The sequence below is a fragment of the Aplidium turbinatum genome, chromosome 1, assembly GCF_918807975.1.
Source record: "Aplidium turbinatum chromosome 1, kaAplTurb1.1, whole genome shotgun sequence".
Lineage (NCBI taxonomy): Eukaryota > Metazoa > Chordata > Ascidiacea > Aplousobranchia > Polyclinidae > Aplidium > Aplidium turbinatum.
In genome coordinates, this window is record NC_137472.1 from 18,183,402 (window position 1) to 18,244,349 (window position 60,948).

At 38.9% G+C, this 60,948-nt stretch overlaps 2 protein-coding genes across 2 annotated transcripts; both read right to left on the reverse strand.

The window, feature by feature from the left end:
• Positions 1-35,609: 35,609 nt before the first annotated feature.
• Positions 35,610-46,679, reverse strand: LOC145786236 (uncharacterized). The gene is made up of 11 exons (XM_082597910.1): positions 46,573-46,679; positions 44,631-44,881; positions 43,827-43,944; positions 43,451-43,513; positions 42,983-43,112; positions 40,908-41,049; positions 40,560-40,689; positions 39,551-39,740; positions 38,652-38,897; positions 38,283-38,400; positions 35,610-36,419 (listed from the first exon to the last, which is right to left on the reverse strand). The coding sequence occupies exons 1-11, from the start codon at positions 46,677-46,679 to the stop codon at positions 36,103-36,105; spliced, it is 1,812 nt and encodes a 603-aa protein (XP_082454036.1). The 3' UTR covers positions 35,610-36,102.
• Positions 46,680-51,227: 4,548 nt separating this feature from the next.
• On the reverse strand, positions 51,228-58,309 carry LOC145779351 (retinoschisin-like). Its single transcript, XM_082590916.1, has 5 exons — positions 57,995-58,309; positions 55,179-55,226; positions 54,303-54,461; positions 52,599-52,768; positions 51,228-52,429 (listed from the first exon to the last, which is right to left on the reverse strand). The coding sequence occupies exons 1-5, from the start codon at positions 58,263-58,265 to the stop codon at positions 52,292-52,294; spliced, it is 786 nt and encodes a 261-aa protein (XP_082447042.1). The 5' UTR covers positions 58,266-58,309; the 3' UTR covers positions 51,228-52,291.
• Positions 58,310-60,948: the final 2,639 nt, after the last annotated feature.

The following is a 60,948-nucleotide window of genomic DNA, read 5'->3' on the forward strand; positions in this document are numbered from 1 at the left end:
ACGGTAGGTCGAACGTAGCGATAACTCCGAGTGTGGCAATAAAAGCAATCCTAGTGTGGCGACATAATTACGTCATCCATCTGCGTGACATTTCGCTGAATTTACGTTGCTGCTGATGAAACACGCTTTCACCCCCACGGCCAAAAAAATAGTTAGGCGCCTATGATTTTAACTATTCAAAAGTACTAACTTATAGACATAAACATGAGTTTTTTTGTAACATTTTCTTTGTTTTATTTTTCCTTCATATCTTAAATTTTTCTGAAGGTGATGCAACCTTGCCAAATTTCTTTCAACTCAATAACTTACTTCGGTCACAAGCACGTTTTAACGTTCACGTTTTGTCGCTTCTACCTTTGCTATGTTGACGTGTATTGTTTTTGATATGATGGTCAAAAATAAAAATAATTGAACTGACATGACGAATTTTAATTTAATAGTTCAAACATTTTATTTTTATTCCTTTCTGCACGATTTCAACGTTTAGCGACGTTAAAACGATGTAAAAACGGCAATTGCAATTAGGCTACGGTACCCGATAATTTCCTTTTAAAAATTTCAAAAACTCGCCGAATAGGGCACTCGCCGAAAAAGGCTCTCGCCGAATAGGGAACTCGCCGAATCGGACTAGTCGAATCGGACTCGCCGAATCGGACTCGCCGAAACGGGCCATTCCGGAGCATATCAACCCTAGGACCGGCAAAGACAAACAGTTGTTAAGACCAAAATTTATTTTTATAGAAAACAATTCAACTGTAGCCCACAAAAACATGAAACCAAACACTGGAAAATTCACAGATACTAAAACGAAGCTTACCATTCTCCACAAATTGCAACATATTAAATACAATATTTTCCAAGATTGAAGATGGCACAATTTACATTCATGGGAAAATTTTAATGTATATTTTATGCAAAATATTACACTATAACAAATATACAAAGTTTTTAAACTAGTAAGATTTTGAAAACTCATGGTAGCCCAGGCCTCGAAATTCGTTTTTGTTGACGGCGGACAAACGTGTCCGGTCTGAGCAGCTATCTCGGCGGACAAATTAAGCAACACGGGGGACACACCAGTTTTAGCGTCGATCGTCACGCTTAATCACTTTATCTTGATAATTCTTCGCCATTTGAGAACTATAGCTACGGTTGAGAAGTCTTTTTAAAATTTCAGCGAAGTCACTCTGAAAGGCTTTCATCAGACCAACGACGTGCGCTTGAAGAGTCAAAGCGCGCGTAGCTGCTTAATACGCCGCATAACTAATTAACTTCCACCGAACGAGGTCGTGTGGCTTCTTGCGTCACAATGCTCCGCACACGAGTTGAAAAACTTCTACATTAACGCTACTATTTTCTGTTGTGCAAAGTTTTACTAGGCTTTTTTCTTTAGGTTTATTTTTGCGAGTCATATGAGCGAAAGTGAATTTTCCCTGGGCCTTTTCTTTCTTACTGTAATACCAAAACTAAACAAATTTTGCTGCATCTTGCTGTAATAGCCTACTCGAATGATCTAATTTTGTAACCAACCTTGCCTTATCAATATTACTCGGAGATCAAGGCCAGACATTGTGACGTAAGACTTGAACTAAGTTGCGTGTGATTAGTGTAAAAGTACCGGTACTCCCATCGGTTCTTAGCGAATAATTCACCTTTGTTACGCTGATTCAATGTCACCAATTGTTAAAGCAACGTAAAAATCGAAAGTTTTCCTGCTTGAATGGAAGCTAAAGGATACAGTATTAACATTTTCTAGATGCGCGGAAAATTATATATTCGCAACAATTGTTCGTGCTATGCAATGACGATTTCTACCGCTATTTCTCGGCGGACAAATATGACCGATCTAGATGGTACTTCCCGCGGACATCACATGCTATGACGGCGGACATGACCGCCGTGTCCGCCGTGAATTTCGAGGCCTGTAGCCTAAGATGGATTTGCCAAATAACTGGATATTTTTGTCCAAATATTTTTACAAGTAAATACATCGGTAGAATATAAATCAAATATAGTTAGAGAGAGAGAGAGATATTGTTTATTTGCCTTTCTAATACGACTCGATATAAAGAAACACAATTACATACAAATCAAAATATGGCAATATGGCAATAGTTATTATTATCTGAGTCCGTAACAGCCTGTTTCACCTAAACGGATCATCCGAAGGTTCTTATTTAAAGAAGCAAAAAGCCTCATAAGATTACCAGTACCCAGCAGTGTTTCAAAATTCTACCAATGAAGAAATGTAGTGTATACTGTATATCCTAATCAAATATTAGTAATAGCTTACCTTTGCTTGCTTATTGCATTAGTTTACATTTACATTTTGCAGATATATGCTAAATCGAAGCTTAACATTCTGCCCAAATTGCAATATACCAAATTCAAAAGTTCTGAAATTGATGACACTACATTTAACATTTAAAGAAAAATGTTAATGTATTTTATACAAAATGCAACACTTTAAACAAATTCCTAAACTAGAAAGATTTTGAAAACTCATATGGTAAGATTGATTTGCCCAATAACTGGACAATTTTTCCCAAATATTTTTACAAATAAATACATCACAAGAACATAGATAAAGAAGCAAAAAACCTTATAAGATTACCAGTACCCAGCAGTGTTTTAAAATTCCACCAATGAAGAAATGTTGTGTATATCCTAATGAACATCAGTAATAAGCTTACCGGTACCTCTGCTTGCTAATTGCATTTTTTTACATTTACATTCTGCAGATATATACTGAATCGAAGCTTAACATTCTGCCCAAATTGCAATATACCAAATACAAAAGTTACAAAATTGATGACACTACATTTAACATTTAAAGAAAAATGTTAATATACTTCATACAAAATGCAACACTATAAACAAATTTCTAAACTAGAAAGATTTTGAAAACTCATGGTAAGATTGATTTTCCCAATAACTGGACATTTTTGCCCAAATATAATTTTCCGAATAACTACATTAGTAGGACATGAAGTAAAAACCGCATAAGGTTATTAGTAGACTACCCAGCAAGCTTATAAATCTCACCTGTGAAGAAATACAGCCTATGTACATGCTGGTGAATATCGGTAATAAGCTTAACTTTGCTCACCAAATATGTTCTTTTACACTTTACTTTTTGCAAGTGTTAAATCGAAGCTTATCATTCTGCCCAAATTGCAATACCACATGCAATAATTTTCAAAATAGATGAAATACATAAACTTTCTAAACTGATAAAATATCGAAACATCACGATAAGATTGATTTGCCCAAATAAGTGCAGATTTTTGCCCAAATTCGCGGTGTTTTTTTTTCAGCGGGGGAGCGACCGCCCCCCCTGCCCCCCCATCTCCTACGGCTATGGTATGGGGGGTTGCAACCCCCCTTTGGCACGCGTGTGACGTCACGATATTGAAAACGGTGCTTTCAGTCTTATTATGTCTCTAAAACAAAGTTTGCCTAACTTTAAATGAAACTGCAAAGAGCGAGTTTTGCCATTACCATACATTCACATATCTTAGCCTGGAATTAGCAACAAGAAAACATACAGACTTGTAGCTTTATTTCCGAAAAATGCGGAAGAAAACATGATCTTATCCTTTTTCTATGCCACCGGACAGCACCATTTTACAGGAATATTCATACCCACATTTTTGTTGAAAATGCTCTCAGAATGCACCAAATTTAAAGTAATTTTTCAAAATTTTCTGGGGGAGGCCCCCCAGACCCTCCGCCGCTGGGTGTCGCAATAAGCAAAACTCGCCGTCAACCCCCCCCCCCCCCCCCCCGTTTCAAAATTCATGGCTACGCTACTACTCATAACAAGTAGCCTAACGCTATTTATACAACAAGTCAACAATTGCTGTGTTATGTTGGTCATTGGTTGCCGTGATTTAACTAGCGGATAAAATAAGAGTCCAGTGTTGGTCTTAACACTAATCTGATATATTGCAATTTTTGTGGATACCGGTATTTAAGAGCTTAAAATGCCAAAATCATTTAAATTTTTTCGGCCCCCCCCTAACAAAAAGTTGCCCCCCCCCCTAGCTCTGCGGTCTGGCTACGGCCCTGGGGTGTACAACTGGGTGCAAGCATAGAATCCGCCAACCTGGTCAACATGACGTCACAAAACAGATGCAACTATTATTGGAAGGGTGAAAAAGGGAAGGTAAAAAGCGGCGGAATGGAGGTGATAAGGCGGAATGGATATGGTTTTTTTGACAATTTTACTGTGTTTTTACAATAAAAACATTAAACCAACGTCGAGTGTTGAATATAACTACCTAGAATGACATAAAATTTACCAAATTGCATCAATTCAACTAAAAACTTACCCAATTAAACTTTAAAAATAAAAATACGAAACGTTTGCAACTAAATGTGTTGTAGCTATCTAATTTCTGCTCGCATTTTAATTTTTACAAAAAAAATACCAATCTAGCGCAACTGCAAAGAGTATGTCTTGCTTTATGCACCCCTGTTTGCTGTGATCGGTAAATAATCCTTCCACTGAAAGTGCTGTAGCTTTCTCATTTCTGCTCGGATTTTAACAATTTTGCCATCGTTGGAAAGCACGATTATATATCTACCCGAATCAATTAAACAGTAGCAGAAAATAAATACTAGCTTTATCTTGTGATAACTTAAACTTCACCAAATTGTACCGATTCTCAGCAACTTAACTTTTACAACAAAATCATTAATATGTTACAACTTAAAAGAGTATGTCTTGCTTTATTCACCTGAAAAGTTTCAGGTTTATATCTCATCTACCAAACGAGCAATCGTCGTTCAAACTTAACCGCCCAGCGAAGCTTTTTTCCAATGCATTGTAAAGGCGAATCGATCCTTATTCAGTATAAGCCACCCCCTGGTTGCAGTGATCTGTAAATAGTGCTTCCACTAAACTTGCTGTAGTTTTCTTGTTTCTGCTCGGATTTTAGCAATTTTGCCATCGTTGGAAAGCAAGATCATACATTTACACGAATCAATTAAACAGTAGCACAAAATGAGCACAAGCTTTATCTTGTGATAACTTAAACTTCACCAACTTGTAACAATTTTCAGCAATTTACTTTATACAATAAAATTATTAAACGTTTGCAAATTGAAAGAGTATGTCTTGCTTTATGCACATGAAAAGTTTCAGATTTATATCTCATCTACAAAACTGGCAATCGTCGTTCAAACGAAGCCGCTCAGTGACACTTTTTTCCAATGCATTGTAAAGGCGAATCGATCCTTTTTCAGTATACGCCACCCCCTGTTTGCTGTGATCGGTAAATAGTGCTTCCACTAAACTTGCTGTAGTTTTCTTGTTTCTGCTCGGATTTTAACAATTTTGCCATCGTTGGAAAGCACGATTATACATCTACACGAATCAATTAGCTACAAATTCAGAACAAGTACTATCTTTATCTTGTAACAACTTAAACTTCACCAATTTGTGCCGATTCTCAGCAATTTAATTTTCACAATAATATCATTAATTTTTTGCAAATTAAAAGAGTATGTCTTGCTTTATGCACCTGAAAAGTTTCAGATTTATATCTTATTTACCAAACGAGCAATCGTTGTTCAAACTTAACCGCCCAGCGAAGCTTTTTTCCAATGCATTGTAAAGGCGAATCGATCCTTATTCACAATATTCAGTAGCCTATACGCCACCCCCTGTTTGCAGTGATCGGTAAATAGTGCTTCCACTGAAAGTGCTGTAGCTTTCTCATTTCTGCTCGGATTTTAACAATTTTGCCATCGTTGGAAAGCACGATCATACATCTATACGAATCAATTAAACAATAGCACAAAATAAGTACTAGCTTTATCTTGTGATAACTTAAACTTCACCAACTTGTAACAATTCTCAGCAACCTAATTTTTGTAATAAAAGCATTAAGTCTTTGTAAACTAAAAGAATATGTCTTGCTTTATGCACCTGAAAAGTTTCAGGTTTATATCTTATCTATAAAACGGGCAATCGTCGTTCAAACGTAGCCGCTGGGCGACACTTTTTTCCAATGCATTGTAAAGGCGAATCGATTCGCCTTTACAATGCATTGGAAAAAAGCAAGACATACTCTTTCAATTTGCAAACGTTTAATAGTTTTATTGTATAAAGTAAATTGCTGAAAATTGTTACAAGTTGGTGAAGTTTAAGTTATCACAAAATAAAGCTAGTATTTATTTTGTGCTACTGTTTAATTGATTCGTGTAGATGTATAATCGTGCTTTCCAACGATGGCAAAATTGTTAAACTCCGAGCAGAAATGAGAAAGCTACAGCACTTTCAGTGGCAGGACTATTTACAGATCACTGCAAACAGGGGGTGGCGTATACTGAAAAAGGATCGATTCGCCTTTACAATGCATTGGAAAAAAGCTTTGCTGGGCGGTTAAGTTTGAACAACGATTGCTCGTTTGGTAGATAAGATATAAATCTGAAATTTTTCAGGTGAATAAAGCAAGACATACTCTTTTAATTTGTAACATATTAATGATTTTGTTGTAAAAATTAAGTTGCTGAGAATCGGTACAAATTGGTGAAGTTTAAGTTATCACAAGATAAATCTAATAGGCTACTTATTTTGTGCTACTGTGTAGATATATAATCGTGCTTTCCAACGATGGCAAAATTGTTAAAATCCGAGCAGAAACAAGAAAACTACAGCAAGTTTAGTTGAAGCACAATTTACCGATCACTGCAAACAGGGGGTGGCGTATACTGAATAAGGATCGATTCGCCTTCACAACGCATTGAAAAAAAGTGTCGCCCAGCGGCTACGTTTGAACGACGATTGCCCGTTTTGTAGATAAGATATAAACCTGAAACTTTCCACGTGCCTAAAGCAAGACATAGCCTACTCTTTGCAGTTGCGTTAGATTGGTACTTTTATTGTAAAAATTAAAATGCGAGCAGAAATTAGATAGCTACAACACATTTAGTTGCAAATGTTTCGTATTTTTATTTTTAAAGTTTAATTGGGTAATTTTTTAGTTGAATTGATGCTATTTGGTAAATTTTATGTCATTCTAGGTAGTTATATTCAACACTCGACGTTGGTTTAATGTTTTTATTGTAAAAACACAGTAAAATTGTCAAAAAAAACATATCCATTCCGCCTTATCACCTCCATTCCGCCGCTTTTTACCTTCCTTTTTTCACCCTCCCAATAATAGTTGCGTCCGTTTTGTGACGTCATGTTGACCAGGGTGGCGGATTCTATACTTGCACCCAAGTTTTTTAATTAAAATAACGTTTCTTAATTTTTTCAAAAGGTTAAAAAAAATAGGGAGACCATTGATTTTTCAAAATTTTCAAAGTGGCCCACGGTGTAAAAAAAGTTGGGGATCCCTGGTTTACAGAGGTGGGCAGTAGCGCGCTACTTTTTTGGCAAAAGTAACGGTAGCGGCGCTACTTTTTAATTGGAGTAGCGGCTGCAGTAGCAGCGCTATTTTTTCCCAAAGTAGCATTATCGGGAGAGGCGCTATTTCTTTTCAGTCGCACTCCCGCTACCCGCTACTTTTTAATTTAAACTGAAAAAATACTCGTTTTTTTAGCAACACTGGCGTGATCAAGCAGCTATATAATCGGTTTGATTGCAAAGTTTCGGTCTTTTGGGAATCTCGTTTTCTGGTGGAGAGCTGCGCTCCTGCGATGAAGGTATGCAATCGTCGATTTCTGGTGCGCAAAGAAGTTGACCGAAATCAGTGATCTTGTGACCTGTGAGGAGTTGAGAGTGAAAGTCCTTGAAGGGGTGAAGAAACGATTCAACTAGTGCTTCAACGACATGAAATGCGTTATGGCATCATGTCTTCAATCTTCATCCGTCCTTCAAGACGTCGTGGCTACAATTTCTTCACTACGTTTCCACGGATGATGCTGACGCACTGCGAGAAAAAGTCAAGACAAACGTAATTAGACTGTTGCCGGAGACATCAAGCTACTGTAGGTTGATACCGAGAAGAGTGACACCAACACCAGTCACGACTCCGAGGATGAATTTTTTGGTGTGTTGGCGCCATCCCGTGAAACGTCGGTGCAGAAGGAAACAGCAATTGTGGAAGCCTTTTTTTCGGACAGCAGCAAGTCCTTGAGCTTTTCGAATACCAAGTTAAAACATCTGTTCATTAAGTACAACATCCTCATTCCTTCCACTGCTGCGGTGGAGAGACTTTTCTCTGTTGGAAAAGATGTGCTTAAGCCAAAGCGGGCAGGACTTAGTGACTCTCATTTTGAAATGCTCGTGTTTTTGAAAGATGCGTTACGGTAACAATAAATTTCCCTTAGAATGTGTTTTCTATAACGACGTTAAAAAGACAGTGTAAAAGAATGATAACATTCGTTTTCAAGGTCATTTTTTCGTCACTAGGGACGAAGAGTGTTTCCTAGTGTCATTTTAGACAACTTTGGACAACGCGCTACTTTGGTCCGAGTAGCGGTAGCGCACTACTTTTGTAAATTGGTAGGGGGTATAGCGGTATCGCGCGCTATTTTGGTCCAAGTATAGCGGGTAGCGCGCTACTTTAAAAGTAGCCTAGCGGGTGCCCACCTCTGCTGGTTTACAGCAACTAGTTAGCGACTGATGCTTAATTCGAGCTATTAACGGGGCTGCTGCTTTTTAGTTGAATCAGAATAAGTATTAGCCTACTGCGTTAACATACGGTACTGCATATAGGATTTGTTAGGGAGATGCTTTGAATACGGTGATGAACTGTTTTATTTTGGTCAACAACGCACGAGTACAAAATAATTGACACGGCGAAAAGAACACAATAAACATAGCCAGGTCAGAGACTTTAAAGAACCGGCCTGCCACGCCCCGCGGAAGCGGGGAGCGGCGTGATTATGGGGTGGCGATGCACCCGGAGGGGAAGTCCGCCAGCTTAGGTCGCGGCCGGGGGCCAGGCTGGGGAGTTTAGGTACCTGTGGAAGGAAAGTGTGGATCGAAATTTTTGTGCGACTCGTCCGCATAAATACTTGCAATAAACTATGCTGTATGTATGTGTATCTCTATGGTGTGAACCTCTGGGGCCGAGGGTCTATATTATCAACGGTGGGCAAACTGCGGCTCGACAACATAAATTTTGTGGCTCTTGTATTGAATCGTAATATTACAAAAAAAGTAAGATTATACTTCATAAATGTTATCTCGCGCTGTCAACTAAGCAGTGGCGTACCTAGGGTATGGCAGGCATCAGTGGTGCCGAAGTTAGTTGAGGATTGGGGGGAGATAAATCAAAATTTTATTAAATTTAAGACAATTTTGAACATTGGGGGGGATGCATACTTTTATACACAATTTTAGTGGTTGTGGTAGGCCTATTAGGTTTATTAAACAATCACCGGACCTCGGTAAATTAGCTGCTAACAGCATAATAGCCTACACAGACAAGAAATAGTGGAGATAAAAGCGCTACCTGTGCTCTTGTGAATGACTGCTGCAAGATTAAGAAACAAGCAAAGAAAAATTGGTACCTCCAGCTGGATTCGTAGCTATGACCTTCCAATAAATACTTAGTTTTTCCAAAAAAAACAACAGAAGTTATAAGCTTTTTTATACGCCTTTTTACCCTCTCCTTCACTAGAATCACTACACTTAGTGCGCTATAGGACAAAGTCACTAGTCAAGAGACTGAAAACAATCGAAGCTACAGAAGAACATTTGCAAATTTATGACAAAAATGCTAACTTTCAAACACATCACAAGAACTTGGCAGTCGGCAGCAGTGGCCGAGTGGTTAGCGCGTTGGGCTCGCAGTCGAGAGCCTGCATGTTCGACTCCAGCCACCCGCACTTGCTGTTGTTTCTCTGGGCAAGAAACTTTACGATAATTGCCTCTACCCAGTGATCGATTTCGAGTAATGGGTAGTACCAAATTTAAGTCATAAGTAGAGTAGACAACCGGAAACAGACATTGCCGTCGGCTGCAGCGTGGGTCAAGTGTACGTCGGAAGGCGTACACCGATGCATAGCGCTCAAGTCCGCTTTCCCGCAATGCAGGATAAAGATAAACAAACAAACAAACAAACAAACTTGTTACAACCAAATTGCGTTTTACGGTAGTGCTCATTGAAAATACATTAGCACTGTCATTTATGCTGATGTCATTAAGAATATTTTGGTCAATGTTGCAAACAATGCTAGCATTTAACCTTTCCTGTCCCAAAGTATTTCTCAGTCAGGTTTTCAATCTACGAAGATTGGAAAACGACCTCTCACAAGCAGCAAAGCTTACCGGGCAAAAAGAGGTTCTTAATCAGCTGGAGTATTTGAGAATATAGAGGTTTTTTTCAACTCGGACAATGCCTGGTAAGCTCTTTTGGCATCGTACAGAGATTTTGGTGCTGTTGCCTTGCTGAATGAATCAATTTGATAACTCATCGATTGTCTATTTAGCTCTGGATAATTTTTGACCATTTCAGGAACTAAGCCGGTCTTCAAAATTCGTGCAAGTTCTTTATACTTTGCCAAATCAGAATTCAGGCTACTTTCAAACCTCTCGGTCAGTTCAGACATAACTCTGTCCATGAACTGATTGTAAAGTATTTTATAACTTAATGCAGTTGAGTGTCTGCAGTAGCTGCCATCGAGCCTCCACCCAATCTTTCAGGGACTCTTCTTTGCCGTGGTGCTTGCAAATAAAATTAGCAGCAAATTTTTCCGGAATACCTTCAATGAAGGTCCTTCATTGTCTAGCGTCAAATCCAAGACAATTAGAACTGTGATTAAACATCAATAAAAGAAAAACAACAGCAATTCGAGATGCTTACAAACAACTAAATCGAAGTACAACTTCATAGCAACTAATTTTTTCTGTATTATTGGGGGGATGCTGCCAAAATATTGGGGGGGATATATCGCATTCCCCCCATCCCCCCCTACTTCGGCACCACTGGCAGGCATGGCACGAGCCATGGGCGCCACATTGATAAGGGCGCAAAAATCGGTTGGTAAAAATTAAAATTTGTGACACTTTATTCAAAATCTAATTTGCGCCCAATACAATACAAAGATCAAAAAGGAGTCTCTCTTTTACTGTAGCCATTGTTAAACAATAGAATTGTACCGTTTCAAATTTACAGGAGCAAAAGCCATGCATTGCATTCCTTGTAAATCCATTCATCATCATTTTATTTTTTGTCATTATCGCGTCCGAGACGAAAAAGATACTAACTACAAAAATCGATATGAACCTACCAGCACGTTAACGAACGGGAAAAGATGGCAAAACCTTGAAAGGTTTAAAACGTGCCTGAATGGAAAATTATGTAGTAGGCTAGGCTATAGGCTATATCAGTAGTTAGCACGGCCACAAAACCCAAAAAACAAAAAATAAAACAAAAACAGAGAGAAGCACACATGTAGTAATGAATGACAGCCTAATGAAAATACATTATTACTTTTTCTCATCAACATTTCATGCGCGTAGCGTGCAATGAAATGAGTAGGCTAAAATGCAGCACAACGATTCGTATCTCATCATCCTCATCAACATGGTTATTTAGATCATAGATCGTAGATATTCAGCTCCTATAAAACATGAACTAAAAGTAGTTTAAACAGAAAGTTGTGCATTACGTTTTATAAATTATCAACACGGGTTTTTATAAACTTTTAGCAATATTTTAAGCTATTTTCTGCACTTTGCGAAAGTTTTGTTTGCACATGTAGAAAATAATAATAGCCTAGTTTACTAGCTTATTACAGCAGGGTTGCCAGGTAGTTCGGAAGAAATTTGGAAGATATTAATTTGAAATTCGGATATTAAAAATATTAAAAAAAGTTTTATTTATTGTCCAGTGCTTCACTGTTGTCGCAGAAAATGAAGCATTGTCATTGAACAGTCAAACAAGCCTAACCCTAACGTGACAACACAGATCAAGGTTGATTGTGCAATAGATTGGGTTTCGTTTTCAGCAGCAGCTTACTACTTACTTCACAATGTAGGAATTAAACGACCTGTTTTAACCTGATGTTGCGAGTTCGCTGTGGTAATAGCGACTTGCACTAGCTTTCGGAACACAGTTTCTTAGTATTGTGCTATGACGATTGACGAGTGGTGTCAGTCAGTGTGTCGTTGTTTTATGCGGTTCTTTTGCTTGACTTGAGGCTGCTGTCTGTTGAGTTTATGTGTTGTCAGGCGTTGTTACTGTACAGTATGGACGACAAATGGCTCATCGTGCCCCATCCTGTGAGTACTATCTGCCTTCAACCAGATGAGAAACGAAATTTGTCAACAAAGAGCCTCCACCCGGACGGCACGGCTGCAAGGGGCAATTGATAAGTTCAGACGCCCCACCATTCTGCAGCTCAACATAGAAGGCTACACAACAAGCAAGACCAAAGTGGTGGAGCAGCTTGCCCATACCAACGGGGCACTCGTCATCCTCCTCCAGGAGACCACTGCACTTCTGCAGATAAGCTAGCTATTCCCAACTACACGCTAGCCGGGTCGCAACTTTACAAAAGGTACCAAAAAATCCCCTTTGAGCAACAAAAGAAAAAGGCATATAATAGCGAAATTAACTCATCGGTTTGCCACTGCTTGATTTGGCGCAGAGGGTTAGGGCGGTGATGCATATAGTCATTACATCGATGTGGGTTTGATTCCCACCAGTGCTATTGCTCTTTTTTCTTCTGCAATTACCAAACAAACTTCGAAGGGGATTTTTTAATGGTACCTTTTGTAAAGTTGCAGCCGGGTCTACCTTAAGCAGGAAGCACGGCATTGCCACGTTTGTGCATGAGAGCCTGAAGTGGACGTTTGTCGACCAATCTCCAACTGATGCCGAGATTGAGTGGGTGTGCATATGTATCTCAGACTACAACATCGTCAACATCTACAAGCCCCCACCCTCGCGAATGTTGCCATCATCCCTTCCAACGTTCCCCTCCCCCAGTCTCTACGCTGGCGACTTCAACTGCCAGCACATCGATTGGGGCTACAACAACACAAGCAGCGACAGAGAATTGCTGGCTGACTGGGCCTCTACAAACCATCTTGCCCTGCTATTCAATCCAAAGGAACCAGCCAGTTTCCACTCCGGCCGCTGGGGAACAGGGACAAACCCTGACTTGGCCTTCGCGAGTGTCGACAGCTCTTTTCCAGACAGACGTGTGCTTGAGAAGTTCCCGCGGTCCCAACACCGGCCGTCCCTCATCATCGCCCCAAAACTTGTGGCTCCTGTCCCGAGTTCACCGGTGAAGCGATGGAACTTCAAAAAAGCCGATTGGAATCAATACAGCCTCTTGACCAATGAGTCTACTGCAAAGTTACCACCACCTGAAACATGCAACGCAGACGAGGCATACCAGGACTTCTGCAATGCTATAATAATTGCGGCAAAGGCCACAATACCACATGGCCATCGAACCAGCTATACACTATGCTGAGACTCTGAGTGTGAAGCTCCCTATCGCTCATACCTAAACGCCACCCCGGGTAGCCTACTGCTTCTGACATTGCCGCCACCAGACTACTTGAGCGGCTGGACGCAAAGAAGCTTGAGCGATGGAATGAAGCCGTCCAAACCATCGACTTCTCACACTCAAGCTGCAAAGCATGGAGCATCATCAACAACCTCACTGGGCGCTCAGCAAACTCCCCTCGCCAGTGCCCCGTTTCTGCAAATGCCATCGCTTCCCAGCTAGTGCAGAACGGGGTCTACAAGACAAAGGACCGCAAGGCATCTCGCCTTGTCGCCAAGGAAGTGTCTGCCCTGTGGCGAGTGGTAACACCGCAAGAAATAATCTCTGGAGATTTCACTCCAGAGGAATTCGCCACCGCCCTTCGCCTAGTGAAACCACACAAGTCTCCAGGGCCCGATAAGATCTGCCCTGAGCTTGTGCTCCATGCTGGCCATGCACTCAAGTCCTGGTTACGTAGATTCCTCTCTTCCTGCCTGCACCACCTCACAATTCCAAAAATCTGAAGAGCTTTAGTAGTTGCGAGCCCTAAGCCTCACAAGCCACCAGAGGACCCAAGGAGTTATCGTCCGATATCCCTCCTCTGCGTTCCTTTCAAAATCCTCGAAAGGCTGATCTATGCCCGCGTCAACCCAATTATCGACCCACTCCTTCCAAAAGAGCAAGCTCGGTTTTGGCGCGGAAAATCCACTGTAGATCAGATCACACTGTTGACCCAAGACATCGAGGACTGCTTTGAGGCAAAAAAGAAGGCCGGCGCTGTCTTTCTAGATTTCACAGCTGCCTACGATACTGTATGGCATCGCGGCCTTACTTACAGCTGCTTCGCCTGCTTCCTGACCGACATATGGTCCATATGATCATGGAACTTGTCAGGAATCGAAGCTTCACCCTCACCACCGGCAATCCACGGCGAAGCAGACAGACATCTGAAAAACGGCGTCCCACAGGGATCGGTCCTGGCTCTACTTCTTTTCAACATCTACACCCACGACCTGCCAATCACGATCTCCGCAAAATACGCTTATGCGGACGATCTGGCAATTCTCCACTCCACAAAGTCGTGGGAAAATCTAGAAGATACCTTCAGCCAGGACATGCAAACCACCTCAGCTTATCTCCAGAACTGGCGAGTGAAACTCAGCGAAACCAAAACTGTGGCAGCAGCTTTCCACCTACACAATCGGGAAGCTGGTCGTGAGATAAATGTCCACAACAACGGAAAACCTCTGTCCTTCTGCCCCGAGCCAAAGTATCTTGGGGTGACACTAGACAGATCGCTCACATACCGCCACCATTTGGTGTCACTACGCAAGAAACTGACATCCCGCGCTGCGCTACTGAAGCGCCTGGCAGGCTCTAGCTGGGGGGGCGAGGGATGACACTTTGCGAATAGCAGCCTTAGCCCTTGTCTACTCTTCTGCAGAGTACTGTGCACCTATCTGGTGTCGCAGTGCTCACGGCCACAACATCGACACTGCCATAAACAGCGCTCTGCGCACAGTGACCGGATGCCTGCGTCCCACACCATTGGACCATCTCCCCATTCTCGCTGGCATCCAACCTGCTGAGCTTCGTCGCGCAGAAGCCACTCTGTCCCTCGGTCGACGGGCACTGGAGCCTAACCATCTTCTTCACCACAAGATCTCTGCCTTCCCAAACGAGCACCCCCGCCGACTGAAATCAAGACACCCATTCGTGCCGGCCGCTCGGCTTCTGATCAACGAAGCTGATGAACAAAACATCTCTGCGGCTACTTTGGCGGACCATAAATGGAATTCTGAATTGAGGTCAAGCACCACCAAACTCCATTCGTTCATCCCCGACGCCGACACACGCCCCATCGGCCTGACACTACAGAGACAGGCATGGGTGCGCCTCAACCGTCTCCGTACGGGCGTCGGGCTTTTCCGCTCAACCATGCACCAATGGGGAATGGCTTCTTCCTCCTCCTGTGAATGTGGTGCCGAGGAACAGACTGCAGATCACATCATCAATGACTGCTCCATCTTCAAGCCACCTAACGGAGTGGAAGGTCTGCGCGTCATGGATGATGAAACTAAAGACTGGCTGCTCTCTAGCAGCCTTTTAGTGTAGTCCGGGAACATCGTAAATCTGGGGTGGTAAAAGGATAGACCCTCGGCCCCAGAAGCTCACACGACGACGACTGTACAGTGTACAGTCAACAACTTCAGGTGTTACGACCAGGCATTGAAACAACAAACCTGACTTCAATCTATTTCCATCACAAACAACATGATTTGGATAAACATGAATTCAGGCAAAACTATTGCTGTGACCATAGTTAATAAATATACCTAGTATATTTATTAACTATGCTGTGACCCATTTGAACGGCATAGAAAGATCATAAAAAGTCTACAATAACTTACTCCTTTAATTTGAAAACAATATGGCAACAAAACTTGGTTTTAACTTTGGGAAAAAAAGATGTGCACTAATTGCTTAAATTAGTTAGGTCTACCGTCTATCCATGATGGACTACTTTTCCATTTGATTATCTTTATAGTGCTCGCCAATCTCTGAAATTGACAGCATGACTGAAAAACAATTCACTTTAGAAACAAAGATGTCGCCACACCATCCAGCTAAGAAAAAAGGTCGTCAAACTTAGGTCTTAACTTAAAAAGTACTGACCAATTTTTTTTTAAATCAGTATTTTTTTGCTTAGAAAACTAAGCTCTGTAAATGTGTAAAATTTCATAAAAATCTGTGACTATGGGTGACAAAATCCAAAATGTCTGGATGATTTCACAAAGAATGACCCATAATCATTATTGTGATGCAGTGGTGTTATAAAACCATATCACAGTTAGCCTACAGGCCAATTTTATTATCGGTAAATGGCTACTAGGAGGTGCTGCCTGGTTTGTCACATTTTGTAGATTTCGATTACCGCTGTCGTTACTGCCTGACTGAAATTTTTCCACATCTGTTTTACTTTTTGCTTAGCCTATCTACTCGTAATGATATAAAAGCTTTTTGTTGCCTAACCTCTGGGAAGTAGCAAAAAATGAGAAAAGTAAGTTAAACAAGCGTTCAGCCCTAAAGTGTATTAAAAGTATCGATTAAAAGTGTAACTGAATTTGTTGAATCATTTTTTTCTTTTTAAAGCCTGGTGATGTAAAATCCAATTTGTCATATGGGAAACACAGTCAAAAAGGATGTTGATATATTACTTTGAAAAAATGTCATTCAGACACATAGGCGTAGCCAGGGTGGGGGCGAAAGGGAAGTTGAGCCCTTTGTAGAAAATATAATAAAATTTGTAGAAATTTATATCGTTTTCCAAGACATCTGGCTATTAGCACCCCCCAGGACTTGTTTTAGATACACAGCGACAGTGGCGGCTCGTGCCATGGGGCTGCAGCCCCACCTGAAAAAAAGAGAAGAGGGAAAATATGTTTTCCTCTGTGTTTATCCGACCCGGTTACTTTTTTCACTTAAAGCAATGGTTCCCAACCTGGGGTCCGTCAGAAAACATTTGGGGGTCTGTGATTACCTTGATGAATTTTGGAAAAAGAAAAGAAAAGCGATCTTTTTACTTTCATTTCTCTCATTAAGACATTTTGTGGGATGGCGCAACGGATAAGGCGTTGGCTTTCCAATTATGCAAACCTGGTTCGACTCCCGGCTTCAGCTGGTTGTTGAAAACACCGCTCACCTCTACCCAGGGTGTAATAAATTGGGTGGGCGTAGTTGCTGAAGTAAAGGTGGCCGAGAGAAAGGAACTGGCCACCCTACTCTCCTTAGTGCCGAAGGCTTAGTACAATGAGAACCTTATCTTCTCATACCCGACACTTGAATCAAGTATGGGACCTCCCTTTTTTTTCTCTCATTAAATTTGCTTACGTTGAAAAAAAGTTTCGGCATGGCACTTTGGGTCACCTTAATATTCAAATACTGCTGACATTTCTTGAACAATTCATTCATTTTCGTATTTGAGCAACTGTTTAACCTGATATTTGCTCAGGAGTCATAGCGGCAATGCAATATGACACAGTACAGTAGTTGAGTAGCATAATTATTACAATAGCCAATAGTATGTTAATTGAATTTCAGGCAAAATTTAGGTAGGGCTCCGCAGAATTAATAATTTGTCTAAAGCGGTCCGTGACAACAAAAAGGTTGGGAACGGTAGCCACTTTAACAAGTCGAAATTCTGCCACTGAAATTGACTACAATGCAACCGCCAACCAATCAGAACGTGTTATAAGAGGCTACCGTCCAATTGTGACCCTTCTAGCACTCATCCAGAGAGTTAATGCTTGTTTTGAACTTTATTTGGTAATTACAGAAGAAAAAGAGCAATAGCAGTGGTGAGAATCGAACACGCGTCAATGAAATGACTATTTCTAGCCCTAACCCTAACCCCTAAGCCAACCAGCTGACAAAAAATCCATCACTTAATTTGCTTTCTATCATCTTCTTTTCGCCATTTTTTACGTCACTTAAACCGTAGCTTATGATTGGTTGGCGGTTTCATCCTAGTTAATTTCAGTGGCAGAATTTCGACTTGTTAAAGTGGCTACCAACTTCTTTGCAGCCCGAGATTCTGGATTTCAAGTGCTCTGATTGGCTAAAAATTATCCTTGAAGCTCCACCTCTTTTGGCATTTTACAGCAATTTTGGAATATGTTGGGGCTGCATTGAAAGCAGCCCCACCTACCCGAATACCTTTACAGACTTTATAAAGTTAGTTTTTATTTCGCAGAGTAGCGATAAGCCATGACTGTAGAAGTGTTAGCTGTAGAGTTAGGGTACTCAACAGGTTAAAGGAAGTGCTAGGGCAGGGGTGGGCAACCTTTTTAACACAAGGGCCCGCTAGCGGGCCGCACGTTGCCCACCCCTGTGTTAGGGCATTTCAAAATCACTTAAACCCTGGCCTGTATGCAACGGCTAGGCTAGTCAAGACTAAGCTCAATACTAGTAAAGTTTGTCTCCAAAGCAATAGCCTACTGTTTTTTTTTTAAATACAGCTTAGGAATACATCAACTTTTCAACAAAGTTTGAATGCATCTTTTAAAAATTTGGGGTAAAAACATGCTCAGAACTCACCAAATTTAATGCGATTTTTCAAATTTTTCTGGGAGGAGACCCCCAGACCTCCGCGAAGTCGTTTGCAGCCCCACTGCTCACAGACTGCACCAGCCACCACTGTACAGAAAGACACCAATAAATTTTGCAAATTGTAAATCGCGCAAAGTTTACGCGATTTACACTTCTTTTAACATCTGTAGAAGCAATTTCAGAATCGCTTTCTCTGTTGGGTTTTTGTGTAGTTTTTGTGAAGCTGAGTTTTTGGTGTTCTCTAGTTTTATCCGCAGTTTTGGCCCGTTTGTGTGTAAGAGCTACCTTTAATAAGTTAATAGCTGCCTGTTTATCTGCTAATAAATTTCATACAAATATTATCCTAAAAGTGTTTCCAGAAAGCGCTATAGTCCATTATTTGAGTGTAATTTTATAAAACTGCTCTGGGGGAGCATGCCCCCGGGCCCCTCTAGAATACGCGTGCCTTTGGCACGCTCTAACCCCCCACCAGTTTTATTGCTTCCCTTGCTCAACTCACCAGGATACGCCACTGCACATCAAGTGGCGATGTCTTATAAGTCAAACACTTTGTCGTTCTCTTTACTTCATCAAATATTTGCCCCTCCCCCCAAATTTTTTTTTCTGGCTACGCCACTGTTCAGAGAGTTCTTAAAAGTTGGCAAAATGTGGAAAAGTTTGCAGAATGTAACGAATCAGGCCGTATCTTTAGGTACCGTAGCCATGATAGACCATGGCCCATATTGTTTGCGGCTAGGCTATACAAGTATGTATAGTATGTACATTATTGTACAAGTATGTTGACGTGTATTGTTTTTGATATGATGGTCAGAAATAACAAACAACTGAACTGAACTGAACAAGCTACTTAAGCCTAGCCTACAGGTCATACTCATGGCAAGTTGAAATTGTGAAGTAGTGGTAAACTTTTAAAAAGGTACGTTAGACGACATAAACACAACGGAAAAAAGTCTTACAATATTTTCCAGCTGATCAAGAGCTTCCTGCAACCTACGACGTTCTTGTAATGTTGGACGTCGCATTTGTCCTTTGCCATCGTCCAAACAATACTGCATTCTCAGTTCCTCTTTAACAAGATGCAATGTTACGATGACGTCATGAACGCTTGTCAAGTGGTTGAAGCTTATATTCAGCCGGCCAATCTGCTGCAATTTTAAAATTATCGTCAGCACAAATCGTTTTTGAATGACCAAACTTTCCAGTGTTTACAAGACATTTTGACATTGCCGACTAAGCATTTTTTACTTTCGTTTTGTTTGAGCTTAAAATTTATTTTACTATTTTGAATTGTCATCAAACTGTGCAAAATTGTTTGACTTGGTTTTGTTTTAAAATGAAATAAATTTTGTTTCATTGTCCAAATGTCCACCCCGATAGCTCAGTTGGTTAGCGCGTGAATTCGTGAATGAAGAAGCTTCAAGATCAAGCGGCGCTGGTTCGACTCTCGGGGTGTGCGCTTGAGCAACGCACGTTAAGGACTGCTCTCAATTCAGCGGCATCTAATGGATGGAATAATTCCTCGGCAACAACATTTCAACAATCGCAAAACTTCACTCTGCTAATCTCGGTAACCGGCCCTGCGTCAAAAGCCTCTACAAATATGCGAAACAACCAGGAATAACCTATCAAGGCTTTGTCAGTCCGAGGATAAAGATTCAAAACCAACCAACCAATTTGAAATAGGTCACAATGCCGATCGCTGTCAATGACAAAAAAGAAAGTTTATTTTTCACTTGTCAAAAAATATGCACTTTTATATTGTTTCAGCTTTTTAGACAGCATGTATTCAATTGTCCCTACCTTTACCGACGTAATTCTCAGTCAAGTGAGAATATTTTTTCAGTTTTTTTAAATTGAGTAGTCGACTTTCTATTTTTGGATCCGCCGCTGCATCCAGGTTTGTTGGTATAAATGTAATTAAATCTTAGGGTCAAAAGTTTAATATGACCTACCGGTTCAGACAAAGATGTGATTTCCTCAATCCAAGGAAGGAACTTGCTGGACGTCATCTTGTAATTGGCAAGATCAAGCCATCGTAGTTTTGGAGGCATTGATTGTAAGAACCACGTGACTGCTTGAACATCACTTGGCGTCTGGAAAGTTGGCATCCGTATCCAAATTCCAGCAAAGAAACTTGCTATCGTCTCAATCGTTTCAACATCGTCGCCTTCCCGCAATATCTTGCAAATGGGCAACACATAACCATCTTGACAAAATAATGCAGACAAAAGTATGAGTGTGTATCAAAACATAAGTCACTGGCCTATCAAACCGCAATGCAAACATACAGTTTGACAAACAACCATTTGACAACAACGTAATTCTGTTGAAGAACATCATTCTAACCACAACGAAACTAACAGCATAACACATTCTAATGTTATCATTGCAGCACTGCTATCTTGTTAAAAAGTAACAATTAAAGTAGGGTACATTCGAAGGTAGTTTTGTGACAGCAAAGATTTATTTTATTCGGTAGTGTAGAATAAATAACTTTTTCCCAAAGTTATGTTGTGTAGGCTACTTTGATACGTTTTTAGAAAATAGTAATTCTATATTTATTTCTTCAACACACATGTCGATCCTTTACATTGGTACTACGTCAGTTTATCGAACGACTATTCGTCGTCGTCGTCTGAGCTTCTGGGGCCGAGGGTCTATCCTTTTACCACCCCAGATTCACGATGTTCCCGGACTACACTGGAAGGCTGCTAGAGAGCAGCCAGTCTTTAGTTTCATCATCCATGACGCGCAGACCTTCCACTCCGTTAGGTGGCTTGAAGATGGTACAGTCATTGATGATGTGGTCTGCGGTCTGTTCCTCGGCACCACATTCACAGGAGGAGGAAGAAGCCATTCCCCATTGGTGCATGGTTGAGCGGAAAAGCCCGACGCCCGTACGGAGACGGTTGAGGCGCACCCACGCCTGTCTCTGTAGTGTCAGGCCGATTGGGCGTGTGTCGGCGTCGGGGATGAATGAATGGAGTCTGGTGGTGCTTGACCTCAATTCAGAATTCCATTTATGGTCCGCCCAAGTAGCCGCAGAGATGTCTTGTTCATCAGCTTCGTTGATCAGAAGCCGAGCGGCCGGCACGAATGGGTGTCTTGATTTCAGTCGGCGGGGGTGCCCGTTTGGGAAGGCAGAGATCTTGTGGTGGAGAAGATGATTAGGCTCCAGTGCCCGTCGACCGAGGGACAGAGTGGCTTCTTCGCGACGAAGCTCAGCAGGTTGGATGCCAGCGAGAATGGGGAGATTGTCCAATGGTGTGGGACGCAGGCATCCGGTCACTGTGCGCAGGGCGCTGTTTATGGCAGTGTCGATGTTGTGGCAGTGAGCACTGCGGCACCAGACAGGTGCACAGTAGTCTGCTGAAGAGTAGACAAGGGCTAAGGCTGCTATTCGCAAAGTGTCAGCCCTCGCCCCCCAGCTAGAGCCTGCCAGGCGCTTCAGTAATGCAGCGCGGGATGTCAGTTTCTTGCGCAGTGACACCAAATGGTGGCGGTATGTGAGCAATCTGTCTAGTGTCACCCCAAGGTACCTTGGCTCGGGGCAGAAGGACAGAGGTTTTCCGTTGTTGTGGACATGTAGCTCACGATCAGCTTCCCGATTGTGTAGGTGGAAAGCTGCTGCCACAGTTTTGGTTTCGCTGAGTTTCACTCGCCAGTTCTGGAGATAAGCTGAGATGGTTTGCATGTCCTGGCTCAAGGTGTCTTCTAGATTTTCCCACGACTTTGTGGAGTGGAGAATTGCCAGATCGTCCGCATAAGCGTATTTTGCGGAGACCGTGGTTGGCAGGTCGTGGGTGTAGATGTTGAAAAGAAGTGGAGCCAGGACCGATCCCTGTGGGACGCCGTTTTTCAGGCGTCTCAGTCTGCTTCGCCGTGGGTTGCCGGTGGTGAGGGTGAAGCTTCGATTCCTGACAAGTTCCATAATCATATGGACCATATGTCGGTCAGGAAGCAGGCGAAGCAGCTTGTAAGTAAGGCCGCGATGCCATACGGTATCGTAGGCAGCTGTGAGATCTAGAAAGACAGCGCCGGCCTTCTTTTTTGCCTCAAAGCAGTCCTCGATGTCTTGGGTCAATAGTGTGACCTGATCTACAGTGGATTTTCCGCGCCGAAACCGAGCTTGCTCTTTTGGAAGGAGCGGGTCGATGATTGGGTTGACGCGGGCATAGATCAGTCTTTCGAGGATCTTGAAAGGAACACAAAGGAGGGATATCGGACGATAACTCCTTGGGTCCTCTGGTGGCTTGTGAGGCTTAGGGATCGCAACTACTAAAGCTCTTCTCCAGATTTTTGGGATTGTGAGGTGGTGCAGGCAGGAAGAGAGGAATCTACGTAACCAGGACTTGAGTGCATGGCCAGCATGGAGCACAAGCTCAGGGCAGATCTTATCGGGCCCTGGAGACTTGTGTGGTTTCACTAGGCGGAGGGCGGTGGCGAATTCCTCTGGAGTGAAGTCTCCAGAGATTGTTTCTTCTGGTGGTGTTTCCACTCGCCATAGGGCAGACACTTCCTTGGCAACAAGGCGAGATGCCTTGCAGTCCTTTGTCTTGTACACCCCGTTCTGCACTAGCTGGGAAGCGATGGCATTAGCAGAAACGGGGCACTGGCGAGGGGAGTTTGCTGAGCGCCCAGTGAGGTTGTTGATGATGCTCCATGCTTTGCGGCTTGAGTGTGAGAAGTCGATGGTTTGGACAGCTTCATTCCACCGCTCAAGCTTCTTTGTGTCCAGCCGCTCAAGTAGTCTGGTGGCGGCGGTGTTTGAAGCAGCACCACTTGTGGCGGCTAGGTATGAGCGGTAGAGAGTTTCACACTCAGAGTCTCAGCATGGTTTATAGCTGGTTCGATGGCCACGTGGTATTGTGGCCTTTGCCGCAGTTATTATGGCATTGCAGAAGTCCTGGTATGCCTCGTCTGCGTTGCATGTTTCAGTCGGTGGTAACTTTGCAGTAGACTCATTGGTCAAGAGGCTGTATTGATTCCAATCGGCTTTTTTGAAGTTCCATCGCTTCACCGGTGAACTCGGGACAGGAGCCACAAGTTTTGGGGCGGTGATGAGGGACGGCCGGTGTTGGGACCGCGGGAACTTCTCAAACACACGTCTGTCTGGAAGAGAGCTGTCGACACTCGCGAAGGCCAAGTCAAGGTTTGTCCCTGTTCCCCAGCGGCCGGAGTGAAAACTGGCTGGTTCCTTTGGATTGAATAGGAGGGCAAGATGGTTTGTAGAGGCCCAGTCAACCAGCAATTCTCCGTCGCTGCTTGTGTTGTTGTAGCCCCAGTCGATGTGCTGGCAGTTGAAGTCGCCAGCGTAGAGACTGGGGGAGGGGAACGTTGGAAGGGATGATGGCAACATTCGCGAGGGTGGGGGCTTGTAGATGTTGACGATGTTGTAGTCTGAGATACATATGCACACCCACTCAATCTCGGCATCAGTTGGAGATTGGTCGACAAACGTCCACTTCAGGCTCTCATGCACAAACGTGGCAATGCCGTGCTTCCTGCTTAAGGTAGACCCGGCTACCGTGTAGTTGGGAATGGCTAGCCTATCTGCAGAAGTGCAGTGGGTCTCCTGGAGGAGGATGACGAGTGCCCGGTTGGTATGGGCAAGCTGCTCCACAACTTTGGTCTTGCTTGTTGTGTAGCCTTCTATGTTGAGCTGCAGAATGGTGGGGCGTCTGAACTTGCTATCAATTGCCCCTTGCAGCTGTGCCGTCCGGGTGGAGGCTCTTTGTTGACAAATTTCGTTTCTCATCTGGTTGAAGGCAGATGGTACTCACAGGATGGGGCACGAGGAACCATTTGTCGTCCATCCCGACTATTGATCGAAAGACTATCGATCGAACGACAATTAATCGAACGACAATTAATCGAAACGACTGTTCACCGAACGACAATTTATCGAACGACAGTTAATCGAAAACCTAACCCTAACCTAACCCCATAACCCTAACCTCTAACCGTAACCCCAACCCTAACCCCTAATCCTAACCCCTGAGTATTCCATTGCATATGTGTTTCGTCGTTCGATCAACAGTCGGTCGATGAACTGTCGTTTCGATGAATTGTCGTTAGATAAACTGTCTTTCGATAAACTGTCGTTCGATAAATTGTCTTTCGATAAATTGTCGCGTCACGCTTTAAATTACATGCACTGCTCAAGCGCAAGTTTTCAACAGAAATAGCCTTATGTGTTTCTAAATGTATTTTTACGTTGATATTAAGTATATCTGACAATAGAAGGACCTAAATTTTTAACTGCGTGAAAGGACGGAAAGCGTCAATATTTAAATGTTTGCACTAATTTTAGTTCATACTTCGACTTACGTTTCTCAGCAACTTCCTGACTTTTCCGTTTCAACTCAAAAATAAATAATTCCCTTTTTTCTTTTTTGTTGTTCAATCTTCGCCCTAAAGTAAATATCCATAACAATTATCACATGCCGTAAAATATACTTTTGTCATTCCAACATTATGGAGCGTTTGCATTTCTTTCAAAGAATTTTAAACTCGGCCGACCCATAAACTTCTAAAAGTGACTATGAGTAAGCAGTAGCCGGTCTAGTAAGGAGATACTTGGTTATCCGTTTTCATCTTAAAAAAAACGAAAATAATTATGCAAATTTTTTAGGGTTTTGTAAAACTGTCATGCTCGCTTCACTCGCTCAGTCACACCGAATATAAAGCATACCGCACGCATATTTTAATTTAGCAACAGATTCTGGTAGGAGTTCGGATTATGTATTTTTCAAAAACTGAGAAAAGTACAGTTTAATTTTAGGTTGCGGCTAAAACAAATTTGAAAAAGAGACGCTGGGGGCCACCTTAAACGGATTTTCAAAATTCCCTGTTCAAAACGTGCCCTGCCACAAAAAAATTATGGAAAGCTTATCTCACTTTGTTGGTATTGTAGACTGGCTACCTTCCAGAGGTGTGTAAAAATAACAGGTATTTCCTTAATCAATATTAGGCTACAGATAAGCAAACTGAAAAGTAACAGTTAAAAGAACCGTTACTCTTTTACTGTTTAGCTTTGAGTTGTCACTATTTCTTGTATTTAAAACATTCTTTCGTTCAGTGAGCGGTTAAGCAAGCAAGCAAGCAAGCAATGATTTAGGTTAAACCAAAACAACAAATCAACCGTTTTTTTGCGTTGATTGTCTGTAGACAAAAAAAGCTGTTCTAAAGTAACAATTAAAAGTAACATTGAGATTTTCAAAGTAACGGTGAATAGGCTATAACAGTTAAATAAAAGTTAAGCACATCTCTACTGTCTTTCCTTGATTTACAGTATATAAACTTTTAAACATAGCCTAAGATGTTTAAAACTTTTCAAAAAAGTGCTTATGTCGTCATTAAAAGGTGATTTTAAATCAAACTTCTTTGTTAGTCAAAATTTTAAATCTAACTGTTACAAAAATCTAGCTTTGATGATTTTCGTAAAATAGGTCACAAAAGTTTTATTTTGGTCAAATTCCTTTCCCGAAATCATGAAATTGACATCAAGTGATTGACCTAACCAATGAAACGTAAACGTATTTATTCCATAAATTTGAGGATCTTTATGATAACTGTGTCAAACACCAAAGTGCCAAAGACAAAATTTAGCAATCTTCTCTGAGCACAGTTTTAAGCTGTTTATATGTTAACCTATATACATTATATACTATACAGTATATAAGTTCTAGCTTGTAATTACTTTCATATATGGTAACAAATCATTTTTAATAAAATGCATATGAATTCAATTAAACTAATCTAACCATCATGTCAAGCAATAATATTGTGAATAACTGAAACATAAGTAATTAATCAGTTACGTACTTTTTTGTCTTGTTAAAGAATGCGATAGGAAGCCAAATAGAAATTGTACAACTACCGACCAATGGTCTCTCAGTAGGCTGTTTTTTAAAAATAATGCTAAGTCGTCAAATGACATTTCATGATAGATGTATGAAGCAGCTAAGAATTCTTGTATACTTTTGTAAATAAAGCAAAAACGTTGTTTTTCCTCCAAAATTCCATGTCTTTCATTTGGCCATAGAAAACTAACAACCAAATCTTGAACTTGTTTGCTAACAAGATTATTTTTTTGAAGATCTTCAATAGAAATTATTGCGGCTTGTTTCTTCATTGTTGTGTATGCAATTTGAGATAATTGGAGGATAATTTGATCTGATAAGTTTATCGCATGGCTTGATGTTATAAACATGTTCACTACTGAATAGAATATCTTGGTCATAGTAAGAACATGCCCAGTTTTACTCAAAGCATCAAGAAGAGTCCTTAAGTAAAGCTGTAACATCAAAGGGTTGTGAATCATTGCGGTTAAATGAGGAGTTTTCTTTAGCATTATTGTCCACATTTTTTCGGCTTTTTCCTGATCGTTTACAAAAGCGTCAAATAATTTTTTCATGTTTGCAAAAGTTAAATCGTGAATAAGATACGTAACTTTTGGTTGGCATCTTATAGGAATGTTAAGCATAGCATGCGGACGGGAAGTAAATACTTTGTGGCAATGATAAAGGAATGTGCCTCGACAGAGATTTGTCACAATTTCTTGGTAACTGAATAACATGTTGTTGGTGAAATGTTTCGAACCCCTGCCTTCCAGCAAGCTCCAATTGGCCTTATCAAATCCATCAAAAATGATAAAAAGATTCTCAGGATAAGTTAAAATCCAATTAAAAGCCAAGTCTTTTTCAGCTTCATTTAACCTGTCATCGATGTTTTGGAGTAAAAAGTCTTTAAAAGTCAATTTATCATCGCAATCATTCATGTCTGTGAAAAGCAGCCTCAACACGAGGAAATCTTTGTTATGTGAAAGACGCCTCGCAAGACGCTTTGAGAAGGTCGTTTTGCCAGAGCCGGGGCCACCAATAATAGATATAAAGAGCTTATTTTGAATTTTGGAAATTACTTGATCAACTGTCGCTGGTCGGTCAAAATTAGATAAATGCATAGTTTGAATGTCAAGATTGTAATCAATGTTATTGAAAATAGCATTTTCTGCGTAGAATTTAACTTGAAACATTTCACAGTAAATTTCCGGCAGATCCTCTGCAACTGCATCAAAATAAGATAGATCCACATCAAACTTGGATTGATAAAGCATGCGAGTCATTTTCTTTAACTTTTCGATGGCTTTGCTTGGATCTAAAATTTAGAAAAAGAATAATTTTTATAAAAGGTATTTCAACTTGTACTTTATATCATAACATCACTATCAGTGTCATTCTGTTCGAAGGCGGTTAGTCGATTAGTAGGCCTATAGCAAAAGCAGTTGAGATAAAGAGTTCTGCCATTTGGATTGTTGTCCACTTTATTTGAGTTAAGTCAAGAGTGAAAAATCTACAATTGTGTTTGGAGCATGTAGGCATATAGTGCCGCTGACTATGGGCACTAGATCTACTTGTGTTATTGGTGCACTGGTGTATACTCTATCAACTTAATGGTATTTACTGATCATGAGTTTGTTCGGGCCGGTAGCCTATTAGGCTACAAATCAACAAACGATCAATAATTAAACTGTGTGCATAAATGAGTAGGCTAATCTACATTTGAGAAATGCAACCAGTCTTCAGCATCTTGGTTAACCGCAATGCCATTTTTTAAATTCTAAAACTACAGCCATCAACTTTTTAAGTAGGCTACCGCCTACCGGTAACTTAATAAAAACGACGTGCCGGTAGCAAGCTGTTGTTTAGATCCTACTAGTGTACTAAATGGGCTTTCTTTTTTACAAGCATGGCTTCACGATACGTGCCACAACAAATTGGGTTACATAAGGAATATAGGCTAATATAAATTACCGTGCTTAAGCTTGCAAGATAGTGCGAAAACTGATAGCGTACCGAGGGCAATTCTTAGGCTAATAGCCTATAAAATATCAGGATGTTAAAAAATATCGGCTATAGGCTACGGTAGCCTGATTGAATTCAGAGACGATTTAAGCAACCCGTTTTTTGTAAAATTTTCTAGCCAATAAGCTGTTTGCATTATCGTGCGTGCGATTTTTTTTTTACAAAAAAGTTCTTCATGCAGTTAGTAGGCTGTAGCCTAAAAGTTTAGCCCCGTTAGCTCAGTGGTTACGCGCCGGATCAAGATCACGCGCTCTGGTTCGACTCTCGGCGTGTGCGCTTGAGCAACGCATTTCAGGACTGCTCTCCATTCAGCGGCACCTAATGAGTGGAATAATTCCCCGGCAACATCACTTTAACAATCGAAAAACTTCACTTTGTCAATCTCGGTAACCGGCCTTGTGTCAAAAGCCTTTTCAAGAATGCGAAACTACCAGGAATAACCTATCAAGGCTTTGTCAGTCTGAGGATAAAGATTCAAAACCAAAACCAAACCAAACCAGCTTATAACTGACAAAGAGAGGGACTCTAAGAGCGGGCTGAAGCAATGTCTCAATCGCTTCTACATAAATCCACCCGTGACTATATTATACTCTTTTAATATTGGTTCACAAAACTGACTTCTTGTTGCAATGTTTAGCCGCATTTGACGCGCATTACTAAACATGCTTTAAACATAACTTTTATTTGACAAAAACTTGCAACAATCGTCTATGTGGAAAGCGGTTGTCAGCGTATGTTGATTTACTTTAAGTACAGTCATAATTAATTAGATCTTCCAAATTTTTCTAACCTTGACGTTCAGGATATAACTCAACAGCTGAAACGGTTGGGACTTGACGTTCTATTTCAGTATCAGACATGATTGTTGTTAAATTCCAAATGACCGACAGAAGATCAACCTATTGTTTAGTGATGCTGCAAAAGGTAGCTAAGATTAAATAAATAGATCTTTTGGTAGCTTACCAAAAAGTGACAAGGAAGAAATTCCAAATTAATTAGTTTTGTTAGTCGTTAATAGTTTTCCTTGAAAAGACACAAAATCTTGTTGCCAAGTATGATAAATTTATCTTTTGGTAACGCTAATGGTAACACACATCTTTTCTGAATGTGAATAAAGTTAGTAAGTTGACTAATAAAACTTATCTGTTTTTAGTGAACCACCCAGCAAACTGTCCACTTGAAGCGGTTGACTGTCTCTTATCTTTAGTCTATAGTCCTGTTGCTCAACACAACAAACAGTGTACCAGCCTCATTTTTTTAATCAAATATCGATTTCGCTTTTAAAGCATCTTCAGTTTGATATTGTCAAGAGCAAAATAATCAAAATAAAGCTAGTAAGAGTAGCTAAGTGTTTATGGCGTTACTGAAAAATACGCCAAATATCTTACTGTCATCATCAGTCTTTCGGGCGTACCCTGACACCAATATAAACTTTTATAACATCTTTGTCCCTTAACAAACTCAGCGGTTCGCGCTTCTGCCCTATTTTGTCTTGTTAGGCTACAAATTGATAAAGAATGGATTGACCTGTCGGCCACTTTTTTAATGCCATAGTTAATTTTAAGAAAAATGTTAAAACTTTTTTTTGAATTTTAAAGTTGACGTTTAAAGCAATAACATCCCAGACAGCCACTTTAACTGGCCCAGATCTGGTCAGATCCCTACCCAATCTGGTAAAAATCTGGACCAAATAAAGTGGCTGTCTAGGCTGCAACAGCGGTTGAGAAGGTTGTTTGAGCCCGGTACCAATGAGATCTTCGGGCCTCTAAGTAAGATATTTTTAAGAAAAAATGACTACACGCAAGGAATACGAAGATGTTTCTTCAAGATCCCGGGCTCTTGAAAAGGTTAGAGGCCCCAAGATCATCTCTGGTCCAAAAGTAGCCTACCCCTGGATCTCCATCTCAATGCCACTGCCTGTAACTTTTCATATACAGTATACTATAGCCTACAGTACTTGCTCTTAGGGTCCAACCAGGGCCGGATTTAGACCATGAGAGGCCCTAGGCTATTCCATTTGTGAGGCCCCTCCCTATTTTTGAGCTCAGAATTTCTCTCTAAACAACATCACATGTCATTGCTTAATGTTAAAAATATGAGTGCATTAACCCTCTGTCTACTGAAAAAAAATATGCCAAGTTTTACCTTTGGGGTCCATTGGACCCCAAATTTTAAAGTACTTGTTTTGGACAAAAAAATCACCTCCGATGATGAAATTAAAGCTCAATAGGAAAGGTCGGACGTAACAGACTACAAAAATCATAACTTATAAACACTGCAGAAAAAACAAAAATACACGAAATTTAACAAACAAGTCATAGGCCTACAGTAGTCCATGCACAAACCAAACTGATACGGAATTGGTTTCTTGAGCAATGGTCAAACTGTTGAGAGATTTGGCTAAAAAAAGCATCTATTAGGTCTACATAATAGTTCACAAGAAATAATGTGAGTTTATATATTATCGCATTAATTGCAAATGTTTTTGGCAAACGTTGAGTTCCAAGTAGCCTAGTACAGAATATTATTGTCTGCATAGGCTATTCAGTCTTTGTGTCTTTCCCAAAAATAGCATCTAGCCTTCTTTGATTGTGGCGCCTGATCTTCAACAGATGTTTCTTTTATTTTGTTGCGGAGTTGGATGTCTTGTTGATATTGAAGTCGAAGCTGGTAATCCAGCAAGCTCTTTTCCCAGTTGGATTTAAAGTGTTCTTCTCTTTGATGCAGATTGTTGTGCTGCTATTTTCGCCTTGCAAATGATGCCATGTCACAAAAGCAGTGACATCGATCATTTTGTAAAATATAGCTATCGACCATCTTCTCGTCATTCTTTTGGAAGTGTATTTCCTAAGCATTCTGTCAATAGTGTTGACTCCTCTTTTAATGCTGTTGTAATACAAGATTACTTCGAATGCAGCAGGCTTGGGTTCCATTGAACCCCACGGTAAAAGATGCTATTATTTTTTTCTATGCTGCCAACCTTTGTTTGTTTGTTTGTTTTATTATCTTTATCCTGCATTGCGGGAAAGCGGACTTGAGCGCTATGCATCGGTGTACGCCTTCCAACGTACACCTGACCCACGCTGCAGCCGACTGCAATGTCTGTTTCCGGTTGTCTACTCTACTTATGACTTAAATTTGATACTACCCATAACTCGAAATCGATCACTGGGTAGAGGCAATTATCGTAAAATTTCTTGCCCAGAGAAACAACAGCAAGTGCGGGTGGCTGGAGTCGAACATGCAGGCTCTCGACTGCGAACCCAACGCGCTAACCACTCGGCCACTGCTGCCTTTGATTGAGATCAGTGGCGTAGCTAGGGGGAGCGGGGGGCGAACCGCCCCGGGCAGCACGTCTGGGGGCGGCACTTTCAGACTACGATTTTAGATTTTGATTATAATCTGATAAAAAACGCATTTCGTTTTCACATGCTTTTTCTTGAAGGGGCGGCAAAATCTAAATCCGCCCCGGGCGGCACATTCCCTAGCTACGCCACTGATTGAGATCAATAATTACTATATTCTCCTAAAGATCAAGCAAAGCTGTGAAAAGTTAAGGCACATCAATATCGCATCTGCTACATGTCCTGAGAAATCGCAGAGCGAAATTTGTTTTGGGGTCCATTGGACCCCACTGTAGACAGAGGGTTAAACTCTTCGTTCTTTTAATTTTCCACATTCATGGGTGCAAATTTTTAATTAAAAGAATAAAAATTTAGTTAAGGCAGTTTTGCTTTTAATTTTAATTTCTTTGAAACAAACGTTACATCAACCGTTTGATGCTTTTGAGCCTTGAGAAAGATTTTGCAGAGAAGTCTAAGGTGCTTTAACATAGATTCTCATAGAAGCTTCCAGCAGAATGCGCGTAATAATTGCCTTTATTATGATGCATTTGACGTAATAATGACTGTTTACAACGTGGTTGAAACCAGTTGTATCACAATAGATAACAAACTCAACTGGAATAAACACATTGATAGCCTCTCCAAAAAACTATCCTCTTCTTCAGGCGTACTCAGCAAACTTAGAAAATTCACTACTAGAAAAGTTCTAATCAATATTTATTATAGCATTGTACACTCGCACCTACAATATGGAATTATCAACTGGGGATGCGCACCCACAAAATACTTGAATAGAATTCAGGTTAGACAAAATAAGATAATTAAAATCGTTACAGGAGCATTTGAAATAAAAACTAAATTACTGCCACTCTATCAAGAAAATAAAATACTAACTGTTAATTCTACTTATAAACTAGAAATAAGCAAATTTATGTACAAATTTTATAATAATAAACTACCGGAAAACTTCAAAACCTTCTTTACACATGTATCATCTATTCATTCGTATAACACCCGACGTTCAAGTTCCAATTCACTTTATACTAAACTTGCAAATACCCAATTATTTCAAAAAAGTTTAAAATGCATGGGAATCAAGGTATGGGACAGTTTACCTCAAAATATGAAAAAAAACATGAACAAAGGCTTCAAATATTTCAGTAAAATGTGCAAAATACACTTCTTCAATAATCAAGAGCTATAAAACGACATCCACTACCTGACTATGTTAATTGTTATTATTGTTTGTAGTATCTGTATTTGTTTTGTTTTTTCTGTTCTTCCTTCCTTCTTCTTTTTTGTGTCAATTTGCAACAATATTAACAACGCAATACTTTCTTTTGTGTAACTATTTGAATAAGAGAGTGCAGACTCGACGACCTCCTACGCCTTCAGGGCTACGGTCTTTCGCACTCTCTCATTGGATGCACACTGTCAGTTTTTGTTTTATGTGTGTTTCGGTGTTTCGCATCCAAACAAAAATAAAATGACCATCCGTATATAGAATTTTCTACTCTGAATAGCTTGATATATAATATTGTCAACTTGTCAAGTTTTTAAAAGAATTACAAACTGCGAAACCGAATTTCGAGGCCCCTGGATGTTGAGGCCCTAGGCTTCAGCCTGCCTAGCCTATTGGTAAATCCGGCCCTGGGTCCAACTTTCAACTACAGTGGCTTTCGTACTGGCGTCGGACTATTCCGCTCCAACATGCGCAAATGGGGGATGGCTCTAACTGCAATTTGTGAGTGTGGCAAGGAGGAACAAACCACAAGTCACGCCATCTGCAACTTTACCACCTACTATGCGCCAAATGGTGTGCGTGGTCAGCGTGAACTGGATGACAAATCAATTGAATGGTTGCTCAACACTTGCCTAAACATCTAGACCGAATCGACGCCACCGCTTGAGGGTGGTAAAAGGCAAAGTCTCACGACCCTTGGAGTGACGAAAAAAGAAAAGGTTCATACCAAGAAAAAAGAAGATATTTTTAAGTCAAAAAATTTTATTAGTTGGTTGTTTGTTATATGTAAGATGTTGTAGCCTATGTGATGTTCATTTTAACTTTTATTTATTAGGCCTAACCGCTGCTCAAGCCTTTGCTTTTTTAGATTTGATGGGTTGTCATTTGGTGTGGAGTATTCGAATGAAAATGTTTCATATAGTTACGAGAATACTTAACAGTTTTTAATGAAATTTTTAAGCTTGATGTTTAAGAACGCTTTGTGGGTGATTTTGGGGCGCTGATATTAATTAACAACACAATATTATACTTTTACGGTAAGGTGTGCTTTTTAAGCTAGATAATATTTAAAATTTTCAATAAGATTTTTTGAGATATTGTTGTTTACTCATTAGTTAGCCAGAAGTCTGTAACCTACTGCGCTCCCTCTCCAAGCAAAACATCCCGTCCGCGTTTTCTCAAATAGGATTATACCAAATTTATGATTAAGTACCAGTAAATCCGTTCTCGCATAATATCTGATGGGCTATGCCAAGGTGTGCTGGTGAAGTGTGTCCAGAAGTATCGTACGTTTGTCTTATTAGACATCTTCCATCAATGACGGAAATTTGAGCATATGTCATGTTCAAAAATTGTAATGCCATATCGACCATGATGTAAAAATAGTTAAATTTAATTGTGAAGCAACTTTTCAAAATTTTTTTACGTTTTTTTTACACTGTCACTCAATCTAATGTTCGTATTCCCTTTCACACTATACTTAGCAGTGAAACAATTTTATCAAAAAAATAAAATAAAACTAACTGATAGCGTTAGTTTGTAATCATATACGTACAAAATTACTGTAATACAATACTTTTTGAAGCAAAACTCTAAAAAAACTCTTATATCTTAGAGAAGTTAAATTCGGAAATCAAAACTAAATACCATATAGCCTACACCCCTTTTGCTAAATCAAAATACGGGTTGTAAGTTTGAAGCAATCACAACATATGTTTTTTCTAGGGTGTACATTGGACACTAACTGTGATACCTTCAGTACAGTCTTCAAAGCTTTTTCTAAATAATTTTTTTACAAATTTCTGGCGCAACTACGGCTCACAGACTCACAGTCACTTTGAAAGAAATAGGTTTTAGCCGATAAACGAGATCTGACTGTTCCACACAACACATTGCATTAATGCATAAAGACATGAGTCAACAACAAACAGGAAGAAATTATGGTGATGATATTTTCAAGCTGATCATCCATCGTATTTCGTGATCAAATTAATTTCAAAACTTAGTTAGGCTACTACAAACTGGGTACATAACAGCCGATGTTTCTGCATACAGACCGCTGGACCCTTCATATATTGCTGTTTACATTTTCTGGCACTGACGCGGCACTTGTTAAATATAGTTGAGTAACTTTGCAAACTTTTCGTGTGATATCAATGTACAACCATTGTTATGTATGGAATGAAAAGTGAACACCAATAGATATTACACAACAAAAATCTTTTCAGTTTTACTTTTATAATCAGCTTTCTCTGATGATTATGTGCCTGATCTGATACAGACGTTGGCGATCATGGTCTTCCAAACTTCTCTGTCATTTGCCATTCGTATAAAATCGTTCGTTTTAACTGTTGTGTTTGTGGCCCATTGATTCAAGCTGTTTAAATAAGTTAATCTTTGTCGACCTCTGCTTCTTTTTCCCTGTATCATCCCCAATAGAGCTAATTTTTCCAAATCTCCATGTCTGTGAATATGACCTACAAATTGCATCTGACGCCTTCTAACTGTTGTTATTAATCTCCTTTCTGCATTTGCCAATTTCATAACTTCGTCATTACTCTTCTTTTCAGTCCAAGATATCCTCAACATCCTTCTGAGAAACCACATCTCAGCAGCCTCTAGTCTTTTCTTCATATCTTTACTTATTGTCCAGCATTCACATCCGTAGGTTAGAATTGATTCTATATATGCTTTTAAAACTTTAATTTTGGTCTTTATTGTCATGTTGCGATTCCTGAAGACTGTGCTCATTTTACTGAGCACAGCTTTCTCTACTTGATGATAAATGTTGTCACGTTTATGTAAATTCGCTTTAAAGTTGGATGTAGGTCTGAAAACAGTATACATGGACAATCCATCATTTAGCCCCGTTAGCTTAGTGGTTACGCGCCCCGCGTCAGTGGCTCAAGGGGTTCTGCGTCAGTGGTTCAAGGCCACGATATGCATGCATGCAGTTATGCACTTATGTATGCATGCATGCAGTTATGCACTTATGTATGCATGCATGCAGTTATGCACTTATGTATGCATGCATAAGCATGAGCAACTACCAGGATTGAGCTCTCGAAAAATCTTTTTCAGTGCGACGATAAGATCAAATCAATCAATCACATAACATGAAATACTCTTGTCGTTAGTAGGGCTGCAGTCTGGTGTCACATATTGGGCAACTTGCCCAGCAGAGTGGAGCTTTACACAACCTGCACTCAATGTGGTATCGACACGTGGAGCAGACTTTCACATGATCGCAAGCATAAGGAACTTGAGTAGCATCATCTGCTTGCGACCCATAGAAATCCCGATTGGAAATGTTTCCACAAAATCCACATTCTTCTTTTGGTGTGTAGTAGGTGGCGTAGGGTTGCCTTAGATGGTTTTCTGACTTCATATATGGAATAATTTCATAAGCATTCTTTGGCCACAGTAAGTCTCCGCATGCTTTTCTACAACCTGAAAGTAAATAATGTGCAAAACAGTTTCTGAACGTTTCGAGATTTAAGTCGATAATGTTAGGCAACAGAAAGAATACCCAATAAATTTTATCAATGATACAAAAAGTGCTCAACGTCAAGAATTGGTAAAGTCAGGCAAATAAGCAAATTTGGCTACTCTCTCCACAAAACAAACTTATCAAGCTATTTCAAGCTTGGTGGAATCTTCAAAAGTTCTTATCAAAAAGAATTTATTTGAATTAAAATTAAAGTGCAAACAAAATAATAAATTATTGAAATTAAAATTCTTTTCACTAGTTGCACTAGTTGCAACGTTCACCCATGGCCACCTGGAGATCCGGCCTGATTTGTCACATTTTGCAGATTTTGATTACAGCTACTGCTGGTGCTTCACTGACATTTTTTGAGATGTTTTTCCTTTTTGCGGGTTCCTAATGACAAAAGACTTTTTTGTTGCCTTGGGGAAGCAGTAGCAAATGAGAAAAAGTAAGTTAAAAAACGCAAAATCAGACTGTTATTGAAAATTAACAGTCTGACTAAAATCTACAAAATCAAATTTTCTTTGTTTTTCAACATGTGAGGATGTTAAAACCTATTGTGTCATCTGGGGAAAAGAATAAAGAAAGCGTGAAAATATAATTTTTAGAGAAATTTATTTAAACGTTCGCCCAAAGTTAGAAAAACCTGGAAATTTCTGCGAAATGTGACAAATCAGGCCGTATCTTTAGGTGGCCATGGTTCACCTAATGAAAGTGACAATTCATTTGCATCAGATGAACATTGTAGCCTAACTAGTGCTAGAAGCGATAATTGTCCTTATGAACACCCAAACTTTTCAGTATTCAAAATTAGGCTAAACTTAATAATTGAAAAAAAATAACTAAATGTTTTACTAAACCTAAAATTATACAATTTGGGTAGAGAGGTAACTCTTTTAAACCATAAACAGACATAACTAAGCAACAACACTACATTTAACATTATAAAAACAAAAAACAAAAAGCTATATGATTCTTTAGTTTGTATGATTCTTACTACATGATTCTTTAGCATTTCTTTTAATATGTATTTTTCTTATAGCCTGGAAAAGGGCTGTATGACTAGCCGAAAACGTTCGCTTTTTGTTTTTTGTTTTTATAATGTTAAATGTAGTGTTGTTGCTGAGTTAAACCTAAAATTAAACATTAATATCATTTTTCAATATGAACCCTCTGAAGATCTCATCATGGGTGAAATAGGTTTGTGGTTTTTGGAAAGTACACGATAGTAACAACCTTCCAGGGCTGTAAGTTATGTGAAAAAATGTGAGTCATAAAAGCAAAGAACAAATCGTTGCTACAGAGAGATAAATTTTTATCAAAATCTTCGTTGTGACAAAAGTTGGAAAAAAAAGAATATTCTAGAACAGTGGTTCTCAACTGCTTTGGGGATCCGCAAAGCGAGTGCAGGGGTCCGGGAAAGTTTCCAAGTTTGCAGCATGATTGATAAATAATGCATTGATAGATTCACATTGATTCAACGTCTGCAGACGCCGAATCAACGTAAAAACGATGGATTTTGCTGTCTGGGACTGCTCTAGAACCTAGATAAACTTTACTTTTCAATTTATGTCACGCTAACTGAGCTTTTCACCTTTGAGTGAAAGATAATACGGTATTAAAATAATGTAGCAGTGTTATTTGAGGTCAAATAACACAAAATACAATATTTTGAGTTGTTTTTAAGACTTTTGCATGCAGGTTTTAATGTTTGTGAAAATTATTGTTAAAATTTGTTGAAACCTTAAAAGCCTAGTTACTTATCAATAGGCTAGTCAAATGTATTACGATGGTAAACAGAAGCACTACCAAAGTATTTTTACCCAAAAGTTGAACTTTAATTATTCCAAGACCCAGGCATAAAGCGATGTTTTGTGGGAGTGCATCGTGCAGTTGTAACGCCACCATAGAATTTCCTCCAACGCTACACTTCAGTCTCCCCTGTTTGAGCAAAGTAAAATAGAAAAGTCTGTTTTCATATAAATCAAAAATAAAGATCCCGACTTACATACGTGCGGTCCCTGTACGTTCAAAATAAAGATCCTCGATTACTGATCCACTGATAAACTTTGCTTAAAATCATCCTCGATTGATCAATTAGGCGATCAACGTAATTGATCGTATAGATGGGCCGCTATTGGGCATCCATTTATTCTAAATGTACTGAATTGAAAAATCAATTCTGCGTTTACCAAAGCATCTCTTGTGAATAAAACTTCGTCTCCTTTTTTCAAATCAGGAATTTCATAAGAAAAGGTCCATCCTCTAGTGAGTGGGTTAGTTGCATCATGTTTGGATTTTAGTCTGTTTCTTGGCAAAGAAATTTTCCTTTCACTCTTTGACATTGCTGTTTCACAGTTGTTGTGAAGGTTTTCATCCAAATTAGCCATGGCAACATACAGCAAGCTTGTTCGACGATCCGTCAACAGAATTTTGATCTGACAAAAAATTAAAGTGAACTGAGACAAAATTTAAAAAAAAGTTACAATACAAGCAATTAGACATCAGTTAATTCAGCTGTGGGCAGTGTGGTAAGATGGTCAACGGTTAGTTCAGTGTCCACCCCGTTAGCTCAGTTCTCCCGCCCCACTCAACATCACGCGGCGTTGGGTTCAGCTCTCAGTGTGTGCGCTTGAGCAACGCATTTCAGGACTGCTCTCCACTCAGCGGAACCTAATGGAAGGAATAATTTCCCGGCAACAACACTTCAACAACTATCGGAAACTTCTCTGCCAATCTCGGTAACCAGCCCTTTGTCATTGGTTCAAAGCCTCTGCAAGTATGCGCAACTGCCAGGAGCAAGGTTTTGTCAGTCCGACGATAAAGGTTGAAAACCAACCAGCAGCGTCTGTACAACATTGAAAAGTATAGGCTACACTAGCTCGACACCGATCGGTCCATGCGGCTAAGTTTCGTCAAAACACTTATTGACATAATTGAGGGTGGGCACAAAGATTGAATTACTTGCCTTCTCTTTCAGTCGACAAAAAAAATTCTACCGCGTTAAACCTGAATACCACACAAAGGTATGCTGCCATTCAATGTAGGCTAAGCTTTTTTTTTTCTTCTTCAGTTTTTGCTTTTTATCTACCTTTATGGAATCTCCAACTTCCATTGGTTGCTCAACGATGGCCATTCCATCACTCAAATTGCTGATAAGTTCAGAGTACTCAGCCACAGTTTGATACCCATACATATCGTAGTCCAACTTCACAAAATGTCCGAGAATATCGCTATGAAATGAAACAGGAAACCAAGCAGTGGTTGCGGTCATGACAGGTCTGTAAAAAAAACAATATTGATGACAGAGAAGAACATATAGCAAAAAATATTTTAATATTCTATTGTGAAGAAAAAGGCGTTCTTCCCGGCTAGGTGTAGCTTCCACGCTAGCCATTCAGACCATCCAATCAACAATAGGCTATGTTTCTCGGCAGCCGATTTGTAGCAAGAATTGACAGCGATAGACACCGTGTTTCGCCCATGAGGCTGGGCTCGTTAGTATCGCACCACTAGTGTTAAACTGTTTTATTTGCATCAACAGCGCACGGGTACAAATAATTGACACGGCGAGAGAGCACAAACAAACATAGCCAGGTCGAAGACTTTAGAAAACCGGCCTGCCACACCCCGCGGCGGCGGGGACTGCCACAAAGGTATTCGACCACCGCTTTACCAGTCAGTTTAACTCTTATTTTTGTGGAAAGAAAAGAGCAAACAAAACCAGCAGGCGCCAGGGCAGAGGACATTGTGAAGAAAGAGGCGTTCTTCCCGGCTATCAGCACACGGTGTCAATCGCTGTCAATTCTTGCTACAAATCGGCTGCCGAGAAACATTAATATTCTATATTGGAAACCAAGAATTAAAGTTACCTAGAAATTGATAAGTTTCTATGCAGGTCAATTTGAAAATGCAGTAAGCCTACAGAACTTGATTTGCTTTCATAGGTAGTTGTAATTGGTCTGCATGCTGCCACCTAGCGGTTTTAAAGAGTTCAAACTAGGCAAAGTTCTACAAACTATTGCTAAGGTCAAGCCATAGAACCGTAATTTGTTTTAATATTGGTACGTCATTGTAATGCTAACTCCATTCAAACATACTTTTCATCAGTCAAAGGTGTTGAGCTTCTTCTTTTGCTCCGCACTATTCTTGGAGGATATCCAGGGAGTTTCTGAAGCAGAGCTGGATCTTTCTTTTCAAACTTCTTACGTTCTTTAGCCGTTTTCATAGCTGGAAGAGGTTTTAACTTAAATCAGGGTTTAATAAATTCAAAAACTCCAGTTTAGTACATTTAGCAGCTCAGAAAAGTTACTTTTCAATGCGCTCAAAGTTATTATTACTAGTGAGCCCTATATGTTTCTGTAACTTGAGATTGATAAATCAAATACTGTGCGGTACGGTAGTTGAACTCCGGGTTAAACTCTTTTTCATATTGATGCTTACGGTACCTCGATAACTTGAAAGGCTTGATGATGACATGGGTCGTAGTGATTTGGCTTCTGATGCTTTATCGCATTGAGATTGTAAGCTGGAGTCAGCAGTGAGAGGTCGAGAATGACATTTTCGAAGCGAGCTTCGCGAGTTCGTGATCTATTCAGATATTAAATGGATAATTCGTGAACGTGGTAACTAAACATGCAAAACTGTACATATATCAGAAATGTAACGAAAAATTAACACTTAACAGGGTTAAGTATAGCCCGACCGGTGATGCTTTGCTGTGGACCCAATTGTAAATGTCCTATTTTTAACGCATAGTAGCCTACAATATAGGCTAGCTCAAGTTATCATAGCTCAAACTCAAATAGCTCAAACTCAAATAATTCAAGTTGTAGATTTAGTTTTTTACTTAAGGGTGTTTTCTCGTCAGTCACTCTTCTGCATCGAACCTATCATGTACACTTGTAGGCTACAGTTTGGTCGTTTGGAAACCTACCCTACTACTAAACAGTGGGCTACATTGAGAATAGGATGAAATCTGAAATGAAATGTTTGTAACGTCCTGAAAATCAAAGCGTATATGATGACAGGCTGTAATATAGGTTAAAGTGCCCCTGACAGGTTGGATCCAAGTATAGTAACTTTTTAAAGCATTTCCTAGCGCAGAATTACACTTAGCGAACTTTTTAATCTTAACCTCGTAGCTCGACTGGTTAGGGCGTAATTTAATCAAACGACTGCTCCGCAGCGCCACCACAGGCGAAACTCCATATTTCACTGCTCTGGGACGACTTTGGTGGTATTACGTCATCCTAAGTGGACGTCGTTAGCAACGGATGAAACAAACGCTTCCTTGATGTAATTGGTGGATCACAGTTTGGTCGGAGTTGGGAGGCTACAAGCGGTTGCTTTTTTCGAAGATTTATTGTTTTTTGCAGTTTAATAAAACTGTACTGAATACTTTTCTACAAAACCTAAAATATACTTGAAGTGAAAAATGAAGAAATCGTACGAATCATCATTCATGTTTAATTCATTATCACTATTCAAAAATAAATAAAAGTTCTCTCTCTCTCTCATAATGTGCCTTCAGTTGGCCATTGAAATCCTGTGTAACGGCCATCTGGATCTGGAAAATTGTTTCGGATTCGCCAAACAATGCATGACGGCATCACAATCCGATTGTTGCTTCCGAGAGCATCACCTTGTAGGCTAGTATACACTCCAACACATGCCTGTAGGCATTTTTACTTGAGTGGTATTAACAAAATCATCTTCAGTGAAGTGAACATATACGACTAGTTTTGTATGACCCATCCCACTTTTGAACACTTGAAGAAAACTTTGACCATTTTCTTCTCAGTACTTTGTTTTGTGGGAAAGTGGGAAAAGAAAGCACACGGTCTTTGTCACTGACAATGTCACATAAACAGCAATTCGTTGGCATTGCCTCAACCATAAATTAAAGGTAGGCTACTGTTTGTGAGATACTGTTGTTACACTGCAAATGGCTATAGCCAGATTAGGACAAATAAAAAAAGTATGAAAATTGTAGCCCTATGAAACTGCAATTTCAATTGAATTGAGATGCTGTTTGATAAGAGTAAGCTCAACCTATATGATCGAAACCTGATAGTAATAATAAGTTTACTTTTTCATTTCGGTAATTCTTAATTTGCACATGCTTTAGACCAACAGAGCCCCACACATTCACGTTTTGCAGTAGCCGTACCATACATTACCAAGTCATCACAGAGAAAGAATGTATCCTTCCCGCTTACTGTGACGTCACAGCAGTGTTGCCATTTTTATTTTCGCAATTGAATGAGTGCCAGATTCGCCGATGTCATCAAAAGTTTGCAAGCGTGTAACTTAGTAGCCTGTTGATATTTTTTACGATTTGCTGGTCAGGGAAGTTTGTTAGTGTCATCTTTTTGGTATCTTAGGTAAATTTAGCGAATTTATTTACCTGTCAGAGGCACTTTAAGCTGTATAACCACTAAGAGCCTATAATTTTTACACCGTATGTATGATTAAAAAAGAGGTACTGTATACTTAAAAAAAAAACTATTATGTAGCTCACTTCAAGCTCATCATCTTTGGTATCTGGACGTATTCCCGCAGTTGGGGGAGGGATAAACAACTTCTTCCATGATGGCAGAGCATTTTCTATTGTTTTCATCTCTTCAACTTCTTTCATAGAAAGCGTTCGCCTTGTAGTAATTAGAATTATCAACCCATATTTTAGTACAGCAGATTTAAAATGCGTGGTAAATGACTTCATTAAAGATTTTAAGGTACCATGTAAAATTTAAGGAGAAATTGTCACCAATTTTCTGTATAGGCCTACCGTTTGAGCAAAAATAGTTAGATTCGCTAAAGGAAACACATGTGTTGCTCATGCTCAATCCAATACGATTACTAAAATCTAATTGTGAGATAGGCTACATACACATTCTTTATGTTTTTACAACAGATCGATGGTATACCGTATGCATGGTTGTGTAATGTATACCCTCGTCTTAAAATAATAATAAAAATTTTTGATTACTTATCATCGTTGCTTCCAGCAAGAAATTCCTCATCGGAGACCGGAGATGGAACAATTGTATATCTGTAAATAAAAACAAAGTCACTGGTTTGGATTTATAAGCCTTGTCCGATAACGTTGGCGCAATATTTAAATCAAATGATAAACGCAAATACAGTACATGCAATGCATAGTACTTCTATGAGTTCCATCGTTTCTGTAGCTTTCAAGATGTGTATTCAAGTGGAGGGCAGGAGGCTACTACAACTAGTAGGCTATATGACAATTGAAAATCAATATCACCATCTAATTCAAAGATTAGGCTAACCTTAATCATTGTTAATCATTAACACAATACCCGCAACTTTTATTAAAACGTAAATTTGACATTTTATACCTTTCTTGAGTGTGAGGCCCTAACTTTTCTGACAGGCTAGTGATTTCAGTTAGGTTTTCATCCAAAAGTTGTTCATAGTGGTCTTTTACTGTAATTAGAGGCTTTGTTGTCTGCAAAGCTGAAACGTAAACACTCATAGGTAAGAGGAGATAAATGTAAGCATAAACTATAGGCATTTGTAGCCTACATACGATTGCCTATCTAAAGAGAAAAACAAAGTTTTGCGGAAACTTAGATGTTTTGTACAAATTGACTGAAGCTTCATAACAATTTATACAGGCCTAATCTTTACTTTTTGAAATCATATCCAGGTTCATTTTTGGCAAACTACAATTTAAATTAAAGTGAGCGAAATGACGAGGGAGTCAAGTTTGCGTTTCAATTTCCACCAAAGGTTTACAGTTTAAGACTTTAGGTAAACGATCCAGTTTTAAACAATAAATAACAATAATAAGACATTTATCTTATTATTATTTATTTGTATCAGACAAGAATGTCCATATTCTATTCGAATAAAAAACAGTTATAGGCTACAAATGTAGGCCTACACCAGCAGTAGCGGGGCAAAAGTAGCCAGAAAACATTCAGCACAATCACAAGTCGATGCAATAGCTTACATTGCGATCGGCTCAGTAAAACTTGGCAAACTCTTCTACTTTAAGAATTAAAGCAAGGAATGAAACACAAAGAAAAAAATCACATAGATAGCACGTAGAGCATGTCATTGCAGTGTTTGAAATATTTCGATTGATTGATTGCTGTACGTGTACAGTATAATGCCCTTTAACTTGATGGAGAACTTACATTGCTTTTTCTTTACGAACAACCGATGTTTATTTTTCCGCATGAGATCCATCTTCCTGTTTTCTTTTTTCTTGATTAAGTCGGATAAGGTGGTGAGTTTTCCCTTTGCAATGTGATCAAGGTGCTTTTGATTCAAAGTGGTTGCCATGACCACGCTTCTTGGCACACAAGTCCATCCACTGACCGTAGTGGAACGATGCTTGAGCCCAGTTGGAACTGGTCGCCATATTGCTTTGTGTTGTTCAATGGTACTGGATGATTGGTAATGAAAATAGACAAATCTTTATTCAATATATAAATAATACCGCAGCCTGATAACGAAAATATGAATACTACAAAATAAATGTACGGTATTTGATTGTAACTTCATTTATAGAGTTCGTGCACTTTTAATAGAATATAATCAAATTCAAAATAGGAAAGGTAAAAGTTATGGCAGACGGTTCAAATGCAGTTTTAATTCACGCTGGTTTATAGTTTTGTTTTTTTAAAAGTAATAATCTTTTGAATTGTTTGTGATACAACCAAGGCCGTGTGAGCACCATCTCACCCCCTCCCCCTGGAATCCACTAGTGGGCCACTGGGCTCCTATGGTTAGTGATCGCTCCTTAAAATAGGACCAGAAAGTATTTAGGGACGCAAAATCTTTCAATGTGGGGAAAAAAATTACATTCATCATTTTAGCAAAGACTATAGCCTAAACAACTCTAAGATTTTCTAGAAAAGAATAGTTAATAGGTGGATCTAAAAAAAGTTGAAGAAGGACCAGAGTTTCAACAAAGCAAAATTTATAACATAAATGAAAAATGCAAAACTTAATCTTTGAAAAAGTAATATTGAAAGGGAGGTGTAGGAGGCTTGCTCTAAGACAATTTTGAGAAATACAATCTTGTTTCGGTCACTGTTTAAGAGCAATGTGTTTTTTATCAAAATGCACACTTTATATGAAGACTTGCTTTTTGGTTAAAACTTTAAGTTAGTCTACAATTTCAAAAAAAAATTGTTCACGGCTACAAAAGGATTTCAATAATTTATTTCTTGATAGTTTGTATAGCTTAGTCTGGTGCAGCTTTTTAGCAGACTAGAACTTTGAAATGTATATGAGAAGTCCCCACCTTCACTGATAGCATTTTCATTTCAAAACTTAGTCTATCTCGATTTACATTCAAATTTGTGAATTTAATTGTTAGTTTACTAGGCTACTTGAGTGAGCAGTGTTTACTTTGGAATATTGTATCATTTTGTTAGTTTTTTTTTGGACATAAAAACTTTTCACTTCCTTAACTCCCATCTATGCTTGCCCAATACCGCCGATGAGAATAAAAGGTGGTTGAACGAGCAAAGCGAGCGAAAAATTTTTACAAAAATGGAAAAAAATACTAATATTACCGTTACATGTGAAATTACAAACCGAAAAACGCTGCACGAACAAAATATGAAATGGGCCCCTAGGTAGAGGTAGCCCCCAGTCGGAGGTTTGGAAAGCAGGAAATACGGCCTTGCATGATTTTACTTCTTGGATATCGAGCTTTTGTGTCTGATATTTCATTTTTTAAACAATAAAAAAAATAAACAGACTAAAATTAAATGAGTGGGCCCTTAATCAGCCGTACCCCCCTGCCGGGGTACGGGGAGAGGTTAACACAGCCCTGGATACAACAACAAAAAGCAAATTATCATACTTTTTTGAAGTTCTGGGGCCAAGTATTTGACTTTTTTATTGCCCAAAGTTTTCCTGACTCACTGTAAAGCAATTATGCCATAGAACGGCCTATCATTGGTATCATCACAGTAATCATAAGATAGCACAAACTTCTTAATTAATTGGTTGATTATTTTTCTACAACAGCAAATTCATGGTTTAGTCAAATACTTTATTGGCACGCTGTCAAAATTAATAACTTGCGCTTTTGCAAGGTTTATTGTAAACCAACCAACTGACCTTGCATTATCTTCGTAGCTCTCACACCAGCTTGACTGAGCGCCAGAGAGAAGGTCAGGTGTTTGAGGACGAGGTGTTTGCCATCTTACTCGAGTTCTTTCTTCCATGCTTCTTTTTATTATTATTATTATGCGTTGTATTCAACCTATTATTACTTAATAAAAACACTTTAAAAGATTTTGGATGTCAAATTGCAAAGTGGTTAAATTAATATAAACCTACGGAAAGTTTAGTTAAATTTCAATATTCCATCTGCATCAAGGCTCTACTTTGGGTTTTACTGTAAACCTGCTTTCATTCTCTGGTGTACTTAGGCTACTATCTAATCCTAATGCTTGAGCCGCTAGCCTATAGGCCTACTACATTTCTTTATTACCAGCTTATGATTAAAATTATTTCAATTAAGTTTTTAAGCATGCTTTTTGCTTGCTTGATGTATTGAAGTAACGTGTCTTGTCTAGAATCCATAGCTTTAAATGTTATTTTGACCAAAGCGTCGTCACCACTCAAGTTCACAATCAAAGTATTTATCCATAAGAATTAATGAGAATACATGAAACCAACAAAAAAGGTTGATTGTGCAAAATAACTCTAGGTGTTCACCGAATTTCCAATCATACCGCCCGACAAGAAAAATTAACACAACTGTTAGTTTCAAATTGTTCAGTAAAAAGCATTTAGTTATAACCTAAAAATTAAGAAAAGCTTTTTGAGGATTCGAGCCCATTTTACAAAGCTTTTATGTTTTCTTTTTTAACACTGTATTTCACTTTGAACATTTAAATTGTTCACGAAATTTTTAAACGTAGGCTATCCCTTGTTGTCGGTCTTCTACTTGTTTCTGTGTTCACTTTGTATTTAGCCTGCATGCTTTTTTTTGAACGCTTAGTCTCACGATAGTTATTCTGACAGTAAAATAGAGCCAAACAAAAATATTCTGAACATCTCTGCACTTATATTTGAGCTGAATAGTCCACAGCGATCTGAAGTTTAAAGGGACGTCGCCAACCCTTTAAAATGAAGACAAAAAAGACTTGTATTGAGCCGGTGTTTCTGAAACAAAAGATAGCTATTTAATACAAAAACTAGTAATCAAACATGTTAAGCCATTGTGGTATCTTGTTTCAAAATCGCTTAAAATCAAACACAAATCTTAGGTTTAAATACGTTATAACGCTGCTTCATTTGCTCTCTCAACGCTCCTTCACAATTATAGTGTTTCATTTCATTTCTTCTTTGTTAAACAACTTATAGCTATTGAATGATTTATTGGACCCAGTTCACAAGGGATTGTTTTTTAACACAGACGCGTGCTTGAGAATGTTTTGTTTGCACTGACGTGTTTTGATTTTCCACCAAGACCTGTGGTGAGGTCATTGGGGTCATATAGCCCAGGGATCCGCAAATAGTGGGTCGCGACCCAAGACCATTCACTGTGGGTCGCAAAACAGCTTAAACTTATTATCAATATAACTTGTTTGGCAAAAATAATACAATCATACTGTATAGACCTACTTTGTGATGTGATAAGTTTCATATAATTTTGTAGCCTACAAGACAATTGATACTTTCAATGGTAGTAGCCTAGCCCAACTTATTAAGCCCAATTTGATCCATTCCGGAATTACTGAAAGTATAGGAGTGGCAGAGAATCGTCCCTCGCTTAATAAGTCCAAAATTGTCCGGTCCGGATGTGGCTTAATACGTGGAGACGACCGTATTGAAATTGATATTAAATTGCAAAGTATTTTGAGCAAAATTATATGCTTCCGAAAGGTTTGGGTCGCGAAGAATTAAAAGCATTGTTTTTTTGGGTCTCGCCAACAAGTATTTGCGGACCCTTGATATGGCCTACTGTAGGCCTACAAGAGAAGTTTTTATTATTTCTTTAACTTGGGCTATTCCTTGCAGTAACGGATCCAGATTGGAGTGGTGGTGACCCTCTAAACCTAAAACAAAGCAAAGTCAGTTTATTCATTACTGTATGCTATGTGCCGGGTCAACTACTCTTAATTTCTTTGCAACATTTAAGAAAATATAAATGACTCTTTTTTAATCAATGATGCTGTACATAAAAATTAACCTTTAGGACCTTGCATAACCTGCCATGCCATGTGAACACTCGTGAGCACTATACTTTAATATCGTCACTTTTGACGCTTTATTGACAAAGGACATGTTTTTTTTATAAAGCATTGTTGGTGATTGATTTTATCAACAGTTTGATGATAATCTTCTTGACGACTTTTGAGTGTTTTTGCACATCTGACTACAATCACTATCATTATCTTGATTATTATATGATTGATTGCGCGTTGCCTGGTTTGTTTGTTTTGCACTCTTTGAGGACCGTTGGTACATATGTGTACCATGAAATTTTTCCACGATTTCTAATCATTTTCTTGTAGTTATCAAAAAGTATTTGTCTCTAAACGTTTTTTAAATAGATAATCTATTTAAAAATAAAAAAAATTTGGAAATTGTATTTTGTTTCAGCTTTGCTTTAACTGGTTTTGTTTGGTGAATTGGTCAGGGTTTGAAGCGGTAAACTTTGAAAGATCAACAAGACAAGTAAAAAAAAAATATATATAGGCTATATAATTTTTATTCTACATCAATGTTTAGTGATTAATTTGACTTATCCCATCAGTAAAACCATAAAAAAATTAAAAAACATGTTGCTAGACAATACTAAACTTCTGTGGTACACATATGTACCAAAGGTCCTGAAGGGCAAATTCTATTAGTCTAATGGAGGGATACAGTGATGTGGGGAAAACTTAAAAATTAAGACTGTTGTTGTGAAATTTTAATATAAATAACACGTAATATTTTAGGAATGTATTTTAGAGCTACATGCAAAGGTAAATTTAACTGATAGCATTACTTCCGGTTGAAAATTTTCTATAATTTGGCGCGAATTATGTCAATAGGCCTACTGTACAAGCAATTATGATTTTCGTCGTCGTCGCCGTGTGAGTCTCTGACAACAGCCCCACCTAACTGAATAACTTTACAGACTTTTTGAAGCTAGTTTTTATTTCGCAGAGTAGCGATGAGCCATGAATGTAGAAGTGTTAGCTGCAGAGTTAGGGTATTCAACAGGTTATAGGAAGTGCTAGTCCAGCCCAGGGCATCTCAAAATCACTTGAACCTTGCATGCAACGGCTATAGGCTAGACAAGACTAAGCTCAATATTAGTAAAGTTTGTCTCCAAAGGAATACTATTAGGTTTTTTAAAATACAGCTTAGGAATATCAAATTTTCAACAAAGTTTGAATGCGTTTTTTCAAAATTTGGGGTAAAAACATGGTCAGAACGCACCAAATTTAATGTGATTTTTCAAATTTTTCTGGGAGGAGGCCCCCCAGACTCTCCGCGAAGTCGTTCTCCTTCGGCGAACTCAGCGGTAGGCTTCGCCCCCCCCCCCAACTATTCATTGCAGCCCCACTGCTCACAAACAGCACCAGCCGCCACTGTGGAAAACCATACTAGCAATGATACTAAACACATTACCCTTAAGGACCAATGGTACACATATGTGCCACAGCGTAACTTCTATTTGAAATTAAAAAAATTAATTTTTTTTCAAATACCTCTTTAAAGTGATAAACTTGTAGTAAAAATCATCAATATTTCAATAAAACATGTCTCAAAAGTTTATGGTCCTCAAAGGGTTAATTTTGTGCGTTCACTATGGACAATTTTGTCTGCAATAAAGTTGTAATAATAATAAATAATATAAAAACATGACGATGATGTTGCAATGACTACATGTAACTGAGAGAGGATAAGTTGTATTTTTTTCGGTGCAATCTTAACACACATTCTATTGTGCATTTATCAGTAAAAATAAAACTATTAATATTACAAAAAGTGCTCAATGCTAAGCAAAAAAGCAAAGCAGAGCGAATTAAATCAAATATAGTTATTAATGTTGTTTCAGATTCTATTTGAATAAGAACTTCTGATGATCCGTATAGGTGAAACAGGCTGTTAAGGATTCAGATAGTAATAACTATATTTGATTTAATTGTAAAAATATATAAGCGAATATTCCATTCATAAGCTTCGAAGCAAATATTCCATTCTTAGGGCCAACTGAGCTGAAAATAGTTTTATTTAGAGTATGAGCCTTCCAGATAGCAAACTTTATTTGCAAGGATAAAGATCAAAAGGGGAAAGATTTGCTGGTAAAAATAACTTTTGTTTATTTAACCAAACTACTTAGTTGGTTTTGAGTCTTTATCCGCGGACACAGAAAGCCTTTGAAAGATTGTTTCCTCAGTTCCGCATACTTGTAAAGGTTTTAAGCCACTGACGCAGGCCCGGTTAACGAGATAAGCGGAGTAAAATTTGAGATTGCTGAAGTGTGGTTGTGTATGAATTATTCTATCCGCTAGTAGCCGGTGTATGGAGATTGGAGAACAGTCCTCAGACTGCGTTGCTCAAGCGCTCACACCAAGAATCGAGGCAGCTCTTGTACTTATTGAAGAAAATTTTAAGAATTTTAGAAAGTTTCATTAATGAAAGTTTTAATAAATTAATAACTTTCGAATTCCTGGTAGAGTGAATCACGGTTGGCTTTCCTATATCACCAGCGTTGTAATGAAAGCAAACTATCCACGAGTAAATTTTCACAAAATCTATTGCAGCAATCTGTTTATTTACATTCCGAGTATAAGCAGTAGTGTCAGCAAATGTCATAATTGCTAGACTAGACAACTCACTCGAAAAACAAAAAAAAAAAATTAAAATTTTACCATCGGTTTTAATGTCAAACCAAAGATTGTTCTACGAACAACATTAAGAAACATGTACGCTTTGGCAAGAGGGCGCCATTCAGCTTGAAACCTTTACTCATCGGAGCCTGGATAATTGCAATGACAATGAGACAATGATATTACCATTATTTAAATGTTATGCAATTGAGATTACGATTACAGTTGTATAATATTATACAGTTATACACCAATGGAATACGATAACTTGTTTATTCTACGATTGCGATAAGGTTACGATTTTCGATGTTTTAAAGTTTAAACGCTTGCCGTATGTAGCTGAAAACTTGTAATTGCAGAGGTTTTTTGTCATAGAAAATAAATAGAAAAATTATATTCCAAGCAATTTGGATGTAATAAGCGATTTGTTGTGTTAACCGTTGATTTATTAACTGGATTTCACGTACAAGGTTCACTCAGCTAGAAGCTTTTACTCATTAGTGGTATGGTGGATGACTAATGACTATACAATGTTTTAAACACTTTAGGGGATGTAACAGAGGACCTGTAGCTGCAGAGTTTGCAATTAGGAAAAATGAATAGAAATATTCCGTTCGAAGCAACTTAAATGCAATAAGCGTTTGGTCGTATTGACCGTTGAATCTATTAACCGGATATTATGAGTAGCTTACAAGGTTTCAAACAATTTGTCTGAAATTTGACAAGCATCTGATTTAAAATCTCTCATTATCTAACTCTACATTAATCTTTACAAATTGAACAGCTTTATTTCAACCCGAAACAAGGTAAAAAAATGACAATGCAAGCCAGTTTTTATTTAAAATTGATAAAAAATCAACCTAAATACACAACAGTAAACCACTTTAATTTTTTTGTAAAGCAAATCTGACTTGATCGCAAAAACTATTGTTGATTGTGCTTTCCGAAATGCTTCATCTTCAAGAATTGAAGCTTGAACAGATTTACCAGGTATCTTTTTAACATGTGAGGTAATCCATTCGAAGTGTGATATAAGAATGGTGCGATTGGACAACTAGCCGGAAGAATCTTGCCACCAGAGGGCGTGGAAAAGCATGGATGACGTAGGTGTTTCTATCAATGTTGCCTTGGAACACCTGTAGTTTTAAAAAATGTTATGTAGTAGACTAGTAGAGTTTTTCAAGCTTCCATAAGACGAACAAACCCGGTATTTGAACTGACGTCGTTTGCTTTCAAACGTTCATAGTGACATTTGACTTGACAAAGTCGCTTAGTTTTTACAAATACAAAAATTACTACGCCTACCTTGTCATTCCCATTCTCATCCTTTATAGTTTTCAGAGTTGAAACAGAATTTCCATATTGTATTTTGTAACTTGTTATCCATTGATCAAAATTAGACCTTCCTTGAGTAACAACACCAGCAACACGAGTTGGCTCCAACAAATCAACTTGCAACCACTCGCCAGCTATTTCTGCAAATAGAATCAGTTTATTATTTTGGTCGCTTAATTTACCATGACACAATGCCCCGTATCTTGATATTAACCATCCGTCCACCATGAGGTTTAATAGACCTCAAAAGAACTTTATCCTGTGATTACTTTTGTTCAACTAATTTATTACCATCAACAACGCACTGCAACAAAATAGCTTATTGACACAACGAGATGAGCAAAATAATCATAGCCTGGTCAAACACTTAAAAAAAGACAATCCATTGAACTTCGATGACGTTTTGCACATACCCCACAAATATAACCAATATAAATCTCTGGAAATAAAACTGTCTTGTAGTTATTATTATTTCAAACGTCACCATTTCCGGCTCAAGCAGACTGTGTAAAAACACGGGTCATCTGCTTCCATGAGGCACGGTTTTGAACTAGCTCGCCCAGTCTCGTCAAATTGAGTTCGGTCCATGCCTGGATGTGGTCATGTTACCGTCTTGGTGGTCTGCCTCGTTTTCTTTTTCTGTTGACCTTACCATCCATGATCCATGCAGGCTTTGCAGATTCCGTATTTTGATCTTTTTAATACCGTATGTCAGATGTCTACTTTTTAGAGTCTTGTGTATGTTGAAAACATAACAGCATTGTGTACCATTTGGATTTGACAGATCAAAACAGTTTTACAGTGTATTTTTTCCCGCGTAGGCTAAATCCTGCTGTTGCTTGAGCACAAACGATGTAATAGCAGGCTATTATTTTGTCATATAAACCACAATAATAACTAACACCTGTGGTTTCATACTTTATAAACGTTATGATACCATAAAAACACCCAAATTTTGCTTTATTATGGTCCACATCGGTACCTCACTTGGTTAGACGCATCACTTTACAAATAAACAAACTGCAAGATCTACAGAGGCCGGTTATGCTCTCGGTGGTGTGCACTTGAGCAACGCATTTCAAGAACTACTCTCCATTCAGCGGCATCTAGTGGATGGAATAATTCACAAACAACAACACTTCAACAATTGGAAACTTCACTGTCAATTTCGGTAACCGGACCTGCGTGAGTGGTTTAATGCTTCTACAAGTACACAAAACAAGGGTTGAGCTCTCAAAAAAGCTTTATCACTCCGAGGATAAAGATTCCCGTAATCAATCCTGGTACTGTATATATGGTAGAGAAATAATTTCTTGACTTATCAAACAAGTTGAAATTTGGGTAAATTTAACAGGTTAGATCAATGATTGCAAATTCATTTCCAAAGTCTCCTTTACATAGTGCGTTATAATGGTGTGGTAAGGGTTGCATTGCCTATCAGGCTTTTATGGTGTAACTTTTTTTCATTATTTTAATGCTTTTTTGCGTAGCCTATATGTTGTCGTTGCTAACTAGTTTACAGTTTTCGCTCGGTTGCTTGTAGGCCATGATCAGATCTTCGTTTTTAGGTTCTGATAGTCGTGCATAAATGCATTTCCATTTAATTATACAATAACAAAACATTTCCAGTAATTATTATATTAATTTATGTATGGCAAGATCACAATGTCTTACGTCGAGAAGTATGCGAGAGCCAAACCCCTGAGTCTCCACTAGATAGCGTATTATCTAGCCGTCCATGAGCAGCAGCGTCAAGGTCACTCCATTCCGAAGAAGCAGTTATTTGGAAATCCTGGATTCTTCCATCCTTCATTCCCACAGAGCAATGAGCGACTGAAACCAATGAAAAAAAATTACTAATATCACAGATGATTCCAAAAAAAATGTAACAATTTGGTTCACAAACACAGTCACAATAATCCATACGTCAATACATACGTCGTCATACGTCCATACGTCAGTACGCAATCTCGGAAACATTTTGCCATGCTAGACAGGTAGTCATTATCTGATCTAACCCCCTGAAGAAGTCAGTTGTGTCTGATTGGAAAAACGTCGGAATAAAAGATTATCATCTTATACATCTTGTGATAGACCAGCTTTATTTACACCAGAAAAACGTATCATTGAACTAAATGCCTGGAAAACAGCCTCATTTAATTTTTAACACAACAACTTGTTAACGATCAATGTTGTTAAAGTTATAAATTCTCCCTGCCAAAAGAAGCCCAATGAGTTTCACTGCTTGTACTTCACTGCTTGTAAGAAGGGGATGGCGTTACAGCCACGTTGAAATATTGCATGAATCAGTCGATGTCATTTACTGTTTGTTATTAATGTTACAAGGTATGTGCTTCCATACTTTTCAACTGTGGTCAATGAACTACACAGGGACAAAGTTATCTGACCTAAATTGCACCTGTAACTCACCTCATTTTCCACCAAGTTGCGAGTAAATTTTTATTCTGGCGTTGTTCTGGTTGTGTGAAACACTTCGATGAAAACAACATAGACCTAATAATAGTTTTGTCATTGACGTCATCAACTCACCTTTTGCATCGTCATTGAGGAGAATTGAATTGAAAATTGCGACTTGATCTGCAAAATAATGAAGAAAAGTGTCAAACAAAGTTTGTACGTTTAAACATTCCAATGATGGTTGAGTTTCAACCGTCAATGAAAATCCTCCTCGTAATAAATTCAAAGTGGCACGGATTTTATAACTTGTCAAGTGATGTCTCATTAGATTATTCTAAAACTAATCGGTACAACAGTAACCCACGATTTGTATTTCGATTTAATGGAAAGCTGACAGTTTGCAACTGAAAAATTTAAAATGTTCAAACTTTCAAAACCATGCCATAGCTTTACATACTGGATATACCAAACAGCCCAACTTTTGGGGAGACGAGTGCGAAATTGGATCTATAAGATGAAGAAGAAGATGAAGAAATAAATTTCCAAGTGGAATTAACCGATGTAATCAAACAGAGATGATTTACTATGATTATAAGCCACCATATCGAGATGCTGCAAAAACCAGTCATTTGAAAGGTGAGGCGAAAAAGATTTTTGATTGCTTTCTGAACTTAGCCTACTGCAAATTCAAGTGTTTGTTGAGTTTGTGGACAAGCTGAGACGAATTTGTCTCAGCAATATTTAAAACAATGTTTCTTCTCTACTTCCACTCTAGTATGTTGTTTTAAGCAACACAGTGGTGATGTCAGGGTAACAATTTCTTTCTGCGCTACATGCTGTAGTGTATAGTACAGTGGTTCCCAACCGGGGTGCCGCGGCACCCTGGGGTGCCAATTGCAATGCTCAAGGGTGCCGCGAGATATTGAGATATTACAATACTGTGGCCCAATCTTCATTTTAACTTTAATTCGTTAAGTAATTAACGGGTTTAACTTTAACCGTTAGGACTGCTCTCAATTCAGCGGCACCTAATGGTTGGAATAATTCCCCGGCAACAACACTTCAACTATCGGAAAACTTCACTCTGCCAATCTCGGTAACCAGCCCTGCGTCAAGAGCCTCAACAAGTATGCGAAACTACCAGGAGTAACATATCAAGGCTTTGTCAGTCCGAGGATAAAGATTCAAAACCAACCAAACCAAACGCATCATTATTGCCAGGTTTCATGATTTTATTTTGCGTTTCACGGCGCACAAAGTCAAATTGCAGTGATGGATTATCGGATTGAGCGACCCAGCACGATTATAAAATTGCACAATTGTTTGCGAACCATTATAAAATTGGAAACTTTTGTTGGATAAAAAAATTGACGAGTTCTGGATAAAAATTCAAAATTAATATCTTTTCGTTGGAAAGAAAGCTATTGTGCTTTTGCTGCTGTTTTCTATGTCATAGGCTCAGAGGCGCCGGAAGCAGGGGGGGGGGCGAATGCCCCCCTTGTCCTCAATTTTTCTGTGGATGGGGGAGCAGGGGGGCAGTGATACCCTTTTAAGGTCATGTAAGCTACTGCACATTTTGCAATATTTCTGCTATTCGATTTTAGCTTAATTAGCCTATAATCTTTCATTTTTGTCTTTAAAAAAAGTAGGCCTATTCACGACACAAAATTCTGTATCACAGTAGGTTACATCATTATAAGATAGTTTGATGCCCTTCCGTGCCATTGTTCTTTGTATAACAGACACTTGTACCATTACTCGATAATGAGCTGATAGATGAGCATTATAGCTATAACTTGTTTTATCTTAAAACTTTAAAAAATGGCCTTTCAGTAATAAAAGTGCCCTTTTTTCATAATCCTGCCCCCCCAGTCAAAAGTCGTTCCGACGCCCCTGCATAGGCTATCTATGCGAGAGTGGATTTTCCATATTAACGAACACAAAAACGAGAACAACTGCTTATAGTCGAGGAAGAAATGCGGGTGGCTTTATCGAATTTTCCCCCAGATATTATGGGACTTTGTGCAAGAAGTCAAGCACAAATTTCATACTGACTTTTGAATAAATACATTTATTTGAAATACAGTACAGTTATTTGAAATACAAAAACGTCATCAAATAGATCCAGTTTTTCCAGGGTGCCGCAAACTATTTATCTCTTTGATAGGGTGCCGCAAGATCAAAAAGGTTGGGAACCACTGGTATAGTATATCGGGTTGACAAACAATACAACATTTTAATTTTTGAAAAACTCTAAAAGCTATGGTTCTAAAAATTACTACACAACATGACTGGGTATGGGGTAATTTGTTGTTTTTCTTCAACTTATCTTTATTCGTCCCATATGATATCTTTAAAACCGCACTGCACCATAACCGTTTTCCTCAGACTAAAACTCAAACTGGACCTCATAATACACCGCAACAATAATAATGATACTGCCTTACAGCGACATGCGAACATACGACAAACAAGAATAAAGAATCGAACAAGAACTTCCTATTATCACTCGGGACACCATTTTAGTGCTGAGCAGTTTAGTCGTAGCTTTTGGATTTAAATATTGTCTGTCCAGCTCGGCAAGTTATTCACACGGTTCCACCTTTGAGTTAGTATTTTCAGTTCTTTCCCTTTCTATCAGCACATTTCAAAGTAATGTAGGCTACAGTAAGCTAATATTTCAATTTCCACTTTTTAGCGTACCGGTACAAGTTGTAACCGGTAACTCAAATTGTGATGTTCTTCGAAAGAAATTCCGTTTAAAACACAATAAACTGGTAAAACTGACGCAAACAGATTGTGATTTTCAAGCAGTGAACTAGACTACTGATAGTTGGAGTGTCAAATTCTACAGTTTGTAAGATTTTTTGGCATGTGCCTGACAGGAATATTGCGTTTGCCAATGCAACAAAGTACATTGCACCCAACCGAAAGTTAATTGCACTTACCAAGAAGATCTTGTACTTGCTCACGAAGTTCTTCCACATCACCGAGATTGCAAGTGCATTTCCCAGGAGGTCCCATGGGTCCTGGAGGCCCCGGCTCCCCAGTTGCACCGGGAAGTCCCTGCTCTCCTATTGTGTGAGGGGTTGGAGCTGTAGATTCTGGGTTTTTTCGAATAGGAAGACAAACTTCATCAGTTTGTACTCTCCCGCAAATCGCAAAGAAGATGCACAAGACAATGGCAGCCACCTTTAATGACATGTTTAATTTTTTCATGAGTTGATAACTTGTAAGTTTTTGTTGTGATAATAAATTAACAGTTAGCCTGCAAATGCAAAGTGTACAGAATCAAAATAAGAGCAAAAAACTTTTCACTGAGAAAGGAAACATACGCTCGACCGATATCAGACAAACTTATCTTACCACTGCGTTTTTTTACTTCGATTTTTGAAATTTAAAAATTATTTTTAAGGTGTTGCGACCGTGCGAAATTTTAAACTGATCCTGTTTCTGTTGCAAGCCTGTTATAAAATTCGTATTTTGTCGCTTCCATCTTTTTCTATACCTCTGCTGTACTTTGGCATAATTGTTTATCGTTGCGATGGTCAAAAATAAAAACAAACTGAACCGATGACATACCAAGTACCGGTATATGATTTGGTGTGAAGGTTATAGCTTACGGATATATCATTTCCGTGGATGATTGCAAAACTGTACCTTGTAGCCTACTATAGCAAAATCTGCATGGTCAGACTAAAACCAGAAAAAACTGTTTGCCGCTGTCTTGCAACATTATTAACGTTGGTGGGTACAGTAGTAATTGATATTTCAACTTTAAATGCCATAAATAAAGAGTGACGTCAATGCAACACAGGCGATGTTAGCCTATGCAAAATGTAATTTTGATGGTAGGGGGGGGAGGGGTTTGGACTGAAATTTTAAATTTGTTTTCTAAAGGTTTTAGAATGTCTTGTTGTATCCTAAAACCAGGGCTAAAGTTGAAATTAAAATCAACACCGTCCTCTACTATTAGGCTCTAGGCTTACTGTGTTTGCAAACTTGTCTAAAAAATCATTATGACCGATGTCGGTAAGATAAATTACGTCTGTTTGGCCGACAGTTTTGTATTTTGTTCTTTAAATTTGGCTTCTAGCTAAAGATTTTCGCATCTAGCAATAGAAAAGCAAAGGTGCTGTCCATGTGTCTAAAAGTAGTTTCCGCTTATTAAGTCCACCTCGTGACCGAACAATTTGGACTTATTAAGCGCTTAGGCCTAGTGAGAGACGATTCCCTGTCACTTCTATACATTCAGTACCGGACCGGAACAAATTGAGCCTCATATGCGGGTAGGCCAAGGTCAATAACCATGTGCTTAGCATAGATGTGGACTACTGTAGTAGGTTTTATATACATTCCGACACCATTAGCCTTGGTTAAAGAATTTATTAGAAGTACCGGTTAATTGTAACCTTCTAGGTTGAAAGCCTACTATTTTTGAAACTTTTCTGTTTAGTTTCACTGATACAGACGATAGGCGTACGTGGTTGAAGTTTTAGTTGCATGATAAATTCTAGTTTACGTTAATTTTTTAGGCTTAACATAGCCCAGCGGTTCTCAACCGGTGGGCCATGGCACACTAGTAGGCCATGGAAAGATTTTGAGGTTAGCCACAGACCTATTTAAAAATTTGCCAGAGTTAGTGAAAAATTTAGTTTCATTTGTGTTACTATAGTTAATTTTACACTTGTGTGTTTTGTTTAGTTGTTTTGATTGTAGCAACAATGAATGGTGCTGCTGTAATTTGCTGCAGAATGGTAATTAATTTCCATTCTAATTAAATTATTGAAATAATAATTTTGGTTGAGTGATGTAATCAATGCCGCTGTTGCATATAATGTACGAACGTTGATTTTAAGCAACTACAACAGTGTGGTTGTTATAGAGAAGCACTTGGCTCCATAAGGAGACATTTTTAAGTTAAAGGGAGGAATAATCATGTTGAAAGGAATTGGGAAGAAATGTAAATCAAACGTAAATTTATCTAAATAATCTATTGAAATGGTAATTTATTTATGACTGAGCACACAGTTTCAGATCAACGTCAAGTTTTAACAACACTTTATGAGGTAACATACCACTTTCTGATTACCATCAAGTCATAGCCTAACTCAGGGGTGTGCAACGTGCGGACCGCGGGCCAAATGCGGCCCGCGAAGAAAAATTGTGCGGCCCGCAAAGTTGTGCCAATTTTGAATTGTGCACGGCCGCGAAACGTGTTTATAATTTAGTTTTGTCTGGTAGGCCTACGGCCCTACGTGTGAACAATTCATTGTGGAGTGAATTATTGTACTGTAGATTTAACACCTTCTGTTAACCATTTTAGAAATCTCCCACCGGCTACCACAAATCCATTGCATTTAATCATTGGAACGTAAAAATGTATGGTCACATAAAAGGCTTTATGAACAAATTACGACTTTGGAAAGCTCACATACAGACAGAAAATCTTTTCCACTTTCCAACTTTGAGAGACTATTGATTGATTGAATCTTTATCCTCGGACTGGGAAAGCTTCTAGCAGAGCTTAATCCTGGCAGTTTCGCATACTTGTAGAGGCTTTGAATCACTGACGAAGGCCCGGTCACCGAGATTGACAGAGTGAAGTTTCCGATTGTTGAAGTCTTGTTGCCGGGGAATTATTCCATCCATTAGATGCCGCTGAATGGAGAGCGGTTCTTAACGTGCGTTGCTCAAGCGCACACCCAGAGTCGAACCAGCACCGCTTGATCTTGAAGCTTCTTCGTTCCAGAAGTGACGCGCTAACCAATTGAGCTATCGGGGCGGATAGGAATGCATCCTGAGCACAAAGCACCAGCTGATATCCAACTTGAACTGATTGATCTTCAAGAGAAAACGGATTTGAAAGCAAGTAACTGGAAATGAATCTTGGCGATGTTTA

Coding starts and splice junctions, on each gene's coding strand:
- LOC145786236 (XM_082597910.1), bottom strand. CDS start 46,679: ATGGAAGAAAGAACTCGAGTAAGATGGCAAACACCTCGTCCTCAAACA. Junction 44,882..46,572: donor AGCTACGAAGATAATGCAAG/GTCAGTTGGTTG, acceptor CCAATCATCCAG/TACCATTGAACAACACAAAG. Junction 39,741..40,559: donor ACACCTTTGACTGATGAAAA/GTATGTTTGAAT, acceptor TTTTTTTTACAG/ACCTGTCATGACCGCAACCA.
- LOC145779351 (XM_082590916.1), bottom strand. CDS start 58,265: ATGAAAAAATTAAACATGTCATTAAAGGTGGCTGCCATTGTCTTGTGC. Junction 52,769..54,302: donor GCTCTCGCATACTTCTCGAC/GTAAGACATTGT, acceptor TTCTATTTGCAG/AAATAGCTGGCGAGTGGTTG. Junction 52,430..52,598: donor ATGAGAATGGGAATGACAAG/GTAGGCGTAGTA, acceptor TTAAAACTACAG/GTGTTCCAAGGCAACATTGA.